At 37.7% G+C, this 50,731-nt stretch overlaps 2 protein-coding genes and 1 long non-coding RNA gene across 4 annotated transcripts; 1 reads left to right on the forward strand and 2 right to left on the reverse strand.

Annotated features, from left to right (window-relative positions):
* Positions 1 to 307: 307 nt before the first annotated feature.
* LOC136746915 (uncharacterized) lies at positions 308 to 4,733 on the reverse strand. Of its 2 annotated transcripts, none has more exons than XR_010816444.1 (2): positions 4,229 to 4,733; positions 308 to 1,269 (listed from the first exon to the last, which is right to left on the reverse strand). It is a non-coding gene; the product is annotated as an uncharacterized LOC136746915 (long non-coding RNA). The 2 variants fall into 2 exon arrangements; XR_010816443.1 differs by lacking the exon at positions 308 to 1,269 and adding an exon at positions 3,037 to 3,731.
* Positions 4,734 to 5,355: 622 nt separating this feature from the next.
* On the forward strand, positions 5,356 to 17,736 carry LOC136746929 (uncharacterized). Its single transcript, XM_066699813.1, has 7 exons — positions 5,356 to 5,538; positions 6,737 to 6,894; positions 9,433 to 9,585; positions 11,943 to 12,061; positions 14,008 to 14,118; positions 15,770 to 15,837; positions 16,815 to 17,736. Exons 1-7 carry the CDS (start codon positions 5,456 to 5,458, stop codon positions 16,927 to 16,929), a joined length of 807 nt encoding a protein of 268 aa, XP_066555910.1. The 5' UTR covers positions 5,356 to 5,455; the 3' UTR covers positions 16,930 to 17,736.
* Positions 17,737 to 17,790: 54 nt separating this feature from the next.
* On the reverse strand, positions 17,791 to 49,935 carry rnf217 (ring finger protein 217). The gene is made up of 6 exons (XM_066699799.1): positions 48,941 to 49,935; positions 35,396 to 35,629; positions 31,847 to 32,011; positions 29,572 to 29,773; positions 25,491 to 25,562; positions 17,791 to 24,100 (listed from the first exon to the last, which is right to left on the reverse strand). Exons 1-6 carry the CDS (start codon positions 49,865 to 49,867, stop codon positions 24,021 to 24,023), a joined length of 1,680 nt encoding a protein of 559 aa, XP_066555896.1. The 5' UTR covers positions 49,868 to 49,935; the 3' UTR covers positions 17,791 to 24,020.
* Between the last annotated feature and the right edge of the window lie 796 nt (positions 49,936 to 50,731).

Below are 50,731 nucleotides of genomic sequence, written 5' to 3' on the forward strand. Positions count from 1 at the left end.
ATTCTGTCTCTCACTGTTAAAATACACCTACCATTAAAATTATAGACTGATCATTTCTTTGTCAGTGGGCAAACGTACAAAATCAGCAGGGGATCAAATACTTTTTTCCCTCACTGTAACTCAACCCCCCACTTAAATTAATACAATTTAACATACTTTGATGTGGTATTGCATGAGCATTTCTTGTCTTTCCTATGTATTATATCTGCTTAGAAATTTCCAGTCCAGATCATTTATACAATCTCATTCTTAAACATTTCCTATTTATCTAAATAGTATATATACTCAGCAAAAAAGAAACATCCTCTCACTTTCAACTGCTTTTATTGTCAGCAAATTCAACGTGTAAATATTTGTAAGAACATAAAAAGATTCAACAACTAAGACATAAACTGAACAAGTTTCACAGACATGTGACTAACAGAAATTGAATAATGTGTCCCTGAACAAAGGGGGGGTCAAAATCAAAAGTAACAGTCAGTATCTGGTGTGGCCACCAGCTGCATTAAGTCCTGCAGTGCATCTCCTCCTCATGGACTGCACAAGATTTGACAGTTCTTGCTGTGAGATGTTACCCCACTCTTCCACCAAGGCACTTGCAAGTTCCCGGACATTTCTGGGGGGAATGGCCCTAACCCTCACCCTCCGATCCAACAGGTCTCAGACGTGCTCAGTGGGATTGAGATCCGGCTCTTTGCTGGCCGTGGCAGAACACTGACATTCCTGTCTTGCCGGAAATCACGTCCAGCGAAGGTGGATTTGTGTCCATAGGCGACGTTGTTGCCGGTGATGTCTAGTGAGGACCTGCCTTACAACAGGCCTACAAGCCCTCAGTTTCAATTTATTGCCCTGTTTGCGATCTTCCCAGTCTGTGTTGGTATGGCATTTGATACGTCAATATCAATCATATGAAGTCTGGACTCTAATTCTAGAGACATGATAATTGATTAGTTTATTTGGCAAGTATATATCAAAATCATAAAGTCTTTCTTTAAATGATTACATTAATTGAAATTAAATTCTAATTAAATTCCAAATTAAGTTTACTCTTTTAAAATAATGATAATAAAAACAACAACAATATATCCCTATTCAGAATTTTACTACAGAATTTTTCATTTTCCCTATAGATGGGAATTCACTTGAGTCCCTTCTTTTCTCCTGACCCAGGTGAGGCCCGTTGTGAAGGGACTTCAGGGAGGAGATGTCTTCATGGTATGTCTCAATTCTGGAGCACATGTGTGACAGCTCAGTATCCTTCACAATGAGCTGGAACACAAGAAAAGCATGTACAGTACATTCATACGGCCAATCGGCTGCAGGACGTGGCTCCACTCAGCTCAGCAGAGGTCTTCCCTTATTCTAGGAGGAGAATCTGTCTCATTGACAGTTACAGCAGAACTCAGTGCTAAGGACTTCCAATGAAGCAATATTGAAACGATATAAACATTTAAGAGAAACTGCCAAGTCAGAATCGTATCAATCCAACAAGAGTTACAGAGCACCTTTCTACCTGAAGCTTTAACAATGGTAATAGGTGATCACAATTAACCTTTTTACACTGATCACTCTCAGCTTTCTAATGATGTGAAGCATTCTCTGATGTGAAAAAGTTGGTTTTTATACCCCACCTCCGCATTCTGAAATAGTTGGGTGGGGGGATACTTGAGTAGGAATTAGGAATACAAAATCTCAGAAAATATTGACAATTATGACATTCTGGAACCAGACAGTCTACTGATCAAAACAAGACCATTCACGTTTTGGTAGAAGCAACACACAGAGAGCTCAAAATGTCAAGATGGAAAACTCTGTTTACAGTGTACAAATGACACAATGATTGTACATAACTGGATCTGAACTTCTCTGTTTGATAGAACATCAAATAAAGACTATTTGCAAAGAAATCTGATCGAAACTGAGTGACCTGTGACCATCTGAATGAGACCCCCCCCCTACGGAGCAGACTGTGCGTTTACCCCCAGGGCTCTGAATGATGGCGGACGACAGGGAAACTGTAACTCGGATGTGTCTGAGAATGAAAGCACTGGTACCCAAGAGAATAAGCTTTCAAACGATGTGCGCATTGTAGGAATACAGTGTAACTTCTATGCACAGGAGCTGCACAAACACTGCCAAATAATGCTGAAGAGGGTGTAGTAACAGTATATAACTCTGAAATGTACATTATTTTTCAGTTTTTGGTAACAAACTTTTTTTTTTTACTTCTGGCAGTTTACTGCTTACCAGGCGTCGCTAGACTTCAGGTTTTACCCGGGCTTGAGCCCTGTCGCCCGGGGCTGACAGTGATCTCTGCAGTAAGACTGGGGGGGGTTGACAGTGTTTTCGTATTAAGTTTTCGCCTATATTATAATCGCGCAGAAATGCCATTATGGGAAATAATCACAATTGGATCAAAAGACCCGGGGCTATTACTAAGAGAGCTGGGGCTTAAGCCCCGGAATCCCGGGTCTAACAACGCCGATGCCGCTTACCTTTGTACCATTTCAGGTTATTCACTGGACTTTAACTGCTTAAATTTCAATAATAAATGGAAAAATGGGGGTGTTCTAAAACTTTTGACCGGTAGTGTATATGCAGTAATTATAATTAATGTAAAGGCATGGGATAGTCATTAAGTGTCATTTTATATAATAAATATTATTTAATCTCCTCTGATAGAAAACTAATATTTAGTCATTCCCATATTCAGTATTTTCCAAGCAGTATGTTCCTCCATGACATGGAATCAAAATGCTTATTTTGCTTTAACCATGTCAATTGTTATTCATGGTTGTTAAATTTGTTTTAGGTGGACATATTTACTGATAAGGGTTTAATTTTGTTGTAAAGGTTAAAAATATGTTGTCCTTATTAAATCACTGCATATCTATTGTGTTTGGAGATATTTTGGATACAATGTCTTTGTCTCTTAACAGTAGCACTCTGGAAGTTTAACCTTGATTTTAACACTAGTAGAAGTTCATTATATGTACTGATTGTTGATAAAGAAGGCAAATCTCATTTCTATACATATCAAAAAATACTTAAACTGTTTATTTCTTTAAATGTAAGTCAGGCAATTGTCAATTGTTTTGTGGTCAACCCTAAAATCAATATTTATACAATGGTGACTTACAGGCTAAACATATGTTGTTGTTTTTTTATGTACTGTAAATGTATTTTAAACATTTAAAATTATTATACTTTTGTTATTTATAATGTGGATGGATTGTAACATTCAAAAGTACAATCTATGGAGGTATTCAACACACTCAATAATGTTAAACTATAACAGTAGAGACATGTTTAGCATGGGTTACTTTAACATAATTTGACTGGTGCTGCATAATTAGGGTAATGGAGTAGACGGGTATGTTGTGTAAACTTATACTGTGCTTTGATGGCTTGTTTAGAGATGTCTCATTATGACTAATAAGAAAAAAGTACATTAATAGCAAATACATGAATAGCAGCTACATCTAATCACGTTGTAAAGTCTATAAAGGATGAATGTTGTCCAAAGCTAATCATTGTACTAGTGAATCATAATAGGATCGTTTAATTTAGTATCGGTACAAGTCTTTTGTGATGTGTTCTTGCATGGCAGCTGTGTTTGAGTTGTGTTTTTCTTCCATTTCAAGTATTGCTGCATGCACCTTTAAAAAATCCAGCCTCTTTTCTCCTAGATGCATCTCCACGGTTTGATATTGCTCTTCTCTCTGCTGTAACTGAGCATTTAGAGGAAACATGTAATTCATTTTCAGTGACTTCTGCTCTTAGGTGACTACACTGACAAAGGAAACGGTTTAATCCATCCAGAAACATTGAGACAAACATAGCTTCATTTTGTAGCCCCTAACATGACTTATGCTTATAATTTGTCAGTCTCATCTCTTCTCGTTTCCAAAATTAAACTCAACACATTTATCAAACTTACAAATACATTTTGTTCATTCACATTCAAGAAATTATATACATTTAAGTAGTGTTAAATTTCAAGTTTTCACATTTTTCTTTCATTCATTCTCCTTTTTGCCATAGTATTTTCTATGTTGACTTTAATGTATCATGACAGTGAATAATACATTCCTGCTGCCCCTTCATAACAGACAATAATGTACAATTCTAAATGTAATGCATTGCATTTTCAGAATCTCTTCAAAATATGTGTAATATCCACCCTGGTTTATGATCTCCAGCGTCCTATCGTGAACCTTCAGCTCACCTCATCCTAAAGAATTGCAATTTTGCGCTCACTGTTTTTGAGGTGTGTCAGGTATCGCTCTATCTCCATTTCCTTTTGGGAAACCTTTCAGCTTCTTTAGTTCTACTATCTCCTATATGAGTGCCCGTCTGTCCTTAGCATGCCAATCTGAAAAAACATGCAACAGAAAGAAAGGTTACTCAGGAGAACAGTGTTTTTTTTTGTGTGTGTTCTTGTCAACACCTTGAACTCGTTGTTGTGTTCCTCAAACCATTCCTGAACCATTTTTGCTTTGTGGCAGGGTGCACTATCCTGCTGAAAGAGGCCAATGCCATCAGGGAATACCGTTCCCATGAAAGGGTGTACATGGTCTGCAACAATGCTTAGGTAGGTGGTACGTGTCAAAGTAACATCCACATGAATGGCAGGACCCAAGGTTTCCCAGCAGAACACTGCCTCCGCTGGCTTGCCTTCTTCCCATAGTGCATCCTGGTGCCATGTGTTCTCCAGGTAAGTGACGCACACACACGGCCATCCACGTGATGTAAAAGAAAATGTGATTCATCAGACCAGGCCACCTTCTTCCATTGCTCCGTGGTCCAGTTCTGATGCTCACGTGCCCATTGTAGGCGCTTTCGGCAGTGGACAGGGGTCAGCATGGGCACCCTGACTGGTCTGCGGCTACGCAGCCCCATACGTAACAAACTGCGATGCACTGTGTGTTCTGACACCTTTATATCAGAACCAGCATGAACTTTTTCAGCAATTTGAGCTGCAGTAGCTCGTCTGTTGGATCGGACCAAACGGGCCAGCCTTCGCTCCCCACGTGCATCAATGAGCCTTGGCCGCCCATGACCCTGTCACCGGTTCACCGCTTTTCCATCCTTGGACCACTTTTGATAGGTACTGACCACTGCAGACCGGGAACACCCCACAAGAGCTGCAGTTTTGGAGATGCTCTGACCCAGTCGTCTAGCCATCACAATTAGGCCCTTGTCAAAGTCGCTCAGATCCTTACGCTGCCCATTTTTCCTGCTTCTAACACATCAACTTTGAGGACAAAATGTTCACTTGCTGCCTAATATATCCCAGGCTACAGACACTTCCTGGATCAGGCCGGAAACACGAGTGGCTTATTTCCTGTTTTCACAGCTCTGTCATTAATATTAGTGGAAGTTGCATTGGCACTTAACCTGTTTGTCACTTGATTGATCTTTTAACTTCAGAAAATCATTAAAATATCTCAGAATGCACGCAGACAAACTCCATGTGCTGAACGATATCCCACCAGCATTAGAAATAACGAGTTCACTGAGGAAACTCATGAACAAGTAAGTTGTATTTGTATTTGCTTTACTAGTTGCTGGGTGGCATTGAAGAGAAAATTACCTAGTATACATTTTGTTTATTTATAGTGTGTACATGTTTTTGCTTTGCTAATTGCTTTCACAACGGGATGGGTTTCTTTGCACTAATAATGATGAATTACATAAGCACTTAAAAAGTATTACTAAAAACCATGTGGTTTGGTATGTACCTGGATTAGGAGTTTTGTACTTTGGTCAGTGGGTGGCATTGTTTCCAGGACTGTCATTATTTCTGTACAGATTACTAGATGGAGTCACACTACAGCTATTATTTATGTATTAATTGTATTTATTAATTGGCAGATGCTGTTATCCAGGGCGACTTACAGTTTACACATTAAGCAATGTATGCATTACAAAGGTGCAGCAATACATTGCATACACAATATAAATGAAGCATTACAGAAGTGCAGTAGTAAAATCAAAACAAAATTACAATAAGAATACATACAAGTGCAGACAATATTACAGTTAAGTCCTGGGTATGTGCTAGAGGGAGGGGTATAGGATAAATCACAACAAATCAATAGAAAATGTATATGTAAGCAGGAATATAATTACATACTACAGCTTACACAGTAATGATTCACTCGCCAGTGTAGTGAAATGTTGGTAGGTAATGTTTCTGTGCTGTTGCTTCAGCTCCCTCTGCTGTGAGAAAATAGTACTGGTGTATGGTGTTACTACTGTGTACTGCCAGTTTAGACTCAATACTGAGTGAGAATGAGATCACATTTTAGTTTTTATAAACTAAAACAGTTTCCAATATTCAGAAAGCTCTTTTGGAAATCGGTCTACTTAGTAATATTGGAGATTCTAAGACAAATCTGGAAAAATAGCATATTTCCTAGCAATTTCAGCTTCCTATGAACCAGAAGGCTATTATGATTTCCTCCAAGCAACAGTTACCAAGCAGTCTTCACCCACTCCAGCTGCAACTTTGTTATAAAAAATACACCCTGGGGAGTGATTTGGGTCATTTGAAGAGCAATGAGACATGCAAATGGCGTTAAGTGATTCCTACTTTAAAATAATGATACAGGTTCAGTCTCAAACAAAATTAAGTGATTTTTTTTTTTTAATAGTAATGAAAATGTATGACTTTCAGTTGCATCATATAAGTGGTCTGTCTGGCACTGTATGCATATATCTTTTTCTGCAGGTTAAAGGGAACATACATGACTAATGATGGGAAAGGAGTTGATTACTCAGCTTTACGAGGGAGTGTGATGTTCCAGACATATCTCTTGTTAACCCAGCAGCTCAGAACTGTAGATTTGAACACACTCGCTGAAGATGAAAAAAAAGCCTTCTTCCTCAGTATCTTTTAAACAACGTATTTTAAGGAATTATTTATTTTTTGTGCCCTAACCTGTTGAAGTTTCTTTCTCATAGAGTTCCTTTGCAGGTATATCCTTTCCATTGCTTTTCTTTTGAACATTTTCAGTATGTCGATATTAGGTTAGATAACTTTTTTGTTTGAATCAAACAGTGTCGTAATGCAAACAACACCTTGTTGGTTTAAAAGCAATAGCAGTCAGTTGATTTATTTTGTGCCTCATTAATTGTTCAGCACTGCTACACTGCTTGTACTCAAATATATGTAGGTAAACTTTTTAAAATGCATTTATTCTCAAGACCAGCATGTGACAGTAGGTCTGTTGTAGCTGCAGGCACATGTTGTTCTAATAAATAACACCACCTCTGGCACAGTAATCAGTAGCCTATTATTGCTTAGTTACTCCAACATGCAATTCACAACAGCCTCTGTGGACCCAAAATAGGCTGGTTCTGTCTCAAGGAGCACAAACAGCAACTAAATGAGTGTCTTTGTCATGTCTTGGAAACTATTATTTGGTCTTCGCAAATGCAATTATTCAAAATGATTTATATTGTAATAGCTTTACTTTAAACTGTATATCTGAAGAACCAACAACACATTTCAGCCCTTTAGTCAGTGGCAAGTGCATAAAATAGCCTTATAAGGACTTGAGACTGATCACACACACACACAGAGGGCAGTGTTGCCAGAAATCATAATGAAATAGTAGCCCAAAATCAATACAATTCTAGCACCAAACCAACACAATATTTTATTTTATGACAATCCCAAAGTAAATCAATATATGTGACGTTTCCACGCTCCATTACATTTACATAAATAATGAATCCCACTCTTCATTCATGTAAAGCATCTTGTATTGAAACTATTTACCCATAATTGTATTAAAAATAAATAAATCAGAAACCCAGATAAAGCATTTTGTGAAGACTATACCGACTTAATTATAGAGCGCGAGGTAGGTCTTGATCACGCAATTGATTTAGTCACACGCTGCATTCTCATAAATCAAGCAAAGCAATTGAGCCATGCATACACAGAAATCTTTCAGATAAGATCATTACTTACCTTAGCTGCATAGAATCTGAGATTGGCAGATTGTGAGACCTTTAGCAACACTAATGATAACAACAATGAGAAGTGTTTCTGCCCTTTTGGCATTTTAAAAAATACATCCTTTGGAATTAATTCACAATACACATCACATTAACACTTGCACAATATAGAAAACAAGTACAGTGGGGGAATAAAGTATTTGATCCCCTGCTGATTTTGTACGTTTGCCCACTGACAAAGAAATGATCAGTCTATAATTTTAATGGTAGGTGTATTTTAACAGTGAGAGACGGAATAACAACAAAAAAATCCAGAAAAACGCATTTCAAAAAAGTTATAAATTGATTTGCATGTTAATGAGGGAAATAAGTATTTGATCCCCTATCAATCAGCAAGATTTCTGGCTCCCAGGTGTCTTTTATACAGGTAACGAGCTGAGATTAGGAACACTCTCTTCCATTTGCGAATAATCGCACCAACTGTTGTCACCTTCTCACCAAGCTGCTTGGCGATGGTCTTGTAGCCCATTCCAGCCTTGTGTAGGTCTACAATCTTGTCCCTGACATCCTTGGACAGCTCTTTGGTCTTGGCCATGGTGGAGAGTTTGGAATCTGATTGATTGATTGCTTCTGTGGACAGGTGTCTTTTATACAGGTAACGAGCTGAGATTAGGAGAGTCCCTTTAAGAGAGTGCTCCTAATCTCAGCTCGTTACCTGTATAAAAGAGACCTGGGAGCCAGAAATCTTGCTGATTGATAGGGGATCAAATACTTATTTCCCTCATTAACATGCAAATCAATTTATAACTTTTTTGAAATGCATTTTTCTGGATATTTTTGTTGTTATTCTGTCTCTTACTGTTAAAATACACCTACCATTAAAATTATAGACTGATCATTTCTTTGTCAGTGGGCAAACGTACAAAATCAGCAGGGGATCAAGTACTTTTTTCCCTCACTGTAGCCCAAATGTAGGTACCCATCCAAAGCTCTTTTTCACACAATGAGGGGAGAGGGAGAGAGGCTGTGACAAGCTCCTACTAACAAGGCCAGGGTGGCATGACAAAGGTTCACACACAGGTATTTATATTGTCTGCCACTCCTCCTATAGTCAGCAGTGTCCAGCTAAAGATGAGAGAGGTCACTCCCAGCATGCCCTGCATCCTTCTGGAACCATTATAATGTAATGAACATCCTTTTAAAATGTGTTTTTTGGAATAGTTCAGTTACATGAGAAGTCACAGTGCGTGTCTGAGACCTGCAGTGTAGGCTTTCCCTTTGTCTGATGAACATGGTGCCGTCATTATTCTCAGCAATTGTATAAGCATATAATCTATTAAAAGTTTACATTTATTTATTTTCAAAAAGTTTGTTAATTTCTTTGAGTGCCCATCTGGAAATTCTGGATTGTTAGTGATTATTGTGAAAGTATGAATCAAAAAGCCTTAACTCTCCCCACAGATGTATACAACGCACTTACCATTCATGCCATAGCTCTTTCTGACACAATACCTCAGTCAGTGTTAGACTTGGGCAACTTTTGGGAGACCGCTACATACAACATAGGAGGATATGGCCTGTCATTGGATGACATCGAACATGGGATCCTGAGACGTAGGTGCCTCTAACTGTGTAGTAGCAATATGTGTATATTGTAATACAGATTGATACTGAAAATGAACTTCTTTACAACATCCTCTGGAGAATAAAGAGCATTATTTTAAGTATTGTTGGGCCAACATTCTATCTAATAATTAAAGCTACATTAAATAATATTGAAATTGTAATGCATGATCAAAGCTTCCAAAACATATACAGCTCTGGAAAAAATTAAGAGACCACTGCAAAAATATAAGTTTCTCTGGTTTTACTATTTATAGGTATGTGTTTGGGTAAAATTAACATTTTTGTTTTATTCTATAAACTACTGACAACATTTCTCCCAAATTCCAAATACAAATATTGTCATTTAGAACATTTATTTGCAGAAAATGACAACTGGTCAAAATTACAAAAAAGATGCAGTGTTGTCAGACCTCGAATAATGCAAAGAAAATAAGTTAATATTCATTTTTAAACAACACAATACTAATGTTTTAACTTAAGAAGAGTTCAGAAATCAATATTTGGTGGAATAACCCTGATTTTCAATCACAGCTCTCATGCGTCTTGGCATGCTCTCCACCAGTCTTTCACATTGATGTTGGGTGACTTTATGCCACTCCTGGCACAAAAATTCAAGCAGCTCGGCTTTGTTTGGTGGCTTGTGACCATTCATCTTCCTCTTAATCACATTCCAGAGGTTTTCAATGGGGTTCAGGCCTGGAGATGGCATGGCATGACAGGGTCTTGATCTGTTGGTCCTCCATCCACACCTTGATTGACCTGGCTGTGTGGCATGGAGCATTGTCCTGCTGGAAAAACCAATCCTCAGAGTTGGGGAACATTGTCAGAGCAGAAGGAAGCAAGTTTTCTTCCAGGACCACCTTGTATGTGGCTTGATTCATGCGTCCTTCACAAAGACAACTTTGCCCGATTCCAGCCATGCTGAAGCACCCCCAGATCATCACCGATCCTCCACCAAATTTCACAGTGGGTGCGAGACACTGTGGCTTGTAGGCCTCTCCAGGTCTCCGTCTAACCATTAGATGACCAGGTGTTGGGCAAAGCTGAAAATTGGACTCATCAGAGAAGATGACCTTACTCCAGTTCTCTACGGTCAAATCCTTATGGTCTTTTGCAACCCTCAGCCTGGCTCTTATTTGCTTCTCATTGATGAAGGGCTTTTTTCTAGCTTTGCATGACTTCAGCCCTGCCCCTAGGAGCCTGTTTCGAACCGTCCTCGCCGTGCACTTCACCCCAGCTGCGGTGTGCCATTCTTTTTGTAGGTCACTTGATGTCATCCTACGGTTGTTGAGTGACATTCGATTGAGTTGGCGGTCATCCCGGTCAGTGGAGAGTAGTTTTCGCCCTCTGCCGGTCTGTAGCTTCATTGTCCCCAATGTCTGCAGCTTGACCTTGTTCTTATGAACCACCGTCTTCGAAATTGTATGCATGGAAGCAACCCAACGCTCACTGTATCCCTTTGCCAATAAAGCCAGAATTTAACCCTTCTTTTCCTCACTCAAAATTTTCCTTTTCAACTCTTTTGGCATGTACAATAGTTCTTTTTTGATTACAATTATTTTTGAGGTACTACTAGCACTGTTTTTGCCATCCAGGGTTTTTTATACTTTTCCTCGTTAAATATGATTTGGTTCAGGTGATCATCAAATCAGTAGGTTTGTGATGAACCTGTGTTGGACTGGAATGGAACAGCTGCCACACATGTAGAGATGCTGATTTAAGAAAAAATTGTAGTGGTCTCTTAATTTTTTCCAGAACTGTATATCTAATAGGTGAGCATGCTTGACACAACTGTCTTTGATACAGTGCAGACATTATGAATAAAATGCATTCAAAAACCTACCAACAGGGAAAATGATTAAATAAAAAATAAAAAATACTATAAGCGTTCTATATATTCACTGTGGATATGCCTATGTATGCATCACTTGTAATTATTTTACAGTTGGTGAACATGCTTTGTTCACATTTTGGCATTTTGGATTTTAGACCACTTTGAAGTTGTTGTCTAACAACAGGAGGATCTGTGAGAGCATTTGCAGAAGTATTTTCAGGATTTAATTCTACAGTGGTTACATGTGTGGATGATAATTTAATCAACTGAATTTTATAATACAGTATATTATTTTAAACAAATTAATGTAAATGAAATAGTCCATTAGGGTTTAATCTTCCTAATTAAAATTACTAGGTGCCAGAAGTAATCTAAAATGAGAAAAATTAATTGTTATGTGAAAATATATATGCAAAGGAAAAAAGGGACTCCACCGGCAGTATATGCTTATTAAGCTCCTTCACAAATTGATTGTGGCAGTTATCCATTTTGTCTGGATTTGGGTTAAAAGGCAATGCTACACATCCAGTTAAGAAGAAGATCCAGTTTTCTCCAGATGATCCTCGAGTCGAGCTTGTGATCAAACACCCAGATCCCAGGATTCACTTTGCACTTGTTTGTGGGGGAAAGGTACACAGCATTTTTACAAGCATGCTTCTTACTCTTTTTGAGGTTGTCTAAATTCTCCTTCTTTCTTAGTATGTCTGTCCATATGTATGTAACATAATTGTGTACATGACCTGTAATGGATACATTTCTGTGGGAAGAGTGTACAAACTCCCAGTGGCAGGGGACTGATGTTGTAGGTCTGATGCTTGCTAAGGGCTGTGTGGAATGGGAGTTTGAAGGTGTATCTGTGCCGTTGGTTAAAATCAGGAGTTTGACACCATACACCACACATACCAAATGGCTGATCTTTAACAGCTCAGGATCTTTACATGCTGCACCAGATTATATAATAGAGAATCACCTGCCCTTCTAACAACACAACTGTTTCCTTCTTGGAGGGTTCATAGGGTAAATACTGACCAGATCTAATGACATAATTCTTCAGAATTGAGTCTAGGTGATATTTCCTATTCCTTATCTTTGTAGAGTGTCTGACCATCTACGATTACAGATCCTTTAATGAGTGTGCAGGCATGTTTCTTGACTTTTCCAAAGGGTTTAAAAAGTTTGACAAACAACAGGCTATTTTAATGTTGGGGTTTAGTCAACTGTATAATCGGTCATAATGCAGAAACATTAGGTTGAAAACAGATTATGGTGCCACTGCATTGCTTTCTGGATTTCTTTCAATTAGACAGTACTATCCCAATGCAGTGCAGTCAGATTGAGGCTTATAGGTGATGCAAGGGATTTGAGTGATAAATCCTAGCATTATGGGTCGTCACTTTATGTCTTCAGTGGCATGTTAATTGGAGAGGCCTGCCTAACATTGTGATTACATGTAGTGACCGATACAAATTTTAAAGCCATTTGCTTACGCAGAATCTTGAGTAACCAGCAGCTCGTATTGTTCAAGAATACCCCAGACAATCGTTTGGACACACATTTGGCTCTGCGGGGCCTGAAACACTGCCAGCATTCACATATTCATCACACTTCTGTCTGATAACTACCATGAAAGCTGATCCCTAGTTCAGACGAATAGCTGCTGATCAGCGTCAGTTGTGTCATTTATTTACCATATGGACTTATGTTGCTTACTGAGAATTCTGATAATATATGGTGCATTGGTACATTTTTAGCACCCTTTTTTAACTTCAATAGTAAATTTGATTTGCATGCAATGATTTAGTTATGAGTTTCATTTGGTCACATTCATTTTTTTTAATACTTTGTTAAATGACTTTTAATTACATGATGCAGTTTAAACAAAAATTCTAAACTGTAAGGAAAACCTGTTTGCTGTTATTGGATTGTATCAGCCAGGACCAAGAAATTAATTTCTCCTGAATGTTAATTTGGATGCAGCCTTTCGGAAGAAAATTTCAGCTGTCCTGAAGCAGTACTATAAAAATAGGACATTTTAATAAAATAATGTTGTATATACATATATAATATAATAAAAATGTGTTGTTTATTTATTTTATTCAGTAACAAAATAACTGCTTCTGGGTGAGGTTGCTCAAAACACAGGAATTCCTACTATGTTTTATGTGAACTCCCTCTGCTGTGCCAAAATATGTCACATTCTTCAGCCATCTGTGCTTAACAGAGCAGTCAAATCCATTTAGGATCATCAGTTTTACTCTGTTTAAAAGCTGGTTTAACCAGTCCGGTTTCTAATTCAGTGTTCACTGATTAGCATCATTTAGTAAATTCAGATTGTTTGATAGTCAATATTTATTTATTGCAAGTTGGATATCTGCCTGTTTCTGGGCGGGTCATGTTAAATGTAATGTCTGAACAGTGGTTTACAGACCAGAAATCACCCTTGGTAAAAGGGTAATTTTGGTGCTACAGATGTTGACAAGATTTGATAGCAATACCAACATGTGCTGTTAATGTAGAGACATTTTCCCCAAAATAACTGACTGATAATTAATATAACTGATCTTTTCCCCCCAAAGTCCTGTCCTGCAATTAGTGTCTATAGTGCTGAGAATTTAGATGAAGCCTTGAAGACAGCGGCTAAAAGCTACTGTCAGCAGGAAGTTAATGTGGATAAAGAAAAAAAACAGGTACAGCATACATCCGTCATACTGAAAAACAGATTTACTTGCTATCTCAGATAATATACACTCACCTAAAGGATTATTAGGAACACCTGTTCAATTTCTCATTAATGCAATTATCTAACCAACCAATCACATGGCAGTTGCTTCAATGCATTTAGGGGTGTGGTCCTGGTCAAGACAATCTCCTGAACTCCAAACTGAATGTCTGAATGCGAAAGAAAGGTGATTTAAGCAATTTTGAGCGTGGCATGGTTGTTGGTGCCAGACGGGCCGGTCTGAGTATTTCACAATCTGCTCAGTTACTGGGATTTTCACGCACAACCATTTCTAGGGTTTACAAAGACTGGTGTGAAAAGGGAAAAACATCCAGTATGCGGCAGTCCTGTGGGCGAAAATGCCTCGTTGATGCTAGAGGTCAGAGGAGAATGGGCCGACTGATTCAAGCTGATAGAAGAGCAACTTTGACTGAAATAAGCACTCGTTACAACCGAGGTATGCAGCAAAGCATTTGTGAAGCCACAACACGTACAACCTTGAGGCAGATGGGCTACAACAGCAGAAGACCCCACCGGGTACCACTCATCTCCACTACAAATAGGAAAAAGAGGCTACAATTTGCACAAGCTCACTAAAATTGGACAGTTGAAGACTGGAAAAATGTTGCCTGGTCTGATGAGTCTCGATTTCTGTTGAGACATTCAGATGGTAGAGTCAGAATTTGGCGTAAACAGAATGAGAACATGGATCCATCATGCCTTGTTACCACTGTGCAGGCTGGTGGTGGTGGTGTAATGGTGTGGGGGATGTTTTCTTGGCACACTTTAGGCCCCTTAGTGCCAATTGGGCATCGTTTAAATGCCACGGCCTACCTGAGCATTGTTTCTGACCATGTCCATCCCTTTATGACCACCATGTACCCATCCTCTGATGGCTACTTCCAGCAGGATAATGCACCATGTCACAAAGGTCGAATCATTTCAAATTGGTTTCTTGAACATGACAATGAGTTCACTGTACTAAACTGGCCCCCACAGTCACCAGATCTCAACCCAATAGAGCATCTTTGGGATGTGGTGGAACGGGAGCTTCGTGCCCTGGATGTGCATCCCACAAATCTCCATCAACTGCAAGATGCTATCCTATCAATATGGGCCAACATTTCTAAAGAATGCTTTCAGCACCTTGTTGAATCAATGCCACGTAGAATTAAGGCAGTTCTGAAGGCGAAAGGGGGTCAAACACAGTATTAGTATGGTGTTCCTAATAATTCTTTAGGTGAGTGTATGTATATATATATATATATATATATATATATATATATATATATATAATGTAGTATGTAGTACCTGACCAAGAATGCTTTAACATGATTTGTTTCTGATAAATGGAGAGTTGAACATCTTTGTACACTTACTTGTACTATATAATCAGTTTAGATAAGCTATGACAGTAAAATGGCAATGAAATTTCAAAGAAAACCTACATGTCTTTTTCACTTTTCAGTTTGATATTCTCTGTTAATTCAGCAACATATAAGATCAAGGCAGAAGGTTTAAGAATGTTGGTGTTATTTGTTGATCAAATGTTATTTGTGCAGATTAAAATCTCAGGTTTTCTTTATCATACAATTCATTTGTTTCATAATTTATTTCAGGTCACAATGTCTAAGATGTTTCAGTGGTATATTTCAGACTTTGCACACACACCACAAGACTTAGTGAGGTGAGTAAGAATACATAACATCTTTAGAAAAGGTGCAATTTGGAGTATATAGATATATAGACTTCACTACAGTAAAGGCCACACTCTTTGTGCCATGCTATGCAAACACCTGTTTTTTCTAATTAGGAATAAAAGACCCAAAGAAAGTTGTCACTTTCATAATGCTAATCTGAGTTAAAAGTCAATTTAAAGGTAAATTTTTATTTCATTCCAGTGGGAGCTTGATTTTTCATGTTTTAAAAAATGTATTGTAAATTTCACACGTTAAAATGTAATAAATATGGGCCTAAGTATTTTTCAAAGAAGGCATGTTTGAATGTGCTATCATAATGAAATGTATGCTCAATTACAGAAGATGATGTCAGCTGCCTCTTTTGGAGAGAGGACATTATTACCTAGTGCATTGGTTCAATATGACATGACTAGGCAATTTCAGCGGTTTCTTGTGAGATCTGAGCTGACTTAATAAGCACTTGTTTTCTGCCGTCTAAAATCCCTAAGCAGGGTAAGATTATATCCAGTCTTAATGACAAAAAAGGACATGGGTATACATGAAAAAATGTAATTCTCTACAGAAATGTACCTTTGTTTACAGTGAAATGACAAAAGTCTTCCCCTTCCTGCTTAAATTGTACAAAATAAGAAATGTGCAGTGTAATAAAGCTTGTGCTCTTTTATTAAATGTAAAATAAATATAGAATCGCAATGTTAAGACACAATACTCTATATTTAAAAAAACTAAGATTCAAAACTAAATGTCCCGTTTTCCTCTTCTGTTATTGTGTGCAAATGTTCCTTCTTTAAATTTGGGATATGTTTTTGGCATGTGTCCTGTGCCAGTTTTACAGATTTCTTCTCTAACATCCATATCTTCTCTCAGATCCATGCATAACATTGCAAAAGGATTCATAATAATAATTATGTTAAACTAATCATCACCGTCATCTAATCTGCATGTATTTGCTCTCAACTCTAAGGTGGGTGCTTCCCTATCTCGGCTCAGATCAGCAGGACGCTGCTTCTGTTCTGGTCAGTGATCCCTCCCTTCAGGTCATCTATTCAGACTACAACTGGCAGCTGAACAAGATCTAACATCTGATGACTGAGATTGTCTTTGTCTTTGGTTTCTCTTCTGCGTACAGATTACCTAAAGGAGAAGTTGGATTTAATACAGTAGTTTGTTTTTCTTATAGTTAATATTGGTTATCATTTAACATGTTCAAAATACATGGTGTGTCAATAGATACATGACGTGATTCATAACATTGATGCCTTTTCAACTTGGATAGCTTTTATGGTCCTTAAAGTTCCTGAGCTATTGTAACTATGTAACATGAATGTACATTAACTGTTTCATCTAGTAAACGAATTTTCCAAATCCTAATCACCAATTTACCTTTCTTAGAACATTGCACACAGCAAGGCTTTTAAAACACAAGAGTTTCTGACTAATCGTCTACCATAAAAATCGTCTGTCCCTAAAGAATCCGCATCCTCAGTATGGTTTTGCTGATTGTTCCATATGAACAAAGTTGATGTGTGAAGACATTTTTCCTATTCTCACAGCTGAAAAACCTTGTACTTCATTTATAAGTAATTAAGAGAACAACTGAAAAACATGAAGGATATTGAATACCGTACCCAATCAATTCTCTTCACACAGAGAGTTGTCAATCTCGAACAAACTCCCCAGCGATGTGGTTGAAGCTGAACATTTGGGAACATTTAAAAATAGACTGGATAGGATCCTTGTATCACTTAGTTATTAATGGACACCAAACAAGCACGATGGGTGGAATGGCCTCCTCTCATTTGTTAACTTCATGTTCACCAGCTTGTTAAAATCACCGGATCTAAATGTAAAGCATTTTATTGTTGTTTTTAGTACGTCAGAATGAATCAGCCATTGAATTGTGAGTAAAAGTGTTAAGTGAAAAACACACTGAAACCAAAGATGTTTGTAAAGTTTATTTTCTCTTTACGTGTTTGGTATTCAATTGTTTAGTTCTTTCAACTAAATAGTCTAAAGACCAGACTATTATTATCTGTTGTATACCGTTTAAGTTTACATTTATCTTACACTATAAACATGCTACATGTGTCAATTTTTGAAACGATGAAAGTGACTCTTAACAGTGCATGCTTAACAATTTCTACAGCACAGGGTGGGCAGACAAAGCAAGGACTGATATTCAGGGTCATGTTTAAAATAATTCAATGTCATTGGATACTTTTTCACAACACCATAATTCTTTATCATTTTTATAAAAAGCATCACAATCAAAATAACTGGGTCCTGCCCAGAAAAGAGGACTGTGTTGATAGGAGCCATTAGGTATTTTGCAGTTGGTGTAAACATAAAATAGCTAAAGAACACTGGAGATTCCTCTTTGTATCCATGGTCATATTGACTGCATTATATATAAAGAGTATCTTGCACCTTGACAGACAGGAAAATCAAAACAAGGCACTGATAACATTTTAAAACTTGACTCAAAACCTGTATTGTGATACCAACACTGTGCTCCAAAAGGTGTCTCATGTTTTATGTAACAATTTTATGTTGCAATCTGGGAGTAAAATGTCTGCCTCAGCCAACCATGATTCCATTAGGCAGAATAATTTCAGGAGGAATATCTACACACTGAGGCCAGTTTCCCTCTCACTCAGGGGTTTTCTTCTCTGTAGAAGAAAATATTGCCAATATTGGCAGCTTGGCAAGAATAGGACTCAAGCCAGCAGAGTCCAGAATTAATGGCTTTTCTGACGCTTAGTACAGTATTGTAAATATGCACGCATATTAGGTGTGTCAGAGACCATTTGTATATCGTTTAGACCATAGTAGATAAAACATTTACAGCATTAACACATTTTAAAAAGCATTCAAACATCAAAACATTTTTCTTCTTCTGTACAATACACTGTTTTCAGGTTTTCTGAATCGTATTAAAATATTTGTTTGTGTTTTAGTATGCATGGCACCACTGAACCTGAACATTACTGTAAGTTATATTTTATGATAAATGGGTTGAAATCCTGAAGCCAGTTTACATGATACCCTTAGATGACAGTATTGGCATTTTTCTGCTTCTGTCAAATTATTTAAACAGTTTAGCAGATGGATTTGTAATTTTGTACTAGGCCAATATTAGTATGTTTCACTCTCAGAGTACATATGTGATTGTATGTTATTGTCCACCTTTTTATCTAATGAAGCAGTCTTACCCAATAGCTGTAAAAATAACACCATAACTTGGTGTGACTACTGTTAAAACAAAATATCAACACACAGAAAAACATTTTACATTTAATTGTGATGACTTTGTGCTATGGCATTTTACCATTTAAATAGGTTTATAGTTCTACATGATTTAGACATTCAATATTTAGTGACAGTGATTTCCCAAAACATAAAAAAAATGTATATATTTTGTTTGTTAAGGGGCATTAAAGTGCAAAATTGGAGAAACCGCTAATATAAGAAAATGTTATTTTCTCTCTATATATACATACATATGTATTGCTGCCACGTGGAGAATTTTGTATTTTTAGGGCATATTGCTGCCACAGAATTATTTTTTTTGGGGGGGGGGGGAGCATGTTGCCGTGGGAAAAAAAATGTGTAGTTCTTATGGGTAATCTCGAGATGTGACAGAACTTGATAGAAAGGATAGAAACTTAATAAACTATAACTTATGTGACACTTTCTAACATGACTCCTTCAGGATCCAGTGTGTGAAGGTGTCTGATGGTGGCTTGAGTTTCCACAAAGCCCTGTTGAATGCGTTTAAGGTGCATCATTTTATACCCATGCAGCTTCCCGTGTTTACCCATTTCTGCCATCACAAACAATGCTACTTCAAGTAAAGCGGACATGAATTTGCAACAATACAAGAGTTTTTCTTTTAAAATCCTTCTGAACTTTCTCATGCTGAGTACAGTTCCGTTTACGGGGCTCAAAACATTGTAATATTTCTTTATGCTTAAGAACAGGAGTGAAGAAAAAGTCTGACACACCTGCCATTCCTGTTTAACTAGTGAACAGGGCTCATATGCTAAATGAGCATATTACAAGTGACGTAACCCCTCATTAAAAAATCAGTGCTAAGCCTCCTGTGTTGGCAGTCTCTGTCTTTTGGCGTAGTGGGCTTAACTCTCTACTGGGTGGCGCTGCTGTGGAACGCAGTTCAAATTCTGAGCAGGGAGCTCAAACCGCAACTAGCACTGTGTCTGGTACATGATTCTAAGTAGTATATTTTGTGGCAGCATTTTCTTTTTGTTTTATGAAAACACAACACAATGAAATTTAACAGACGCGTTTTTAGAACGACTTGCCAGATCAATGTAGTTTAAGTTCCTATCATTCCTGTCATATCATGAGATTACGCATAAGAACTACAAATGGTCTCAGAGTAAAACACCTTTTTTTCATGGAAACAACAAAAAAATTACAAAAAAAAATCTGTAGCAGTGGCCCTCAAAATGTTATTTTTCTTTCTCTCTGTGTTTGCAGCAATACCTTTCCATACTACCACATATAAACAGAAGAAACCCCCCCCACCCCCCAAAAAAATACTACGTGTGTGTATATAAATTGAACATGGACATTATGTGCTTACTCCCAATTATGAGCTTTCTAGATTAAATTCACCACATATTAACCTTGGTTATACAGTAAATGAATTCCATAATTTAACTTTAAATAAGGCACTAAAGCTAATTACTGTAACAACACCATAGTGGCACTTCTGCAAGCAGCTACATTTTGCCTTTTCTTATAGGCAGAATATTATGTAACAAAAAGGGACTAAGAGGTTGGAAATTTATCAAAAATGTTTGTAAAATAAAAAAGCCAAAAATTTAAAATAATGCTTCCTCCATCCAATGTCCAGTTTGTTTTTTGAATCAATCAGTAAATTATATATCAAGTTGTTTTCTTTAGTTTAATTATGTGAGAAGACTGTTTCAAATTCCAAAATATCAAGTTATTGTTACAGTTTGGTTCTGATAACCTTGAGACAAGTTTTGAAACAATGTTCTCTGCTATATCTTTATCACAGGAGCAATGAAACGGAAGTGTTTTATTCTGAGCAAATACAATTCTGTACCCTGAACAATAGCCATAGGAAAAAACTAAAACTATTTATGCCAAAGGTAGTATTGGATGACACAAGCAGTGAACAGCACTAGCTGAACTACAGCTCTTGCCTATGTAACAGTTCTAAAGTGGCTACTAAAAATACTCAAAGCTTGATGTTTATGTGCTGCTATTGTTTAAGGAGTCCTATAGTATAGAAACAACAAAACAAAACGACACCATCTGTGCAAAGGATCAAGGAACGTAATCAGCCTTTGGAATGCACTGCTATAACGTTTAGTAGGAAAACATGGTAAAGAATGATCTGAAGTGTAGTTGAGACATTTTTATCCTGTATTAGTCTTTCACAATGATCAATGACTGTCAGTGTACTGTTTCTAGAAACAAAGCAAACAGTTATTGGGCTACATATAAAAATATTTCATACAAGTGTAACTACTAATCTTTGTCTAAGCAGATATTGACTATCATTTGGACAATGTTCTTCAGTTAGATGTATATAGCATAAAGTAAAAAGTATCAACCCACAGCAGCAATAGTTGGCTTGAGAACCAATTTTGCAGGTACTTAACTGGAGTGCAGGTCTATGGAAAAATTAAAAAAAGCTTTGATACACTTGTATGGTTGGGATTTAAAGCTGTATGTTGACACTTATACATCATTCCTTTTTCAAGAATCAATGATTAAGTAGGGCATTAACCAACAAATACATTGAACAGAGGAATAGTAGCTCTAAGTTGAACAATCATCTCCACTGATTTTAACACTTTAACTGACCATTGATTGGTTTCTTTCCCTCGCTACGTTAAACACTTACAAAGATTTAACATGTATTTGGATGCCTTGTTTTAGATGATGGAATTGTTTGCAAAATTCAAACTGGACTTCAAAATTGATCTATTTTGTGGAGGACACACACCCCCACAACCACACCCACTAAACACATCTATGCTTAAGCATCACAAAAGAGAAAAGGTAACATTTTTTTTTTACGTGAGACGAGATTTGGCCCATGTTGCACTAAGTGGCAAAATGCATGTGTGCAAATTTCCACTAAAACCTCAAAGACCTTGATCTGTGGTGGTAACACTTTTCACTGTCCCCATTTTCTGAAATATTTTTACAACTGTGTAAATCATCACACTCCCTAAATCCTTGATTGTACCCAACTACACTTGCACAGGACATTACTAACAGATAACCTAGCATCCACAGTAAACATCTGATCATGCCATAATAATTTGGCTCAATTATTAAAACAACATGGCATTAAAAAAATCAGAAACAAACAATGATTATATGAAACATAGCATATATGACATTTTAAAGATAAAGGCTACTGATGAAAAATGTAATCTACCTTCAATATATACAATGTACAATTTCACTTTCTTACTGAATGGTGATTAAACAGTTAATCCCGATTCTTGAATCCTGACGGTTACAGAGTCAGTAAAAATATATTTTTGACCAATACAAACAGCACATTAATTGACTAACCTGATTCATGTAGAATTTGATTTGTTTTAAGTTAATAAAATACAATTGCAATAATTTACCTGAGAACTTCTAGAACGTAGAGATTATATATACTGATCAGCCATAACATTATAACCACCTGCCTAATATTGTGTAGGTCCCAAAAGAAGCCCTGACCCATCGTGGCATGGACTCCACTAGACCTCTGAAGGTGTGCTGTGGTATCCGGCACCAAGACATTAGCAGCAGATCCTTTAAGTCCTGTAAGTTGTGAGGTGGGGCCTCCACAGATCGGACTTGTTTGTCCAGCACATCCCACAGATGCTCGATTGGATTGAGATCTGGGGAATTTGGAGGCCAAGTCAACACCTTGAACTCGTGATTTATCAGACCAGGCCACCTTCTTCCATTGCTCCATGGTCCAGTTCTGATGCTCACGTGCCCATTGTAGGCGCTTTCGGCAGTGGACAGGGGTCAGCATGGGCACCCTGACTGGTCTGCGGCTACGCAGCCCCATACGCAACAAACTGCGATGCACTGTGTGTTCTGACACCTTTCTATTAGAACCAGCATTGACTTTTTCAGCAATTTCAGCTACAGTAGCTCGTCTGTTGGATCAGACCACACGAGACAGCCTTCGCTCCCCACGTGCATCAGTGAGCCTTGGTCGCCCATGACCCTGTCGCCGGTTCACCGCTTTTCCTTCCTTGGACCACTTTTGATAGGTACTGACCACTGCAGACCGGGAACACCCCACAAGAGCTGCAGTTTTGGAGATGCTCTGACCCAGTCGTCTAGCCATCACAATTAGGCCCTTGTCAAAGTCGCTCAGATCCTTACGCTGCCCATTTTTCCTGCTTCTAACACATCAACTTTGAGGACAAAATGTTCACTTGCTGCCTAATATATCCCACCCACTGACAGGTGCCATGATAACGAGATTATCAGTGTAATTCACTTCACCTGTCAGTGGTCAGAATGTTATGGCTGATCGGTGTATTTGTAACAGCATTGTTTATCTTTTTTGTTTTTGTTTATAGAATAACATTTTTATTTCCTATGTTTGTTGCTTTGCATCTAATGCTTAGAAGTGTATCATATTTGCAGTGTTGTGACAATTGCATATTTAAGATTTGTTGCCAAACAAACAAACAAAAATAATAAATATCATACACCACCATGTCACAGAAGAAAAAAAAAAAGTTAAATTGGCAAAGGTTCACATTCCTTTATGAAAGTTCTGAATACCTGCTGCTGTTGTTTAGAAAAGGGGGGCAGTAATCCAATGTCCACCAGAGAACAAAAACATTGAGAGAGAATTCATAGTATTCACATGTGCAAGTTTGCCTGTTGGTTATAAACAAGAGATTACATAGAAGTGTGGACTCTACAAGAACTGGCTGTGTCCAAATATAAACAGGGAAGTACTAAAACAAACAACTGACATGGCCCTTTCACTTGTAAACACTACTGAGCTGTAGTTCACTGAAGTGAGCGGCCAGGTTGCCTGCGGCGCTCCTGGTAGCCCATGTGCTGGGGGAATATTTGGTACATACTATTGCTCATTGTTCTACAGCTTCCAGGTGTCCTATTAAGGCCTTCTTCGTCAGCAGAGCCATCTTCCAGTACCCTGTGACCTTTTTCTCTGCTTTTTACAAATGTAATAGATAGGAAAGGCAATAATTCCTAGAATAAAGATTAGAAAAACAAAAAATCAGACTGTACATGTGACATTTTGACAGATGCGTTACACATACACACAAATGCTTTTTATTAACCCAGATATAATTTAAAGTAATCCGGTACTTTTGCAATTTACAGATTAGTTTCCATTCCTGAGATGTAAAATTAAAGTGAGTGACATCTTTATAGTGTCCAGCCCCCTTCCCTGTTCAAAGAGTTGTTTGCGTTCCTCATGAGTTACTGAATACAATAATGAAGCGAACATGGATATGGTCTGATATAATTTGGTACAAATGGGAAACAGTATTAACAGAGCTCAGCTAATGATTAAATATGATTTGCACTCAATCAATTAATTGTTCTTTAAAATATGGCTTTAAATACACACATAAGTAAGATAGTCACCAGGTAGAACCATATAAGTACTGACTGACACTGAACTTTCTTTAAATTCCATTTCTACTGTATAGAAACAATGAAATGGCAAATATAACTCCTGGCTATTCTGAATTCAGGCTAGTTAAAAAATAACCTATTATAATCCATAAACACAATAACATGCAAAGTTGCCTGCCTACTCATGAGGTAGTGGAACCTGTTTTAGTGGCAAAAAATACAACCAGGCTCAACTAATTGCGGGGGGAAAAAAACCTGAACGAATCTACGATTGGTGTGTTTTTGAAGTGAAAGGACATACAATTCTGATTAGCATGTATTTTTTCTTCCTTTTAAAATAGTATACACATGAAAAACAATCAATTTATTTGTATGAGCAGTAGTCACAGCATGCAAGCAAGCTTATATGCATTGCAGTTTAGTTCCATTTTCTTATGTATAAAATAATTAGTGTTATTAATATTATATTATTATATTAGTGAACCCCCACATCATTTATTTTACAGTCAAAACATTAAAATACAAATAATATTGGTATACACCAGATGTTCTGTGAGGGGGTGTCACACTGAAATTATATTAGGAATACATGTTTTTCAAGCTCATTAAGCCTGAATTTAAATCGCTAAGAATTGAATAGTGGCTGCAAGCTATTTTGATAGTGGTCACAAAATGCCTGGGTAAAGTGCAAAATGCCACTAAAGTCTCCATTTGTGCTGATTTCACAACAATTTTTTAATGCAAAACAGCAGCTTATTGGTAGCTATTCAATTAGTTTTATCTGGCACCAACCCCCTAATACTTATTTCTTCACAAAATCTATACAATACTATCAATAGTTAATGACAAGATCTAATAATAGATTAGTTTTTCATCTGGCAGTCTCAGGTCTGGCAGGGAGTCAGAAAACATAAGAACACCCAGACTATCTAAAATATTTGACTGACCTTTAACTCTCACTTCTAGGTACATAAAAGTAAAATTTTAACACACTTACCTATTACAAGTGCTATGGCTCCAAACACCACCACCAGCACTATAACCAGAGGAGCAACAAGGATTTTACTTACTGGAAAAAACAAAACACAAAAAAGAAACAATTTAGAACATTTCTCTTAAGATTTTTTTGGTTGTTGTTTCAAACACAAAGTTCTGAGTAATGCATTCATGCAGCTGAGCTCCTTAACCACAAAGATACCAAGCATCCTGGATCCTGAACTCATGTCTAGGCAAGTCATCCTGGTTTCAATCACTTCACCTTGTGATTGTCTGCCAAGACTATACATTCTTTCTTCTTACAAATACACATATATACATATTATAAAATGTCCCTCCCAAATGTTGCCAGTTATCTTTATTGTCTCTACTTTGTATGTTTACATCAGATACATTTACAGGAACCACTGAAATACATCTAATTTAGAAGTGGCTTTTTATGTAATTGTGAATAATTTTTTAATGCATTTGTGGTTTTCATCTCATTTTCATGTAATTTTACACTTGTGGCCACTTAACAGATTACTATTATCTATTAATTTCACACTGCATTAGCAATAATGTACAATATCTGTAAAAGTAAGCCTGTGAGAAAGGCCAGACCACTGCCACGAGCAGCACAGGAAATTGGAAGCCTGTAGTTCCAACAAGAGACCTGTAATTTAAACTCATCCTCCTTTCACTGGACTAACAAGTGAACAACTGTTGTAAAACACGACATGCTCTACTGCTTAGGGGAAGCATATGGTGTAAATATTTAATATCGAAGTGATGCAAAATTGCAATAGCAACATCAGATTATCTTAAGGCAGAATGCAGATTTAAACAAGATGCGGACAAAAGGATGAAAGGACCAAATAATGTGGTTAACAGCATAAGAACGGCATCATATTTTAGATGCAGTTCTCTCTGTCTTCCCGTTAATAAATGTTGGTGAATCTTTCGTTGGGTTCTCAGACCTTCAAAGGTTCTCTCATATGCCGTGTGATATTCAAAGCGTTTTTATTGTTGTCTTGTTTTATTTTGTGTAAAACCAGGAGACAATACTTCAGCCCACATAAGATGTCAGTCATGGAAAAATCAGAAATCAAGAAATTCTACATAAAGCATACTGCAATGTATGTTTCAGCAATAAAAAAATCTCAAAGTAACCTATATGATAATTATATTTTTATTATGAAGGGAAATTACCCCTGCTCAACCACTTAATTGTAATGAAATTGACCCTACCTAAGTGTTGTAAATTGAAGCTTTAAGGGAAATTGTCTCCACAATCATCAGATTTTTGATTGTTTGTTAAATGTTCCTAAGATCCAATAAAGATGGAATGAAGCTATACAGTGACAATTGGTTTGTCACGGAGCTTGACCAGCATAATTTAACTATCTGGCATAACAGTAATTATTAAACTACTACTAATAAGAATAAGAATAATAGAGGCATGTACATTTATTTGTAATAATCTAATAACCCGCATATATTAAACTGAATCTAAAATCAAAGTTAGTTTCTCTTTAATTAATTCAAATCATTTTGGAGTGCCAAGTAAAATTTAACTAAACTCTGAGGGTTGTTGTGTTGACTGTTCTTTTTGTTCTTCTTGTTATTTATTACATTCATTATTTGAGTGCTTGGATGAGGTGCTACTGATTAGTAACAGCATTTATGTGTTTACAATATGAAGCATCAAATATGTGCATAGAAACAGTCTGTGCTTATGTTTAATTAATAAAACCTGCTTAAATATGTTTTTCAACTAATCATTAATAATCAACTTATAATGATTACCTGTGCAAAGTAGAAAAATCGATATATTAAATTACAATTATGTCACTGGTGAATTCTGCAAACTAGCACTTTCGAAGGTTGGTTCATTTCTGCTTCTGAACGTTCGATGGTAAAAATGTACCCTTTGTTACAGCCCTAGCAAGTGTAGGAGTACTCAAGCTTTAATCTTCAGCACCTGGCCAATACACAGTCAAGATAAATGTTTTGGTATAGATACTATAATCTAAAATACTGAAAGCATTTATATTCTGTAAGAGCATTCTATAGCAGCAAGGTCCCATTGCAAACAAGGATGAAATAAACCTGATTTTGTCACCTGGAAGCTTCAGGCTTGATATGGACTGGAGTGAGACACTAATTAAATAAACAATAGCCCAACAATAGTCTCTATAGCCCAAAAAGAATACAACTCCAAAGTATATATATGGTCTAGCAGTATTTAACATCTCTGCTAGTCCAGGTATTTCTGCTGTGTCTATTAGGCCTACTTATTCAGTGCAGTTCTACTGGCCTTCACTTCCATTCACTTCAACAGCTCTCTACACAGGGCCATATCTCCACATCCTCTGCAAGCCCTGCCCATCACTGCAAATAAAATTAATTCTAGATTTTTCTTTACATTTTCCATTATTGAAAACTACCAAAGTACACATATACACCACATTATATACATATGTATACCATGTTCTGAATGGTGCATTTTTCATGGTTCATCTTGTGCATTTTACAATAACAGGCCATTGAAACCATCAGATGTCAGCCTCCATCCAATATCCTATTTTCCATATTAATTCACACAGGGCAAAACTGGATATTTGTTTACGTTCAAATATTTTAAAGAACATACCTGCACTATGTATCTGTATATAATTAATTTATACTATATTTAAGGGTGGTACTAGATTAAATCAAGAAATAAATCTATTGCACACTGCACTGTTGGTTTGTATGAGTCGTTCTTTTTCATCTATGGTTTCATTTCCCCTTTTAATTTCCCCTTTTGTCAAGAGACCATCAGTGAAAAGTATCAAACTGAAAAAATATGGTTTTACTGCATATTCAAACACATCATAGGTATTAAAATCTGTATGCTGTCTGTGCCAAATAGATCAAATACTAAATTGAATACATCCAGTAATCCAAGTATTTTGGAGATTTGTGTAAATGCAGCTTAACTGAATCTCAGAAAAGCTAAACTGAAAATTCATATGTACATTATTTTATTTAACAGACTTTAGACTTAAAAATAGGAATTTGTTTAATACTGAAGCAGTGTGCTCCTTCATAATGTCCAACATAAATACAGAAAAAGCCTTTTTTCACAAAATATATAGATGGCCATGGGGAAAAACATATATATATATATATATATATATATATATATATATATATATATATATATATATATATATATATATATATAAAAACTCCCCTGCACACAGCTCTTATACAAACTAAAAATATTTCACCTTCCTTCACATGCACACACATGAGAATGTGAGATGATTAAGCAGGGGCAAGGGGGTGTGGGGGAGGCCTCATTATAGATCCCTTTTGTTGGTAAGTTGTTAAGTCCCTGAAGAGACCTTGCACACTGCCGAGCCAGGTGACTCAGAATTGTTTATCTGTTCATGGGCGAGAACTCAAAATAAACACACTGTACACTTTAACAGAAACTGTGTCCTCCTCTACAAAGCCAGGAAAACACTGACTTTGACTGACTTGTCTAACCACAGGAGTTCACATAGCAAATACTTTTGAAGGTTAGGCAACAACACATTCTATTGATATGATAAATGGCTGGTTAGTGGATGAAACTCAAAGCACTTGGAAACACTTTTACGCTGCTATAATCTCTAGCATTCATTTAATGTTATGGGGGGGGTCCAAACATAGCTATGTGCTATGAGTGAGCTAACACTGTATTCCTATCTGATAAACTACTGTAACAAAATAGAAAAAGACTGTTCATCTGAAACTTCAAACACCAAAACAACACTGCCATAACAGTGAGGTTTGTTTTCGAAATGTGATTTACAGAATTATACTGGAAATGTATTCTTTGGTAATTCTGGTAATTCAGTTTTAATTTGGAGTTATAATCAAATACATGTAGTACTAAAGGATCTGTATGACAGCATTATTTGATTCCTTACTTTTGGTGAGAAAGCATGTCAGTCAGCTATCAAAAACAAAACGCTGTTTCGGAAACGTTTAGTCACGTTTTTCTTAAAGGTAAATTTCATCCTTAGACACTGTCCATTCCCCAGTAGAAGAGTTTTATGCATGCTTACCAAACACAGAGCCCCGGACCAGCCTGCGTAGATGCGGTTTATCTGGGAGGTAGCGGTATTTACAGCCAAAAACACTGAGGTTTGAGGTATGGTCACCAAAGAACCGAAGATGACGGTATTTTTCTCCACAGCGGTAGCAGAAGTTAGTGTTACATTGAGAGCAGGTCATATGATCACAGCCTTCTGTCCTCTGGATATGAATCTGAGAGTAATCAAAACAAAACACAACAATTGACTGAGACAATTGCTAATGAACATTATATGACATTGGTCCACATGTTCTAAGTTGTTACGGATACACACATTACTGCTTATAAAATGTATCTTAATATTGATATTAATACTGAACCATTAAAGTGTTAATGTGAACAACTGACCTTCTACATTGCTGTCACGATCGATGGAACAAATAGAACGGTCAGGACATTCAAAACTCATTACAATTTCTAAACTGGTGACTTCCACATCCTTTCATCGGTCAAAAAACATCTGTAAGGCTAAAATAACCCCTAAATAACTAATCCCACAAAATTCACAGTTAATATAAGCTAAATTAATTAATTGGTAATGATCATTTGACAAAAACCCTTTGCAAGTTATCAAAAAAATGAAATGGACTGTGTACTCAACTCTACCAAACTTTTTCTGTCCACTTTTAGAAGTGAGTAAATGGGATACTTGTCTCTTCTCCTTTGGCATAGTTATTATAGAAGATAAAAACTGCGAGGAGAATCAAAGTCTCTATTAAAGATTCCATAGCAATGGAATGCAACACAGTGGAAGTCTAATACGGTTGGCCACACCAACTTCGAAACATTGAGATTTCAAAACTTTGTGACTGTATTAACAACATTATTTGTAGAGGCTAGTTAATCAGACTCATAAATACATGAATTCATAAATGCATGTACCCACCTGAATCTACAGTGTTACCGCAAGACCTGTTAAGTGTAGGACAATGATCAAATAAGGAAACAAATCATACTGGAAAAAACACTACTGTACCTCTGACACTTTCATAATGCCATACCAAATTAAAATGGCAGGTATTTCATATCATGTTTTTATCCATATAGAGCTTGGAATTCCATATTTCAGGGGGAAAAAAAACATTAAATTTTTGTTCTGAAACATTACAATATATGACTTATGTATTATTATGATTTTAATCTTGTTTGTTTATATACCATGATCTGAAAAATGTAAGTTATGACAGATATGGTGAAATCAAATTAATAGGCATATAGTCTTTGCTGCACTTACAAAATGCATCTGTGTAAGAAACAAAAAACCTAGTAAGCATAACAAAGTTTATTTCCTGCTTATTTTGGCCCAAGACACAAGACACATGACTTACTAGAATATTAAGTTTCCAGAATGTGTTACAAGAAGCACATTACATCACTAGAGGAAGGATTTCAATTGAGAAAAAGGAATGAGATCAGAGTGTAGCATCATTTGAGGTACTGCTACTATTTTTATCTAGGCTTACACCAAATTAACGGATATAAGAAAGTGCTTTGTTGAACCAAGTAGCATGCAACTGCCAGGAAAACATTGTATAACCCTTCACATTTACTTTTGAAATGTATTTCCCAAGATGTTTCAAATTAAATGTTATTGACACAGGTAAATAATTAAGCAAAAAAGAGTAGGCTGTTCAGGAATTTATGTCTCATCATTCAACACAATTCAAATTTAATCTAAAGATACTACACTAAACACAAGTGACATGGTGCAGATTTTTGTCCACACTGCAACCTCTCCTAACAGGTGTGCTCCAAGGCTCTGTCATGGGCCCCCTCCTGTTCACTCTCTACCCCTCCTCTCTGGGTGCTCTAATCACATCCCGTGGGATCTCTTACACTTCTATGCAGATGACACACAAAAATGTATTTTCCTTCTTCCGACCATCTCATCTTCTCTTGCATTTCTCCCTGTCTCTCTGCTATCTACCTACACTAGTCCTCCTCCATTAGAAGACTCACTGTACCCCCTCTCTGCTCCCCTTTCTCCAGAGCCAACTCCTTTTCCATCTTGGCCCTAAGTGGTGGAACAACCTTTCCACCTGATCACTATCTGGTGATTACTCAAGACGGATCTTCAGACTGTACCTGCAGTTCCCTATGTATTGTTAGCACTTCTATCATTTTACTGCAACTTCTCCTATGCCTACATATGTCGGGTAAAATGGTACTACGTAAATGTGTGATTTTACTGTATTCCTATCACCTTCTGACTCTGCTTTTCTAGATTTTTTTTTCTCCACACCCACCTTGCACCTAGGACATTTCTGAGCATTCCTCTGGCCATGTTCAATTGCACTGGCCCAGTGACGTAACAGCTTGTCTCCTTTCCTGTAGTCCTTGCAGTTCAGACCATCATGCCAAGGAGCATGGCACTTAAAGCACCACACAAACTGGCATATTTCACATTGGATCTATAAAATAACAGGACAAGATACAACTGGTTATAAATACAGGTCTGTTTCAAGATCCAACAAACTGATCTCACAATTGTGACTCAGGTCACTAATTTTGGACACTGAATCCTTGTTTAGAGAAAATAAAAAGCTGAAAATGCAAGAGAAACATGAATGAAAAATTCCAATAATTAATTTGAATTTAAAATGAAAATCATGGTTCCATGCGTTCTTAAAATATGTGGTTTATGCAGTAATTTTTAAATTACAATTTCACAAGTCTATGACTATGATACACATAGTGGACAAAAAAATGGAAACACCAACAAAATGTCACTCAGTAGGGTGTTGGGCCACCACGTGCAACCAGGAAAGCATGGATACAATGTGGCATGGAGTCAACTAGGTGCTGGAATCTGCCACCAGCCTCCCACATGGAATTAATCAATTTCCTCTGGTTTGATGGAGGCAGAAACCACTATCACAGGTACCTCTCCCACAAATGCTCTATGGAATTGAAGTCTGATGATTGGGAGGGCCATGGGAGATGTGTACTAGAGCAATGTTGTCCTAGAAGACACCCCTCTCTGCAGGAAGAAATGCTGCATCATGGGATGCAGATGATAGCCCAGGATGGTAACGTATTGTGCTGCATCAACTCTGCCTTCTTAATGGAATGAGTGGACACAGATCATGTCAGAAAAATGCCCCTATTATGGAACCACCAGAACCTTTTACAGTTGAGAGTTCCTTGGTCTGTCACCACATGTGTACCCACCCATTTGTCAAGAACATGGTGAAGAACGACCCATCAGACCTTATCACACTCCTCCACTGTTCAATTCCCTATGGACCTTTGACCACTGAACATGCAAATGGGCATTACCAGAGTTCCCTTCTGACCGTTTTCAATGATACAAGATGCTCACGACCCAAACTGAACTCTGCACACAGTTTGTCTGCCGTTGCTCTCCTCTTGCAGCCATTTCTGGCTCTTAATAGCAGAATGCAGGCACAGCCTGCTCATACACAACGACACCGCTGGTGGGAAGAGATTTACATATTTCAAATGCCAGTCAGGTATTTGTGGCAGCCACATACTTTGCATACATGTTGTATGGCCCTTGTTCCCCTGGGGTTTCTTTTTGTCCACTACCTGTACATTGTTTCAGCACTGAAACAGTTTAAAGATGTATCTTCAGACTTATTATGCTTATCATGCTTTCACTTGACAAAAAAAAATATATATACAATACTGAGCAAAAGGTTTAGGCAGGTGTGAAAAAATGCTGTAAAGTTAGAATGCTTTCAAAAATAGACATTAATAGATTATATTCATCAAGTGAGTGAACAGAAGAAAAATCTACAGGGATTTTGTAGGCATATAGTCAGGTGTATGATTAAACAATTATACCAAACAGGTGCTAATGATCATCAATTCAATATGTAGGTTGAAACACAATCATTAACTGAAACAGAAACAGCTGTGTAGGAGGAATAAAACTGGGTGAGGAACAGCCAAACTCAGCTAACAAGGTGCGGTTGCTGAAGACAGTTTACTGTCCAAAGACAGACACCATGGCAAGACTGAGCACAGCAACAAGACACAAGGTAGTTCTACTGCATCAGCAAGGTCTCTCCAAGGCAGACATTTCAAGGCAGACAGGGGTTTCCAGATGTGCTGTCCAAGCTCTTTTGAAGAAGCACAAAGAAACGGGCAACGTTGAGGACCGTAGACGCAGTGGTCGGCCAAGGAAACTTACTGCAGCAGATGAAAGACACATCATGTTTACTTCCCTTCGCAATCAGAAGATGTCCAGCAGTGCCATCAGCTCAGAATTGGCAGAAAACAGTGGGACCCTGGTACACCCATCTACTGTCCGGAGAAGTCTGGTCAGAAGTGGCCTTCATGGAAGACTTGTGGACAAAAAGCCATACCTCTGATGTGGCAACAAGGCCAAGCGACTCAACTATGAAAAGACGGGAACTGGGGTGCAGAAAAATGGCAGCAGGTGCTCTGGACTGATGAGTCAAAATTTGAAATATTTGGCTGCAGCAGAAGGCAATTTGTTCACTGAAGGGCTGGAGAGCGGTACACGAATGAGTGTCTGCAGGCAACAGTGGAGCATGGTGGAGGTTCCTTGCAAGTTTGGGCCTGCATTTCTGCAAATGGAGTTGGGGATTTGGTCAGAATTAATGGTCTCCTCAATGCTAAGAAGTACAGGCAGATACTTATCCATCATGCAATACCATCAGGGAGACATCCGATTGGCCCCAAATTTATTCTGCAGCATGACAATGACCCCAAACATACAGCAACAGTCATTAAGAACTATCTTCAGTGTAAAGAAGAACAAGGAGTCCTGGAAGTGATGGTATGGCCTCCACAGAGCCCTGATCTCAACATCATCGAGTCTGTCTGGGATTACATGAAGAGAGAGAAGCAACTGAGGCTGCCTAAATCCACACAAGAACTGTGGTTAGATCGCCAACCTACCTGCCGAGTTCCTTCAAAAACTGTGTGCAAGTGTAGAATTGATGCTGTTTTGAAGGCAAAGGGTGGTCACACAAAAAAATATTTGATACAGATTTTTCTTCTGTTCACTCACTTTGCATTTAGTTAATTGATAAATATAATCTATTAACATGTCTATTTTTGAAAGCATTCTTACTTGTACAGCTTTCACACCTGCCTAAAACATTTGCACAGTACTGTATATATATATATATATATATATATATATATATATATATATATATATATGTGTAAAAAATAAATAAAAATCTGAATCTATACTTTTGAAAAATAAGAATTATAATAAGATCAGCAAATATAAAGCTACATCTACTTTAAATAATACATGAATCAGTATTTAGTAACTGACTCCTGCAAATGAAACAGTATCAAAGGAAACATTTGCAACTGGACACACTTTTTACACAGCAGGCCTTATAAGATTAGACATGGCCAACAGAAGGCTTCATAGAAAATGTGAAACAAAGATAAATAAATCTTCCCACAGTATTATAAACAAAAAGCAATTAATACTAAGAACAGCATAAATACACTGTTTTAGAGAGAGGCTGGAAATGATCAGTGTCAAAACAGAAAAACTGTGTCATCTAGAGTGAATCACACCTATTCATGCAACAAGATTGTCAATTCAAGTATATTTTAGATACATAATTAGTTAATCAATCAGTTATTCTTGTTAAAAGCATATAATGTATATAAAAAGTTTTTCAGTTCATACTTAAGCTTGATAAGCTTCCATTTCATAACTGTTGTCTTGAACTATCTTATCATTATCAAATTGACAGCTGCAGAAAATTCATGAAACACAAACATGCCTACAAAAAAGTTAGTGTGTCTAAAGTTAAAGAATTGTAAAACATGCTCACTTTGTACTTGTGTTCAGACTTGCTAGGAGTATGGAGGTTGCTTTTGCTCTTGAGGTTAGTAAAGTACTTGCACTGTGGGCAGGGTTTTGTGCTGGAGTCCAGCATGTTCAACTCCAAGAAGTAAGTGTACTTGGCCAGCTCCTCACTGGGCAGGTGTGCCAGCACTGTGCCCTCATCCAGCTGCTCGCTGCACTCTGTGATAGGGCACTTTATACCTGCCCGGCCAATCTGCACCTGTGGGGGTGAATCACAAAATATTACACGAGTGCTTTAATATAAGGAGCAAGGACACCTGAGTAAAGCACTGGTTTTGAATCTAGTCATCTGAAATTATGCAAAATAAATACAATTAATTGAAGGTATAAAACACATTACAGATTATTAATTGCTGCATTATAGGTCAGCTGAACAGTATTCAATGAAAACATAATTATCAATTATTATAATTTTTCAGAGGGCCTAGGTTGCTTGCTCCCTACTTATGATATAATTCTGCAGTGAGAAATAGTCAGGTATTCGACTACACTTTAGCAGTGCAGACGACAGCAAGTTGGTACTGAATGCTGTACTGCAACAATGTGATGGCAAATCATAAATCAACTTTCAATTCCCTGAGCCTAAGCTCTAACTCTGCTGCCTCCACTCTTGCGTCCTCTCTTAGCATTACTCTGCTCTTTCTGCACCGCTTGCTCCTTTCCACCGCTTGTCTCTCCTCTGCTTTCCACCCTGCCAACAGCAATCCATCATCTTTTAACCGGAAGTGGGAAAAGGACTAAACGGCCTTCTGTTCTGCACCACTACAGTTCTTCTGCTCTCCTCCTTCAAGTTTACCTTATCTTTAGCCTAGCATTTTTTTCTTCTAGTCTGTGCTTTGCTGCATGTATGACTTTAAGATACTTAAATCTTATAACCATAAACTAAATAAATCAATATATAAAATAAACACCATATATGTTCACAGTATTTTGACAATGTGGAGCGGCTGAAATCTTAATCATATATTTGTTACAGAGAACAGGAAATAGCAGTATACATGATCAAAGAACAGTGGTGAAGATTTGGAAAATTATAGTGATTTTAAGAACAGATGTGTGTGCATATGTCTTTGTTGGCGGTGGTATGTGGTGTGGTCAATGCCAACCTTCTAAAAACCTTTTTATTTTTTTATTCAAATGAGTATTAACATGTTATTTAACAAACAACTGAGTTACATGCACATGAAATATGTTTCAGATGTTTCTTTTAGAAAAAGTACTAAAGGCTCCTAAGATCAAGGACTGCCACTGAAACAAATAAAAAAACAACCGATTCTCCTGATATAATACAAGCACTTTTCTAAAATGCATCATCCACGTGAATAGGAGGAAGCAATATGGGAGATTTTTTTTCCAGTACTTGATATAATTCATTGCATTCAACCGTGCAACCCATCCTTTCAATCCAGTAGAGCAAGGTGTCATAAGCTCATGCTGAAAACTAGGACTTCATTTCACTTCAGCAGTGACCTCTGAGGCTCCAGGACAACCATATTAGCTCTAACGTGACCATAAAAAAAAAAAATAAAGGTCCACAACGTGGAGGCAGAGTTCAGCACAGGCTGTTAGCTGGAATTGTATTATTCCCTTAGAGGAAGGTAAAATGGGGTTTAATTGATGTGGCCACACTGTGTACTGTGCAGTATGAAACAGAACTGTACCATTTGCTTCTGAGCCACATTCAGACAGACTACACTTCCATGTTGTTGTCTGTTAACCAGTGTTTCTCCAACATTTAAGGCCCACGGACCACCCAGCCCCTTATCGCTGGTGACAAACGCATGTTTATCTCTAATAGATTAACTAAAGTAACTGATATGCCATCATCCCCTACTGACCCTATTCACTCCTTGAAGATTGCCTAGACTTATGTAGAGCTAGGCATACTAAAGCAATAACAGATTAGAGAAATGCTCTTAGGTGATTTAAAATAGATGTTTAATAAGCAGTGTGAAACCAGGAAAAGGGGTGTAAAATTGGCATAAGATACAACCTTTGAATTACAAGAGAGCATAGAAAACAATTTGGCTTAGAAGACTGGAATTCCAAAGACACTGCAAAATATGGGAATTAGAGTCAGAAAATAGGCAAAAACGAATTTGGAGAGAGAGCAGAAAGATGCAGCAGATGGATCTGGACAAGAATAAATTAAAAATAATGGAAGTCATAGGGAATCTAGCTTGGGAGATATGTAAAGAATCTGATATATAAATGTAAGCTGGTTCATGGGGAACGCAACAAGATAAACTACAGGAGTCTAGTAGACAAAACACCAGTGACAGGAGTTCCCCCAACACGGACCCCTGCGATGAACCCCACCTTACCCACTCCAGACTACTGCCATGTTGAAGTGACAGACAGGCCACATTTTGTCTGAGCTCTTGATTCAGCATTACAATTCAGGCACATACAAAGGACAGGGATCTAAGAGGGGGAACACACTGGAAACACCCAGGGATTGTTAAGTAACTGGGAAGATATAATTCTAAAGTTCAAAGAGGCAACAGAAACATTTAGCCAATAAACCAAAGTTAGCGTTTGTCCTAAGAAGTCCACTTCGCACACTGAACCAAATGGTTCTTGGTATAGGAACTTTGTGTTTGTATATTTCATAATTTTTTTAATTTTTAAGACATAATACGATTAAAAAACAGCCTTCATTTAAAGGGAGGCAACTTACTTATTTGGCCAGGGACAGGAAGTGTATTCTATAGAGATTTTGAGACAGATGATGTAACTCAGAGTTGTTGTTTTTCTTGGAAAATAAGTTTGGAAATGTCTCTGCATTGCTATGATGTGTTTTATCATCATTTTAGGGCCTCTGATTATTTAAAATGCACTACAGAATACGTCACCTTTACAGGTGGGCAGAAACTGTACTATTTGTAACATCTGATTTGATAGAGTTTATCAAGTCAGACATCTGTGAAAAAGAGTGTTTTACACTATTCAACAATACTTGGAAGACTAACTTGAAATGGTTAATAACTTTTTATTGCTACCATTTTTATTATTAAACTAAACAATAAACTCCCTGCAAATAAATCAAAGAAGGGTTAATAAAATAACATTGTATAGGACAGAGTAAACAGGTAGTAAAAATAAATGGGCAAGACTGGATTCCATCTTTTGAAAGGAGTTATTGTTCACAACAGTCTAGCCATTTTCAACACTTTCAGAGTAATTACTTACAATTATGATGATGGACAGGAACATAATTCCACTTTACGAGAAGTCTCTTGCTGCACAGTGTGTAACAGCATCATAATTGGATGGATGTGGGGACCCAATCATAAATTAGAGCATAAAAGTAGTACTAATCTGATAAGCTTTCAGTCCCACTTTCATTCCAACTCATTTGAAGGGTGCTTTAATAAATAATGATATGAATAAAAAACAATCAATATCATACTATGACAGCTTCATTAAACACTATTGCATTGTGTTTTTCTACTTAATGCATAATGCATTTATTTAGTGGAGGGGTAAGAAAGAACAATAATACCAGCAGCTCTTCTTTGGAAAGTGGGAGAAAACCAAAGCACCATGCAGACTCCAGACTCCACACAGGAAGATGCCCAAGGTTGGAGTCCCAGGAGCTGTGAGGCAGTGCTAACCACCACGCCACCAATTATTATTAATAATAATAGTAGTGCAATTGTGCTGTGAGGCAGAAAGAGGTCTTATGGGGTCTATAATTGAAACATACGTTTTTAGTTGCTCCCATAACCCTGATTCTAAAAATACATTACAAAATCCACATATTTTACAGAGAAACCTTCTTGGCTTACACTACAGCTATACTAAAACAGAGGAGGAAAAGCCACACATCAACATTTCCGTTAACAGGGTGTGTCTGGGAATGTTGAGTTTTTACCAGAAACAAGACAATATTAAACTTCCAATGTGCTTCTATTTAATGGGGATCAACATTAAAGGATGCAATGCCCTTGAAAGCCCCAATTGTTGCTTACCTTTCGCACAATCAGATGAGACCATACCAGACATAATATTACATAACTAGGCCTTTATAAGCTATCCAATCATTCCAGAAGATCACAAAGACTGAGAAAAATAAAGGCATGAAAACATCATACATCATATTGTTCTTTTTTTGAGGCATCTTTAAGAAATAAAATTAAAGGACCATGTTGGACACTCATATCTAGATCTGGCCTACACCTCCAGCAGCCATTTTACCTCCTCAGGTATAATTTCCTGTATGAAAATTAACATCAAATTACTAATATAAGATTTACAATCATCTATATAAAATGGTTACACAGTAGATGGTTCCCCCTAGATAAGAATCAGTTTTCGGGACTACAAGTAAAAAGAGGAACCCATTAACTTCAACCAGCTAATTTATTAATTTATTTTGATTCTACAATAATGCACACTTTAATCCTTCCTTGTTTAAAAAAGCCAGACAGACACCTTCAACTCTTTTACCCACGATTTACTCCCTGATACAATTTGCACTTTAAAAATGATGGACTCTCATGGCAGAATCTATCTGCATGGAGTGAAAAGGCCGGGCCAATTAGCTTTTGTAAAATGTAGTTCTATCAAACTGCTCTACTGCATGTGAAATAAACACTTAAAAAAATATATATTAAACACGCTTGTATTTCCATAGCTTTTATCTGTCTACAACACAATCAGTGTGGCTGAATTTAGAATTCAAAATTAAATATCAGAATATTCATAATGTTTTCTAAAGCAATACAGATTTTCACAAACAGAATTATTTTAAAGCTGTCAATTGTATTAAAATACTAGTGACACTGTTTGACATAATGGAAAAACATTATAGACTAAAGATTATATTTCTATATACATTAATCCTACACTCTGTATTCTTTTAGATTATATAACTAATTGCTATTATTGCTTTAGCTAATCAAGTAAATTCCCACGATTTAGTCAAGATACAGAACAGCACTTTGATCTTATAACAGTACCATTATGGGAAATGGGAATTTCAGTGGAGAAGAAAATAATTCAACATTAAATAAGGCATGAATGGAATGCTACTTTTTAAATCTATATATTAAAGCCTTACTTCTGTCTGTTTTTTTTTTAATAACCAGATTTAATTGATGTTTAGTCACTCCTTCAAACTGCTTCTCTCTTACACTGTTCAAAATGTTAACAATACATTTTTACTCAGAAGTATCTGTCAAATAATTACAAAAATAGGTTGAACATATGCTAACTTTGTGAAAATAATCTTTCACTATTCAAGTCCCAATGTGGCACAGTACCCTTTTCATGTACAGAATTCAGATTTCATGTACAGAAGTGGATTATAGCTAAAGTATTGAACTTAATACAATGACTCCACGATTCAGGATTAGTGAAACATATTACTGACTCTTCTTCGACTGCTTAATAGTGCATAAGAGCATCTGCCATACCATTTTAAGGCTGCAGCTTACAGGTATATAGTCTGTTTGTTTTATAGAGAGAAGAGCCTGGTAATACTGTGCACAGATCCTCTAATTCCACAAGCTTTCCTTTCACCATTTGAATGTGTTTATTTAACCATGCATTTCCTTTGGATTGCACTTCAGTTTATAGTGAATTAAAGCCACTAGACATGTTAAACGGCTGTTACGTGGATATATAAATGCACATTTATTTATTTTTTATTTTGAATGACATGTTTAACTGGGGGGGAGGAAACAAAATAAACAAAATCAGAACTCGACCTTGCTGCCAGTTTAGTTCCCTCTTCTTCAATTATGTAACCAAGTGCTATGAGTCATTTTATTTCTTCATATAAGAAACACAAAACTGGAACAAAACTATAGAAGAAAATAGGGGGGTGAAAGGATTATCTTACTGAAAAAGTTTACAACTAACATAATGTTCTTCTTCTTCTTCTTAATAATAATAATAATAATAATAATAATAATAATAATAATAATAATAATAATATTATTAATGAACTTACTGAAATACAATGCTGGGTGGAATGCATAAAATACAATTCCTTGCATTTGCACAACAGCATTATCTTGTGAAATATTATCATGTGTTTTAACAAATGATTTTTAGATAAGTCCTGTTAACTAGGTTTAAATATTCAAAATGTCTTTGCAAATGTACCTCCCCACCCAAAAGAAAACGTGTTGAGAGCTACCACAGTGTGATTGTCTGAAAAAAAAAAGTTGTCACTGTGAGTGGAACACAGTAGTGTTTTGCCAAACAAAAGAATACTCCAGGAATATCCCTAGACCAGAGTCCAAATATTTATTTCTTTAAAGAGGGAGTTAATGCATACTTCACGAGTTTGCTAATTTTTTCAGCTGTACTCTGGTAATCACAGCCGTAATAAATAAATGAACCACTTTGAGGGAAAAAAATACATGAATGATTCAATGCAATTATGAGAAATACCCTGACTAAATTCATTCCGAATTAACTCCAAACTGTGGAAAACATAAATCATGAAGCAGTACAGTAATTGCATTAAATCCAGGAAAGACAGTGCTCTAGGATTACAACAATCAATTTAAGTATTGCCATTGATGTCTGTTTAAAGAACATGCTGGAGAGAAACAGAACACATTTTTTGATTTAATTAATTTCAACAGGAGGCATTCACAGGCATAACATAAATAAATCAGAACAACAAACATGAACTGTAGGCAAATGTTATTAAAATATATACACTACCAAGTGTGTCTTGGCAAAGAGCATGGTTACAGCTCATTGCTCAGAATGGTCTGACAAAACCGGTTTTATTTTTAGACATTCTTTCGATTAAAATAATGCAAGCTATTATACCATTGTTTACACATCTGTCCACAATATTCAACAAAACTCATGAGATGAGAACACTGCATGTCTGAGTCAGCGACATAATCCAGTCCATGCTGCAAATTGCAAGTGCTCTAATCCAGACATGGGAATTTATCTGAATTCAAAGTGTGAACATATACATCTACTTGGAGAGATGACACATCAATGATCATTTAAAGTTTCCTGAAAAAAAATGACTAAAGACCTTTATATATCCTTTTCTCAGTAATGATCATAATTCCTCACTGCATTCCTTCTGTATGTTGTAATATTTTTTGACAATATGTGTGACAGATTAAAGTAGTGCAGCAGAGACCAATATGATGATTCTCCCTGAGATGTATTCTCCAAATTGATTCTCCAAATGATAATAAAAAAGTTGGCTAATCCTTTATCATTTTACCTACTTTTACAGATTGTCTGGTTCATGGTTCCTCGATTGTGTAATCCCCCGAGCCTGCCATTATATTTCAATCATGTCAAAAAACGATTTTGTAACAATTCCAGTAAAAGCAGTTTATATCCTTCTCAGAAGAGAATGAGAATATATGGCATATGGAAGTATACCAGTGGTGTCCCTGGCTTAGATTAATGTCTGCCTGTTTAGTTGATCTCGTTGTTCAGGTGATTGCTAAAAAGGGGGATATTTTTTAACAGAAAAATAGCAGAAATCTTCTTGGTTGGCAATACATTTTCATATGAATACATTTCATTTTTTATGTAAATGAAAAAGTCGTAGTTACTAAAGTTGAAGTAAAAATATTACATATACATATATATATATATATATATATATATATATATATATATATATATACACTCACCTAAAGGATTATTAGGAACACCTGTTCAATTTCTCATTAATGCAATTATCTAACCAACCAATCACATGGCAGTTGCTTCAATGCATTTAGGGGTGTGGTCCTGGTCAAGACAATCTCCTGAACTCCAAACTGAATGTCTGAATGGGAAAGAAAGGGGATTTAAGCAATTTTGAGCGTGGCATGGTTGTTGGTGCCAGACGGGCCGGTCTGAGTATTTCACAATCTGCTCAGTTACTGGGATTTTCACGCACAACCATTTCTAGGGTTTACAAAGAATGGTGTGAAAAGGGAAAAACATCCAGTATGCGGCAGTCCTGTGGGCGAAAATGCCTTGTTGATGCTAGAGGTCAGAGGAGAATGGGCCGACTGATTCAAGCTGATAGAAGAGCAACTTTGACTGAAATAACCACTCGTTACAACCGAGGTATGCAGCAAAGCATCTGTGAAGCCACAATACGTACAACCTTGAGGCGGATGGGCTACAACAGCAGAAGACCCCACCGGGTACCACTCATCTCCACTACAAATAGGAAAAAGAGGCTACAATTTGCACAAGCTCACCAAAATTGGACAGTTGAAGACTGGAAAAATGTTGCGTGGTCTGATGAGTCTCGATTTCTGTTGAGACATTCAGATGGTAGAGTCAGAATTTGGCGTAAACAGAATGAGAACATGGATCCATCATGCCTTGTTACCACTGTGCAGGCTGGTGGTGGTGGTGTAATGGTGTGGGGGATGTTTTCTTGGCACACTTTAGGCCCCTTAGTGCCAATTGGGCATCGTTTAAATGCCACGGCCTACCTGAGCATTGTTTCTGACCATGTCCATCCCTTTATGACCACCATGTACCCATCCTCTGATGGCTACTTCCAGCAGGACAATGCACCGTGTCACAAAGGTCGAATCATTTCAAATTGGTTTCTTGAACATGACAATGAGTTCACTGTACTAAACTGGCCCCCACAGTCACCAGATCTCAACCCAATAGAGCATCTTTGGGATGTGGTGGAACGGGAGCGTCGTGCCCTGGATGTGCATCCCACAAATCTCCATCAACTGCAAGATGCTATCCTATCAATATGGGCCAACATTTCTAAAGAATGCTTTCAGCACCTTGTTGAATCAATGCCACGTAGAATGAAAGCAGTTCTGAAGGCGAAAGGGGGTCAAACACAGTATTAGTATGGTGTTCCTAATAATCCTTTAGGTGAGTGTATATATAGGAATAACTATATATATATATATATATATATATATATAGTTATTCTGCAATTGTGAAAAATGTACAGTACTGTGCAAAGGTTTATGGCAGGTGTGAAAAAATGTTGTAAAGTAAGAATGCTTTCAAAAATAGACATGTTAATAGATTATATTTATCAATTAACTAAATGCAAAGAGAGTGAACAGAAGAAAAATCTACATCAAATCCATATTTGGTGTGACCACCCTTTGCCTTCAAAACAGCATCAATTCTTCTAGGTACACTTGCACAAAGTCTGGGATATTGTAGGCATATAGTCAGCTTTATGATTAAACAATTATACCAAACAGGTGCTAACGATCATCAATTCAATATGTAGGTTGAAACACAATCATTAACTGAAACAGAAACAGATGTGTAGGAGGAATAAAACTGGGTGAGGAACAGCCAAACTCAGCTAATAAGGTGCGGTTGCTGAAGACAGTTTACTGTCCAAAGACAGACACCATGGCAAGACTGAGCACAGCAACAAGACACAAGGTAGTTCTACTGCATCAGCAAGGTCTCTCCCAGGCAGACATTTCAAGGCAGACAGGGGTTTCCAGATGTGCTGTCCAAGCTCTTTTGAAGAAGCACAACGAAACGGGCAACGTTGAGGACCGTAGACGCAGTGGTCAGCCAAGGAAACTTACTGCAGCAGATGAAAGACACATCATACTTACTTCCCTTCTGCCTTCCCTTCTTCGGAAGATGTCCAGCAGTGCCATCAGCTCAGAACTGGCAGAAAACAGTGGGACCCTAGTACACCCATCTACTGTCCGGAGAAGTCTGGTCAGATGTGGCCTTCATGGAAGACCTACGGCCAAAAAACCATACCTCCGACGTGGCAACAAGGCCAAGTGACTCAACTATGCATGAAAACGCAGGAACCCGGGTGCAGAAAAATGGCAGCAGGTGCTCTGGTCTATGATGAGTCAAAATTTGAAATATTTGGCTGTAGCAGAAGGCGGTTTGTTCGCCGAGGGGCTGGAGAGCGGTACGCGAATGAGTGTCTGCAGGCAACAGTGAAGCATGGTGGAGGTTCCTTGCAAGTTTGGGGCTGCATTTCTGCAAATGGTGTTGGGGATTTGGTCAGAATTAATGGTCTCCTCAATGTTGAGAAGTACAGGCAGATACTTATCCATCATGCAATACCATCAGGGGGGCATCTGATTGGCCCCAGATTTATTTTGCTGCATAACAATGACTCCATGGTGGTATGGCCCCCACAGAGCCCTGATCTCAACATCGAGTCTGTCTGGGATTACATGGAGAGAGAAGCAACTGAGGCTACCTAAATCCACAGGAGAACTGTGGTCAGTTCTCCAAGATGTTTGGGCCAACCTGCCTGCCGAGTTCCTTCAAAAACTGTGCAAGTGTATCTAGAAGAATTGATGCTGTTTTGAAGGCAAAGGGTGGTCACACCAAATATGGATTTGATGTAGATTTTTATTCTGTTCACTCTCTTTGCATTTAGTTAATTGATAAATATAATCTATTAACATGTCTATTTTTGAAAGCATTCTTACTTTACATCATTTTTTCACACCTGCCTAAAACTTTTGCACAGTACTGTATATTTTATTTTTATGAAGCAAACAAGTAAGCTGTTCCAAAACGAATGACCAGTTTAACTCACAGATTTTGAGGGTGCAGATGTTTATTCTTGCATAAACCCAAAGAACAGGTGTTTCTAGTCTTAAAACTGCCACCTTGTTAAATTACCTGATCCAAGGCCTTGCTCAGCAGTTAATACATACTTGGAGTGATACTGCTAAATGTAAATGAGGAAAATAAATAAATAAAGAGGAAAATGTATGGTCCACAATGCACAGCGTAAATTCCTAGGAAGAACAAGTGTATTATGACTGCTTTCTTTGTTTTTGAAAAAGGGTGGTCTAAACTGTATTGTTCAAAGCCTTGTTTGTATAGGAGGGTAAGGGCATTTTTTGTTTAAAGCACAGTTTTACAAAATATTTTATTCTTCAGACCTTATTCTGCTGTAAGAGGGAAAAAAAAACAAAGGCTAAAAATATATTAACATTTGTAGGGGAGGGACCAACATTTTTAAAATCCAAAAAAAAAAAAAAAAATGGTTAGAACTGAAAAAAGGATAAACTCACTGCAGTTAATACACCACTCTGAACACAAGACAACAACTACCAAGAGCAGCTTGTATTCTAAAAGCAAATTCATGAACATCATTCAAATGGATAAAAAACAAAAAAATCTATTGAAATATGTAAAATTATACAAATTAAATTGTAGCTCCTACTATCCCAGGATGGTGTCTCATACTGTGCAGCTCTTTCACTGTACGAACTGTCAATTTAGAGCAAATGTAGAGTCTGATGGTTTGCAGATAAGGCAGTGTTATGAAAACAAACCTCACTGCTGCTCATATTTCAATTTGATTGCTGCATACAGCTTACAAAGAGGAAGCATAAGAATACCAGTAAGAGTTTCAAAAGTTACATTTCACAGCACACGGCTTCAAAGAAACAACCTCAACCTCTTCCAGTACAGCCACATTGGCTACTATTAACAAGACTCCTTGTTTAAAGTAAACCATTTTGTGCAAGAAGTTTCCTCAATGAAGGACTGTGTTACAGCTGATCACCCCTTGCACAGTTTAGAAGTTAAATTTGGTACTTCTATCTTCACCAAAGGCAGGGGGTGTCGAAGTCTTTTCAACAGTGGGCCACATGATCAGAAATCCACATGTGTACGGCCCACATGAATTATTTATTGATAACAATGGTGAAGTATAGTGAAGTATAGCCTGCTAGCATGACACCTGTCAGCAGTCAGTTATACAATGGTAGTGGCTGGCAGGTGGTTAGGCCCTTCTGGCCTACTAGTTTATTTGTGCTAGCTAATTAGGTAAACAAAAAATAATAATCTAAAAATCTCAGGCGGGCAGTACATTTAATGGGACCCACATTCCAAGCTTTTAAAAAATATATATATATTCAGGCACTATGTACTAAACCATAAAATGCAGTTCATGATTTATAAATGTAGATTATTTTGTTTCTCTATATGTCATTCAACATGTTCTTCATTACATATTACACAGCAACCTTAATTGATAGTTTATATAATACTAGTGTGCTCTATATTCTAGCTTATCTTTGACTTATAGTAGTATGAATAAAAACGTGTTATTTTAATCAACTTCTCATTGCTCTATTGGATTTAGAGACTATTTATCTGCCATTCCAAAGTCCTAAAAAAACACTGTAAGACACTGCTATACTTAAGGTTGAGCGCTTGTTTTATTTTTTCCCGGAATATCAACTTCAACCACAGTTCTCCAACACTTGGGATTACTTTCTGACCCAGTATTTCCTCATACATTTTCGTCATAAACATATAGCTGACATACAGCAGGCTATAGTCTTATTTTACTGTATACTGTATATATTTTAAGAGATAGCAGCCTTACTCCCCCTCAGATATGAAACCTCTACTATAAACCTCATTGTATCAGTCTTGGCCTTTGTTATGGCTGTTTCAGCATCTGCTGTTATTTTGCTTTGGCTACGCTTCAGCTCTTCGGTATTCTGCTGATGCAGTGGAACATCCCTTTCTTCTTCTCCCTCTGATAATTAGATGACCATCTTGCCATCTGACTTTGCATGCATATCATATCTGTCCCAGCTCTCCCATGAAAACTCACCTTTTCAAACCGAACCAGTGACCCTATGATCCTTCACTCCTCCTGGGCAATCTATACTCATTCCTGCAATACGTCTCAAACTACCCACTAGAAAACATTTAATCACAAACCAATTGTGTTTAATTGTCAGTTCAACCACATGCTCACTTTTCAAATGCATTGTACTGTACACGTTAGCTGTAGTTGCTACTGATCTTGTACTATATTTTGCATTAGTCTTGTCGTGCCTGTTAAACCACAGTAACCACCATGTAGCTTAACTTTCCTTCTACATAACATGTTACATACAGTCCATTATAATGCAACTGTATACGTCAAGGTGAGTTGCCAGGGATAATTAAGCAGCATCTAAGAAAAATATATTAGATTTCAGATATTCATTTTAATTAGGCCTATACTAGCCTATATAGTGGCACATCCAAGTTGCTAATAACCTATTGTTTAATATAAATATCCAGTGCTGTTATTTTCCCACACATTCATTGTATACAGTACAGTTATAATGCCTCTATTTGAACAAGCAGGTGGGGTTGATTAAATCTGTCAAACATGTCTGACATCTGCGTGCAATATCTTGAGAGATTTTGTAATTGTGCATGTATTTTTACAGAAAATACATCTGAGGTTCCTAGCCGTTTTCCCTCCCGTCAAACTTAAATCAGAATAAGAAATTATAATTATTGAAATATTACATTTGAAAGATCTGGCCAAATTTAGAATTCCTTTTATTCTAGGAAATGATCATTTAACTACATTAGTCTGTCGCGCACACACAGTACCAGTCACAACTCTGCTGTAGTTTAATCTTAAACTGGATGTATATTCACGTATCTGCAGTCAATCTTGATTCGGTATTTTGAAAAAAACATGCATTCATACAAACAACACGAAGGTAAAGCAACAAAAACGCAAACACAAATACCCTGCTCCTTCATCACTTTGCACAGCGATTACCTGAGAGCTGAGGTATCTTTTCAGACACTCCTCGCAAACTGCTTTCTTGCAACAAGGAAGCGGTTTAATGGGTTTCTCGTCCAGACAAATGCGGCAGGACAGCACGATGGAGATCTGGTAATCGCCGTTGTAAAGACTGCCGAAAGTCCTGGAGTCGATCAGACTGGATATAGTGAAAGGCTCACGGTAATAGGGATCCGAATTGAGCTCGTCCTGCGGGTGCAAATCCCCGTGTGGCTGCCCGGGGACGCCCGGCTGTGCTGCGGGAGTCACGTCTCCCCCGTCCGGGCTGGGTGGCTGTCCCGGGCTATCGGGGGGTCTCCTGTAGTTGTCATTCTCTATACAGTACACAGTGCAGTAAACATGCTCCTTAGACAGGCAGGTGTCCTCGTTGCCGGTCGCTTTATTTTCCTCGTTTCTCTCCGACTCAATTAATTCCTCTTCACCCAGATCTGACGACGTGAGTGCGGGGTGCGTGGCCGCCGCGTCGCCCCGCTGCCCTGCGCTGTCCGGGCGGGGGTCGCGGTCATCGCCGGGGCGCTTCTCCTGCTCGGGGCTGCCTGATCCCTTTTTAAAAACGGCATCCACGATGACGGCCCGATCGTCTTTTTGGCGGTGCAAGCTATTGTTATTAACAGTTCGGGGGAAATTCCTCCTTAATATCTCAACTGCAGACGGTTTCCTTGCGACGTCTCGGTCATTAGTAGTTTCTTGGCGGCTCATGACTTCCAGCCTGTATTTATGACGGTCCAAAACATCCTCGGCTCTTCTAACTTTTCTTTCCCGGCCGTCTGGTACGAAATCTGTGCTGTGTACTGCAACCTCGCCAGACCCTTCGGGCTCACTGATGACAGGCTCTTGAAAGCCGCTCATACGACTCCGTCTCTCCTCCTCAGCAGCATCTACACAGATTGTGTCATCTTCCATTCCTGAGGAGTAACTTCCCACCGAGCCGCCCCCGCTGCCCGCACGCCGCGCTTGTGCTTCCGGGTCCCGGCGCGGAGAGAGAGAGAGAGAGAGAGAGAGAGAGAGAGAGAGAGAGAGAGAGAGAGCCGGCCGAGCTGCGCGACTGTATATACACTCACCTAAAGGATTATTAGGAACACCATACTAATACTGTGTTTGACCCCCTTTCGCCTTCAGAACTGCCTTAATTCTACGTGGCATTGATTCAACAAGGTGCTGAAAGCATTCTTTAGAAATGTTGGCCCATATTGATAGGACAGCATCTTGCAGTTGATGGAGATTTGTGGGATGCACATCCAGGGCACGAAGCTCCCGTTCCACCACATCCCAAAGATGCTCTATTGGGTTGAGATCTGGTGACTGTGGGGGCCAGTTTAGTACAGTGAACTCATTGTCATGTTCAAGAAACCAATTTGAAATGATTCGACCTTTGTGACATGGTGCATTATCCTGCTGGAAGTAGCCATCAGAGGATGGGTACATGGTGGTCATAAAGGGATGGACATGGTCAGAAACAATGCTCAGGTAGGCCGTGGCATTTAAACGATGCCCAATTGGCACTAAGGGGCCTAAAGTGTGCCAAGAAAACATCCCCCACACCATTACACCACCACCACCAGCCTGCACAGTGGTAACAAGGCATGATGGATCCATGTTCTCATTCTGTTTACGCCAAATTCTCACTCTACCATCTGAATGTCTCAACAGAAATCGAGACTCATCAGACCAGGCAACATTTTTCCAGTCTTCAACTGTCCAATTTTGGTGAGCTTGTGAAAATTGTAGCCTCTTTTTCCTATTTGTAGTGGAGATGAGTGGTACCCG

This window comes from Amia ocellicauda, chromosome 1 (assembly GCF_036373705.1).
Source record: "Amia ocellicauda isolate fAmiCal2 chromosome 1, fAmiCal2.hap1, whole genome shotgun sequence".
Classification (NCBI taxonomy): domain Eukaryota; kingdom Metazoa; phylum Chordata; class Actinopteri; order Amiiformes; family Amiidae; genus Amia; species Amia ocellicauda.

Bases quoted from the DNA above. Each gene is read 5' to 3' on its own strand.
- LOC136746929 (XM_066699813.1), top strand. From the start codon at position 5,456: ATGCACGCAGACAAACTCCATGTGCTGAACGATATCCCACCAGCATTA. The intron at 5,539-6,736 runs GTAAGTTGTATT...CTTTTTCTGCAG, and splicing joins CTGAGGAAACTCATGAACAA to GTTAAAGGGAACATACATGA. The intron at 14,119-15,769 runs GTACAGCATACA...AATTTATTTCAG, and splicing joins TGGATAAAGAAAAAAAACAG to GTCACAATGTCTAAGATGTT.
- rnf217 (XM_066699799.1), bottom strand. From the start codon at position 49,867: ATGGAAGATGACACAATCTGTGTAGATGCTGCTGAGGAGGAGAGACGG. The intron at 35,630-48,940 runs GTAATCGCTGTG...TCACCCCCACAG, and splicing joins AAAGATACCTCAGCTCTCAG to GTGCAGATTGGCCGGGCAGG. The intron at 32,012-35,395 runs GTGAGCATGTTT...GTTATTTTATAG, and splicing joins AGTCTGAACACAAGTACAAA to ATCCAATGTGAAATATGCCA.